Genomic DNA, 70,005 nt, shown 5'->3' with positions numbered 1-70,005 from the left:
CAGTATCTTTGGGATTTTACCTCAGGAAACAAAGCCGTGTTGTCAGCACCTTCCCAACCCCCCCTGAAGGATGAAGTTGCATAAACTCAGGTTTAGATTCAACATTTAGCAAAGAAATTAAATTTCCCAGCCCTTTGAACTCTCCTGGACCCGTTTCCCAATGATCATTGGCTGTTTGACTTTTTGCCTGACCAACATCGCTGTCAAATTCAGGGAAAAAGGCGGGGAAAGGAGGGAGGGGAAAAAAACTTCCATGGGACAATAAATTAACGAGAAAAAGAATAAAAAGTCGTGATGTCAAATTTACCTTCATGTTCCAGTGCCCAAAATCTCCCCTTGTGCCCAGGAGTGTTTCTCCTCACTTCAAAGGCGTTATTTTGGGAGGTGAGCAGGACTTGGCCCCAATTCCCGATGACAAACACGGACATTCCTTGGGTGACTTCTCAGCCCAGCACATCAAAGGTTTTGCTGGAGCTGCACCTACAGAGGATTTGTCTGGAGAGGCACAAAAACTTCTCCAGTGCAGCAGCAGCGGGCACCTGCCAAAGTACACAAAGCAGCGAGCAGGAGGCGGGGAGGATCCCTGGGCTCCCAAAAAGGGGTCTTTGGGGTGGAAATGAGTGGGATTTCTACTGGGAAAGGCAAGGTGGGAGCTCTTTGGAGCCACCAGCTCCCATGGAGGTGGGCTGAAATCCCACACGGAGAATGGGAACAGTGGTTACGGGGTCCTGATGGGTTTGGGGTCTCCAACATGCACGAGGAATGCTGGAGGAGCCAGAGAGATGCCCTGCAGGGTGCTGCCTCCCCGTGAAACCATCCCCCTGGAAAAACTCCTCAGAGGTTTGTGTGGCAAAGCAAAATTTGCAGATTCCTTGGGAATTCCGGGAACTCCTCACTCCCCTCCACACACACACTGCTCCTCCTCCCCACCCCTCAGCGCTGCCGGGCTCTGAGGTGCTCCACGGGGCACTGCTCTGCTCTCTCCAGCCCAGGAATCTCCCTGATTTTGGGGAAAGAGGAAAAGTTTGGCAGGAAGAGCACTCCAGCACCACCATGGGCTCCTCAGGTGAGTCCCAGCCCCTCCCGCTTGGCCTCAGCCACCACGGGCCCAGGTGGGATCCCAAAAACAGGAGAAGCCACACAAACCACTGCACTCCCAGCCAAACCGGCTCAACTGCTCCATCTCTTGTGGGGATCGCAGTAAAAACCTGGATTAAATAACTCCCTGTTTCCAGATCCTGGGGCTCAGGTGCCAGCCAGCAGCAAGGCGCTGTTGCCCGGGAAATCACAGCACAGCTCAAGCTCCAGCAGGAATCTTGAACTCCTGGTTTTCCAGCTATTTTTGGGGAGCTGCTTTACTGTGTGCCCATCGAAAAGTTTATTCTTCTCCTGACTAATACAAGCAGCGAGTGACTGATTTTATTTGGCAGATATTGCTCATTTCTCCCATTGTTGTGGTTTTTCTTTTTTTTTTTTTTTTAATGGCTTTGGGGGGGGTTGTTGTTTCTTTTTTAAAGCACAGATAAAATGAGCTGAGTCTGAATTTCGTTTTGCTTTCTGCAGCTTGGTTTTAAGTGGAAATCTTGTCATCATTGCTCTCCCCTGAAGACACTGAGAGGGGAGTGTGAGTAAGCTGAGTTTATCACCTCCTTCCTGCCGAGCAGACGTGGCTCAGGTCGTCAGAACGCTGAGAACTGGGAGATAAAACATCAGCCTGAAAGTAAATGGTTGATTTTTAGCTTACACTGAAAGGAATTTTTTTTTTTTTTTTTTTTTTTTAAGAAAAAGCAATTTCGGTCTAAAAGCTGCCATGGATCAAGAGGAATTTCCAGGAATGTGGACGTGCAGAGCTGAAGGGATGGAAGAGGAGCAATCCTGGTTGGATGTGGGCTTTCTCCCCTCCTCCTCACACACCAGGGGATCCCCCATCCCATCCCACAACCAACTCCAGGAGCAACAGAGGATGGATCCACATTCCATAGGATCCCAGAACACCCTGAGCTGGAGTGGACTCACAGGTCCAACTCCTGGCCCTGCACAGTCACCCCAACAATCCCACTGAGACATTGCCCCAGAATTTTCCTTGGAGCTCAAGTTGTTTTCTACTTTCCTTGGTTTTGTTGCCTTGCCTGGGGCTGCTCCTCTCTCCCGTCGAGGCTGGGCAGGGTTTGTGGTGTCTGTGCCCTTTAGGGCCTGGATGGCAATTCCCGCTGAGCACAGAGGGAATTATCCAACATCTCCCCATCCCCTGGGAGTGGCTGCTCGATGCAATCCCAGGTTTGGTACCTGTGGGGGTCCTGCTCTGGGAGCAGAGCAATATCCTGTCAGAATGGCAGCGGCACAGCCCAGCAAACACATCGTTTTGTGGAATCCCAGAGGGAAACCTGAAAAGGGAAGAAGGAAAGAAAGGCCAACCCAAGCTCCAGGAGCTCAGTACCTCCAAGAGCTGCACCTTTCACAAGCAACTCCTTATCAGGATCCTTCATTAATGATCCATTTGACTGCAATTTGCAGGAGCAAAGCTTGGTAACTGAATTAATCTTTGACTATAAAGGAACTGCTGTGAGGCTGAGAAAAAAAATCACCTTCTGGAAAGTGCTTTGTCTTGTAATGGGCTGCTCTGCTCATCTGTGCTCCAATTCCAGTGCAAAGAGGAAAACCATTTGGAAGGGGATGTTATTCCTCAGGGCTCCCTGTTGGAATTCGTGTCACTGCAGAAGTTATTATTGCAATAAAAAGTAAAAATGAGTTCTCAAAATACACTCGAGCCTATTATTCAGGACAGCCTGGAAGCAGAACCTTAATGTTAAGCACATGCATGGATCACTCCGAAGTCAAAGCAAGGGGATGGATTGAGGGGAGCTCTTTTCCTGACTCAGGACTCCACACCGATCTTCCAGATAATAGAAAAGGACAGGCACGAGCTCATGGGGAAAAAAAAGCCCTAATCACATTAAATCAGTGGTAAATTGCCCTTCACAATTTTGCAGCCCAGTCTGGGACAGAATGAATTATTCTATTTTTTTTTTTTTTTTTTTTTTTTTGCTTTTAGAACCATTTCTGGGCCAGCTGTGAAGCCAGGCATGCACAGGGGCACTGCATCCCACTCCACACATACATTTCCAAAGGGATTCACCTCCACCTTTAACATTTGGTTGATTTTCCTCTTCTGTGGACGAATGTTCCTCCAGTCCCTCTTGCTCTGATGGTCAAAAAACTTCCCCACTGCACCCAGGGTCAGTTTTGCCCTCCCCCATAGTTTACAGATCCTCCCATTATTTATGGGTTCATCCTGATGTTCTGTTATGTCTTTAGAGCCTTCACTGCGCAGGCATGAGCCAAACCAACCTCTCCTGTTTTCTGTTAGCGGGGAGATCCACGCCCCACTCACACAGGTGACCTCAAGGGGAGCAGGAAAATCCCTGGCATTTAAGGAGCAAATGGAGGGAGCACAGAAATGCAGAATATGTGGCAAATGTGGCCTGAAATTCTGGAATTTCAGATCAGGATGTTCCGAGGATTTCCAAAGTGAAGCAGTAACTCCTGCAAAGCATTCTAGCAAACCCTCTGTACGGCATTTCTCATTAAAAAACAAAGAAACCAAAACTCATACTGGGGTCAGCACGATCTATCTGACCTTTAATTTGGTACAACTTCCAGCATCCGGAATTCAGGGGGGAAATTGTGGCATTTTGGGAAGATTTCCCAGCTGTGGAGGGTTGTGAAGGGCCTGCCCCGTGTGCAGGGACAGCCGGGGACACCCAGGCCAGGAGCGCTGCTCTGATGAACCCAGCAGGAAAATTTCTTTAATTAACGATGTAAAGACAGCAATGTCCACAAGATATGCCCATGCAAACTTATTTAAGGCTTTTAAACAGTGTATAAATTAAAGCTGATTTATAATTATATATAAATTAAAATTGCTGAAGACTGATAAGTGAGGTCTGGAAACTGAGATGCGAAGCGGATGCTGACAGCAGTTTTGTTTTTGATTTCTCAGCATGGGGGGGTTGTAATCCTTCCCCACAAAGTGAACAAAAGCCTCTACCCCATTTCTGCACATCTGGTGACCCCTGCCAGATCCATGGGATCCACGGCCTGTCCCTGCTTTATCCTCAAACCCACCGTGCAAGGACCACGGCCGCTGCCAGGAATGTGACTCAAAGAGAGATTTCTCCTCCTCCCCATCTTCTCAAGGCTCACTACAAGAACTCCATCAGGGAAAAGTCGGGAGTGAAGTGTCCTTCCTTCCTCCCCTGCAACTTGTCGAGACACTCAAAGGAATTTTAGGAAGGCAAACTCACATTGAGCATCAGCCTGGCGGGGGCTGCCAAGTTATTATTGCAGCATTTTGTTGTTATTTAATAGGAAGCATCCCAGACATCTTAACAAATCAGAGTCCCCTGCGACTCTTGCGCTCAGGATTCCTTGGATCCTGTGACTCAGCACTTCATCCTCGCAGAAATGGTGTGAGAAATACGACTGGAAGAGGCAACAAGCAGCATTTGGAGATGAGAAGAGCTGGGGGCACTCGTCAGGAAAAGCCTTGGTGGGTGCTGTGGAGCCCCCAGACCTGTGGGATTGTCCTTTCCAACACGAAATCATCCAGCCCACCGCACAAAGGAAGATGCTTCTCCCACGCTGGGTGACCAGGATAACAAATCCTCCTGGAGGGAGACTCCAGTGCTTTCCCCAACCTCCTCGTGGTGGCCACATGAGGGCTGTAAACTGGTTTCACACCAGCATTTGCTGACAGCAAAATGTAATGGGAAACATTTCCGTGCAGCGATGCCGACCGCATCCTAATTGGCATTTTGTGTAAGCACCCCCGGGATCATAAGATTCCAATTTTGCAAATCCAGCCACGGCAGCCAGGGGTGGCACTGCTGCCCTGGGCTCCAGAGATTGTCCCTGTCCAACTCTTGAAGCCCATGGTGGTGGCCGAGGGACAGGTCTTGTGGCTGGATCCCAAGGGAAGGGAAAGGAAGGAATTACAGTTCCGTTCAGTCCGCTGGAGCTGGCCATCACTGGGGTGTCCCTGGGTGTTGGGAAGCCTGGAACTCGCTTTGAGCCTCTTCAAGAGCAGCTGGGCCTGGGATCCTTGGACTTTCCATCTTAGATCGTCCACAGGTTGATCTTTGGAGTCATGGAATCATGGAATGGTGTGGGTTGGAAGAGATCTTAAAAAAATCTTGTTCCACCCCCTGCCATGTGCAGGGAGAGCTTGCTCTATCCCAGGGTGCTCCAAACCCCATCCAACCTGGCTTCGGACATTCCAGGGATCCAGGGGCAGCCACAGCTGCTCTGGGCACCCTGTGCCAGGGCTGCCCGCCTCACAGGGAAGGTGGAAGAAAGAGAGAAAGGGGCCAGGAGCACCTGGCAGTGGGGGACAGGAGGACACAGCCCGGCCGTGTCACTGCACATCCCAGCACCTCAACCACCACTAAAACCCCACCAGGGATGTTCCTCCCACAGCGATGAGCAGCGGCCCAAAGGGAGACCTGACCTGGCCCTGTTTGAGTGTTGGATCCGTGCCCTCAAAGAGAAAGTTTCAAACTCCAGGATCCTCCTCTTTCTCCCAAATACTTGTAAGGGAAGCATGCAGAAAAACTGGATTGAATGAAATTTCTCACATTGATCATGACCTGCCCCTGCTCTTGTGTTTCTCTGTAAATAAAACTACTTACATCACACTTCAGCTTTGAAATTTCTGAGCCATTTCTATCTAAACATCTTTGTTTAGATAGAAACTTAAACATCTTAAACATTTTTGGCATAAAAAACTGGGCACTTTCTACCTTGGGTTTTTGGGTTTTTTTCTTTGCAAGAGCACCCAACTGTAAAATCCTTCATTTTAATGAAAATCGGGGATGGATGAAGCAGTAGAGACACTTTTGCTCCCTTTCTGGGGACTTTTGCCCCAACTTTTGCTCCCTTTTGGTGGCTGGGGAAGGCAAGGAGGCACTTTTAGTCCCACTGGTGTTTTCTCCAAGCATTCCCACAATTATCCCCCAGCCTTCTGCTCCATGTCCCGAGATCCAGAAGCAAAAAAAAAGACAACACAGGAAACTTTGTTGGATTTTCCTTCTGTTGAGCCGTTGTGGGGCTGCTGTGCTCCTGCTGCTCCCACCTGAGCATCCCAAAGAGCATGAAAGGCTCATTTTCTTCCCTCCTCTCCAATTCCGCCTCTCTACTCCAGTCCAGGGCATAAAAACACAACATGCCACACCAGAGAAACATTAAAAAAATTCAGGATCCAGTGCTGGGGCAGCAGGAGGAGCTGGAGCTGGGGCAGGACAGAGTGTGCAGCCACCAGCAGGGTGAGAAAGTAGGTCCAAGGTAATCAAAGTGAAAAACAAACCCTCCACGTCCCATCCCATGCCATGCCACGCCGGGGTTGTTGTTTTCTCCTCGGAGGTTGCTCAGGAAGTTTGCAGCAGGATACGCCGCTGACCTCTGCTCCGCTCGCGAGCCGCGTTAACGCTTCGCTCACCTTCTCTCCCACAACTAACTGGAATGTTTCCTCCCTGGGAATCTGGCTCTGCCTGCAGGTTTCCTGTGCTGGGCAGCGGCTTAACCCTTTGGGATGTCCCAGTTGGTCCAGTGGGATCCCTTTGGGAAGCAGCTTTGATTGGGACTCGTTGGCTGCCACCAGGAATGCTGTCCTCAGTTATCTGAGCTTTGTAGAGAGAAGGAAGGAATAAATGATGTCTGCTTTTGTTTTTTTTTAAATTAGTCAAAATTCCAATCTGTGTGGGGTGATCTGCTCAGTGCCATGACCAAGGAGTCCAGAGTACAGGAGAATGCATTCCAGGAATGTGGAGATTCGACCACCTGGATGCAAAATCCAGAAAACCTCTCTTCCCGGGGAGGAATCCTCTGGAAGGAGCACAAGTGGGACTTTGGGAAAGCCCTGGCCTTGACTCAAGAGATGCTCTGTCTGTGCTCACTGGTACCTTTCAGCCCCAAATAAGCCTTGGATTAATCATGAGCAGCTTGGAAGGTGGAGTTCCCATCCCACAGGTACATTCCAGCCCCAAACATCCCCTGGAAAGGATCCAGAGTCATTCTCACCCTCCACCTCTGCAGCACTTGCCCTGGCTGGGTCCATCCTGGGATGGATGGTTGGCAGAAGCAGAGGGGCAGCACCACCCCGGGGGCTCTGGTGGTTCCCACTTGGTTTAATTCCACTGTGTAGCTGGGGAAGGGGGGGCAGCCGTGGGCGACACAACAGCAGCTCGAAAACAGGCTCTGGAAAGAGCGACTCACTTGCTGAGCCATTGAGGATGTTGTTTATATGTGAGATCCTGTTTTCTTCCTCCAGCAAAGTGCTTCTCCTCCCAGGTGCATCTCCCGCGGCTCCCCGGGGCGAGAGCGGCTTCCTGCCAGAGTGACCCCGCGGGAGAGGCCGGGAGCAGCCGGGGGACAAGCCCCTTGTCCAGGGGAGAAGCCCCTGGCCAAGGGTCCTGGGCTGGCCAACGGGAGAAGGAAGAACTCAGGAAGAAGCGCTTTTGAAGGATCCCTCTCGGGCGGATTTTTGTGGCTTTGAGGTGCTGGAGGCAGGATGGAGACAAAGCAGAGCCCCAAAGAGATGGGAACCCAGCACATCCCAGCCTGGGGCTGTCCCCTTTTTCCAGCCCCGTAACCACCCTGGAGGTCTGTGCAGAGCAGCACTGGGCAGCTTCATAAAGTCCCCCTCCCCTCCAAAGTGGGGAGAGCAGGAACTGGGTTGAGAATGGTCCATGTGGGGCTCCTGGGATCCCTCAGACTCCCTGGAAACAGCCCCAGGTGTTGGGGGAGCTCAATATGGAAGGAGCCACCACCACCACCAAATCCAGATATGCCTGGGCGACCCTTGGAAAGCCCTCAGGATCCAGGTGTGCAGCAGGAATTTCCAGAGCGGTTATTGTGGACAGCGCCTCAAAATGAGAGAGAAGTGGGCGCTGGTGGCACCCACCTCCAGCACACTCCTGCAGGAGCTGCTCTGCACAGTGTGGGTGCCAAGGGAGGAGAAGGAAGACGCTGACTCAAGGGGACAGGCCAAAAAAATGGGATATTCCTGACTGTACTCCAAGAGTCTGGAGAGCGAGCCTGGGCAGGCTGCGGTGACATGCACGAGGACATGGTGCTGTCACCATCCCAGGGGGTTCCAATGATACCCTGGGAAGGGATACCCAAAAATTTCCCTCACCTTCAGCACCTCCCCCTTGCCGGAGACGCTGCCTGCGCTGGCACGTCCCTGGTTACGGGAGGGGAGCTGGGAAGCGGGACAGCGCAGCAGCTGCCAACATGGGAATGTTTGAACAAGGAGAGAAACCTCATTTAAACAAATAAATAAACAAGCTGACATCCTCCGGGCCCAGGTTTATGATAATAAAAACAGAGCGCGCAGCTTGCGGGAGGAAAATACATCGTGTATTTTCACATCTCCCGCTTCCTCCGAGACCGTCGCAAGAATTTCCTCCGAGTCCATCGCTTCCTCCTGACATTTCTGAGCTCAGAAATCCCTATCTGAGCCCTGGTGCCCTCTCCTCGGCGAGTGACGCAGGAAGAAGCGCCTTTGAAGGATCCCTCTCAGGCAGATTTTTGTGGCTTTGAGGCGCTGGAGGCAGGATAGAGACAAAGCAGAGCCCCAAAGAGATGGGAACCCAGCACATCCCAGCCTGGGGCTGTCCCCTTTTTCCAGCCCCATGACCACCCTGGAGGTCTGTGCAGAGCAGCACTGGGCAGCTTCATTTACCCACATGATGGTGTCCTCCAGGTTCTTTCTGGTGAATTCCAAGGAATTTTCTGGTGGGACATCATCATGGAATTGTTTGGAAGAAATTTAAAGCTCATCTTGTTCCAGGGCGGGGGCACCTCCCACTAGACCAGGTTGCTCACAGAGGTCCTGAAAAAATAAGCTGCAACTGGGACCTGCAGCTGCACCTCGAGCTGAACCAGTTCCATCTCTGTTTGAAAATAAAATCCTCTCTTCCAGTTTGCAGCGGAGGAATGGACAGAGACATCTCCCACACTGATAACGTGGGGAGTGACCAGGAACGCCGTGCAAAGCTGTGGTTTAGGAACAGGCAAACTGAGTCAAGAATTCTGCTGGAGTCACAAATAAATACCGGGAGATTTTAGTGTTAATTCTGTGTTAATTCTATGCTTTCCAAAACAGGGGTGAAGCACTTTCCTGGTGTTCAGAGACTCGAGCAGCGCTCAGTTGTTTGCACTGAGTTGTGAATGAGCCTGGGAAACTAAATCCAAGATTTCAGTAAACAGGTTATGGAGATGGGAGCTGGGATATCCTGGAAAGCCCCAGCTGCCCTGAAAAGGAAAAAAAAAATAGGAAAATAAAAGTCACAAGTGCATTCCAGAGCCTTTTAAGTGGAGGTCAAGTTGCCCCAACTCTGACTCCAGCCAAGGCAATTTTTTTCCTAAGGATCAGGTAATTTAGGCACCTCTGCCCTGGAGCAGTGACCTCCAGCTGTCCCCAGAGGCCGTGTCCCCGGGGCAGTGCCATCCACACCCCGTCCCGAGCTTGAGAGAGAGCCCCAGCAGCGGTATCGAGGGCGGGGGGGGGAGAAATAAAGTCACCTTGGGAAGAGAATGCTGCCCGTTTTTTGGCTCTCAGAGGTGTCAAAGGAAGCAATCTGACGTCGAAGGGCCGGAAAAAAACAGCTCCTTGGCTGATGCTGCTGCTGCACGGCGAGGTCACTCCTATCAGTGCAAGCTATCAGTGGCTTAAAAATAAATGCAGCGTGGAGGCTGCCATTCAGCCATATCCTGTATCCGAAAGCTGCAAGCAGGAAGAAACTGGAATGACCTTCCCTTCCCCCCGCCCCATTCCCATGGTTTCTTTGGTTTCTTTTCTGGTTTTTTTTTCTGTTGTTTTTTTTTCTTTTTTCTTTTTTCCACACTCCTGGCTGTAAATCACTGAAATTTCTGAGTTACAGCAGTCCAAAGCAGCCCAGGGAAGGGCTGCCATGGGTGATGCCAGGCTGTGAGTGTCACCTCCCTGGTGGCCTGCGCAGGGGTGGGAGCTGTGGCACGGGGCTGTGGCAGGGAGCTGTGACAGGGGACGTGCTCCCAGGTGTCCCCAGGGGGATGGCTGCGTGCAGTTTGCGTGTTCCCTGCCCGGACACCTGGGCTGGGGGCTGAGCTGAGCCTGCACGACAGCTCTGGGTGATGCCGGGAGTTTGATCTTCGCTGTGTTCCAGGCCCTGAGCTCACACCCGGGGTCACTCAGCTCTCTGCACACAGCAGCCACACAAAACAAATCCTTTTCCTGCTGCACACCAAGGACAACTCCCAGCCCCAAAAGCACCAACAAGGGTGGCTGCAGGGAGGAACAAGAAGGATGGGACCTCACAGCCCGGAGCTGCCATTGGACAATTCAACCCCAAAATGTGCAAATGCACCAGAACTGATCCAAGTGGGAGACCTCGTCACCCTTTGTCCATTTGGGGACCGTTTTGGGGCCACCTTGGGTGCAGCCCTGGCCAGGCTCTTGTCCTGCCCAAGGTGGATCCCAAAGGCCTTTGAATAAATCTCTGCTTTATTCTCCAGCTCTGTCCAGCCTCTGTTCCAGCTCAGCCTGCCCAAGGCATCGTGGCCATGGATGGAGGGCGGTGCTGGGGTCACCATCCCTGCACAGTTAAGAAATGCGCAGATGTGGCACCTGGGGACAGGGTTTAGTGGTGCCTTGGCAGTGCTGGGTGAGTGGTTGGACAGAATAATGTAAAATATCTTTTCCCACCCCAGTGACCCTTTGATTTGATGATGATGATGATGATGATGATGATGATGATGGTGATGATGGTGACCAGGCCCACACCCCTGTGCTGCCTGCAGAGCGAGTTCACGGACACGCACACGGGAAAAGAGAAATTCCTCTGTGGAATATATTTAGTGGCTTCTCCAGCAGATTAAAAAGACACCATCAACCCATCAGTATTGTCCTAATGCAGCCTGTCCAGCAGGAATCGCTCCCACAGAGGATGGGACATGGGAGGTGAAGCTGCTGCTGACACAGGAGATGTTTCCTCGCTCCAGGAGCAGCTCAAGAAATGCTCCAGCAGCTGCAGATCCGGCCCTGTTCACTCCTGTTCTGTGTAATTCACCTTTTTTACCTTCCTCACTCCCCCAGGGTCCTCCAACCTGCATCAGGGATGGGAAGGAAGCTCTGAACAAGGAACCGGGGGCAGGCAGGGGTAGGAGCAGAATCCTCTGGGAAAGGAGCTCCCAGGCAGAGGCTGAAGATTCTGGGCGCTTTAAACAGCACAGGTGCTCCTCACCTGAGAAGACCCCAGGGTCCCATTTCTGCTGCCTCACCCAGCAGATTTTGGAAGAAGCCCGATAGCCAGACTGGGAGGCTCTGTGGGAATGGGGTGCCTGGGCTCACTCCTTGCAGTAAAATTAGAAATACTGAATTTTCGTCCTGCACTTCCAGTCTTAGTGAGGCTTCCCCAGTTAATGCCAGGGATGTCCATGAAGGGGATTATTTGGGGAGCCTGGTTCTGCTTCCTTCCTTGCCTGGCCATGCTGAAAAATGAAAATCACTGCCAGCATTACCAAACTGCTGGAGGCATCTCCCCACCAGAGCAACACAGCTGGGGTTTTACTGAATCAGGGCTGTTAAAATTCCTGCTATCCCTTCTGCACCCCACTCTGGTCCTTTCCAAACCCTGCCAATCCTTTTTCCACCCGGCAGCAATGACAAGAATCGCCAAGGTAAAAATCTGTGGGCAGAAAATCAGCTTGTGAAACCCATCCACATTTTCTCCTGAGAAACTTCAGAACACAGGAAAGAATCGACATCCAAACAGAGAAAGAAAGAGGAAGAAGATTTATGTCTCCTGTGCTGAGAGAATCAAAACCAGCCGTGATGTAATCAGTGATGGAGCCCACAATCCCCTTTTGATGTCTGCAGGAAGGAAAGAAGATGCTGAGAACTTTCTCAGCTCCCTGGACGTTATTTCCACCTCCAAGGTCAAGAGGTGGCGGAAAGAAAAATAAATTCCCACTGGGAAATGAAGAGCTGAAAGAGCCCTTTCCTTCCCTGGGGCTGCTGGGCAGGGGCAGATCTGTGCCCAGGGGTGGTGGGATGGGTGGGCAAATGTTGGGATGGGTGGGAACCACAACCCCATTCCCAGCCGTGCAACACCTGCACAGTCGAGGGGCCTTCAAACAGCTGTGGAAGTTCACAGAGGGATCTGGGAAAGCAAAATGTTGTGGCCACAGGTTGACCTGAGTGTCCCCACCACGTCCCCTCCCACAATAGTGCGTGATCCCACCGCGCCACTCACGGGGAATCCCTAAATTTAGACCCACCAGCTGTGAGAGGCATGAGAGGTATTTAAGGGGCTATAATTTTAGACAAAGCATAATTGTGAGATATATTTAATTGTGTTCTGTGGGGGGCTGAGCCATGCCAAGTATTTTCCATGGTTATTCCTGTAGACCTTGACGTGGGTTAGCAGCAGCCACGGTGATCCCTGTGCAGAGTCTGTAGCACCAAGGGCAGGAGGCAAAGTTGAATTTTGCCTTTCACCCCAGCTGGGGGTTGTGAGGGAGGCACTCAGGCACCCACTGGAGCAGGGAAAAGAAAAATCCCCTCTGCAAAGGCCAGGAGTGAATCCTCGGCAAGGCTTCATCTCCCAGCGCTTCCCAAATCCCCCAGCCCCGTGTGGGATGAGCAGGGCAGGCTCTGGAGTGGTCAGAGCCCCACAACTGCACTTCCTGAGCTGCCCCCCTCCCTTCTTCTTCTCATCTTCTTGCATTTCAGGAGGAAGAGGAGGAGGAGGAATAATTTTGACTGATGATGAGGAAACGATTTGGTGTAACTCGAGCCAGTTTTTTGTCAAACACTCAGCACCCAGCATCATTTTCCCCAGCCTGGGGAGGCTCATCTTTCCCTACTACCTGGAGGGTGTTTAACCTCCCTCCATCCACCCCAGCAGGTCAGAGTTTTCCAGACATCCAAGGAAGGGGGAAAATTGTGTTTTGTTTTTTTTTTTTTTTTTTTCCTTTCATTTGCCTGTTTTCCAACACCACTTGTCCTTTCTGCCTTGGGGCAGGCTGGGGAGGAGCTCCTGAGCTGGCCCCACTCTTGGCCCCCTTTAAGCAAGGAAAAAAAAAAAAAATCCCACCACATGGGGAACCTTAAAAATTGCCATTTTGGCTTTTGTGCTGAGTTACCTTCAGCAGGGCACAAAAGAGGGAACGTAGGCCTGAGTATTTGTGCTGACAGGAGAAGACCAAGGTGAAGAGGAGAAGACCAACGTGAAGAGGGAAAAGCTGGAGAGCTACAGCTGCACTGGAGGGACTTGATGCAGCTCTAGGGGTGGCTTTAATAAAAGACAGGACAGAGGGAACAGAGACCAGGGCCACAGGGTAGGAAAACTCCCTTTTTTCTCTGAGGGGGACTGAACCTCAATTTTGGCATCTGTGGCCCATCCAGTTCAGCTCCTGGGGCTCCTCCTTGGCTCAGAGGTGTTTTATTTCCCCAGCATCCTCTCAGTGATGGTGGCCAAGGGTGGAAGCTCCCCCAGCCCCGCTCCAGCCATCCACAGCCCTCACTCCGTGTCCACAGAGCTGCATGGGAACAATCTTGGCTGATAAAGTCTCCTCCAGGAGGGTCTGGAGAGAAAGGTGAAGCAGCTCAGAGGAAGGACAGCAGGAAGGGGAGAGTCACTGCCAGCTCCTGAGTCACAGGTCCAGGCAAGACATGTGCCTGCATTATGGATAACACCCCTTCCCTGGCTGACTAAAAAAGGATTAATTTTTTAAAACCCAATTGATTCTAGTTATTCATGTCTTACCTGGGCTCCTCACACTTATGAATAAAATAAATTTGCGTTGGTTTCACATTTATCTTCAAGCGGCTTCATGTCGAGTGTTACAGACATAAAAAGTGGTCTGCAAAGAAAACAATTTTTTTTTTTTTTTTTTTTTTTTTTTTTTTTTTTTATGTGTTTGCCATCGGATGGTTTCACGGACATGTTGTTCTCAACCCAGAGAATCTTATTCATTTCAGTTTTTATATCTGATGCCTGTTCCGAATAAAAAAATTCGGAATTTGTTTGGAGTTTTTTAATGATTTGGGACAAATAGAAGCACACAGCATCTGGTAAAGTTGTGTGGGCATGTGGTTCCAATGTGCCTCGGGGCAGTTGCAAGTGTGTTCTGAATATTTATCAGGTACTCTAACACAATTATTCACTACTAGTCAATAAAAAAGGAATTATCCCAACAGCTTCCCTGTCACACATGGGATCACAGCAAAATTAGGAAGGAAGAAGCCACAGTTAATCACTTCAAATTCTTCCTGGGTGTTTTACAGGGTACCTTTTCCAGGGAGAAATGACATCCTGGAGATGCTGTGGCTCAACACCCGCTGCCTCTGGGCCAGGGAAAAGGTGACAGGATCAAAATCAGCCCAAGTGTCACCTTCCTGCAGCGCTGGCAGGGGCACGAGCCTGCCACGCTCTCCAGCCCGTGCTCATCACAGAAACCACTGTGGTTTTTGAAGGGACACAACCCGCAGGATTTAGGGCCTGAACGACTTCTGCAGGTCTGGGCAGGCACGCTCCTGTCTCACGGCCAACACGCAGGAAAATTGAAGCCGGATCCCTCGCGTTAATCCCGCGACGGAAAAAGGGTTTGTGCAGGGAAAGCAGAGAAGGGCTGAGGGTTTAACTGGAGCAGAGAGGAGGCACGGGCCAGCAGGGATGGTGCCTCCTGGGACTACCTAAAAACACAGGCCAGACAAAGTTAAGGGAATAAAAAGCAGTTCTGTTTATTGAAGGGCCTGCAGGTACATTTGGGGCAGATAAATCCCACCCAAAATGAACAACAGGTTTTGACACTTTGATAACTTTGGTCCATTTGCAGATTGGGGGTGAATCTCCCAATTACAGCTTCAGGCAATGAAGTCATTTACCCCCAGTTTGCTCCCCCAGCTCACTTTTGTTTCCATCTCAGGGTCTGAGGCAGTGAGGTGTCCTTGATCCCCAGGGCTGGAGAGGAATTGCTGTGTGTGACCAAAATGGGGAAGCAGCAGCTCCCACTGTGTGTGGAGTTTGGAGTTACACATTAAAGAACTGCAGGGTTACAAATGGATGAAAAAACATCAAAAGCTGAAATCCTAAGGCATCAGGGATGACCTGGACAATGGCACAGAGCTGCTCCCTGTCCCCACAGGGCTCAGGGGGTGACAGCAGTGCCAGGAAAGGCAGCGATTCCCAGAGAGGAGCAAGGGAAGCTCAGCGAGGGGCTGCAGGCTCGTTTTTCCCGTGGGCTGCTCGGGGGGTGTGAGAGAAGCCCCTCTGTCATCACCCAGCTCCGTTTCCTCCTTTCCTGCCCCATCCCGGAGCGCCGGGATCGCTGTCGGAACTGCCGCTGGCCCGGGGGCCTCTGCTCAGGCCCCTTCCAAGCACAACAAAAGCCTCGACCACCAGCCCCAGAAGTCTCTGCTAATGAAAGGTTTTAGGGATGGATGTTCCAAGAGCCGCCGAGATCCGGTGGAAGCGGGACAATGTAAACACCTCGGGAAACGCCTCGGCTTCCAGACGAGCTCCCCACACAAAGGCCTGATCCACCAGGGCAGAGCAGCGGGGAAGGCCGTGCATTGGCCCTTGTGCTGCTCAGACAGCAGAGAAATGGAAAAACTCCTCCACTCCTGACCGTTCCTGATCAGCAGAGGGCCAGAAATTTGGCAGCTGGGAGCCTTTTTTCCCTCAGCTTTTATGTGTGTCTGTTACTGTTACTCATTCCCCTCCTAGGGCACTGGATTCGCTGCTCTAGCATGGGTTATAACACCGAAAAAACAAAAGCTTCTCTTGCCTTGTGGGCAACAGGGATTGGAAACATTTAATCCACCTTTTCAGTGTTGTCCAGGGATTTTCCTGCCAAGGGGGGCTGTGACCTTGGGCATCGGGGCAGTCCATGACATTATCTTCCTTCAGAGAACACTGAGGCTGTTTCTCCACTCATTAATGAAACCCCACGTGCTGCCTGCGAGGTGGATACAGGCAATCCACCCAAATTAACTTGGAAAAGGTTAATTGGCTCCTTGGACCTGCCCAGCTCCCAGATAACCTGGGACCGAGTTATTCGTGCTGGTGCCACTCCCTCGAATCCATCACAGACCACACAGGGGAATCAAGTGAGCAACACCAAAAAAAACCCCCTCCTGCCTATATCCATCATCTCCTGCTTCCCCTCTTGCTTTTCTTAGCATCCAGAAGAAAGAAAGGAAAAAAAAAAAATTAAAGGCAACCTGAAACCACTCCACACTCCCAATGAGAAAATAAAAATGGATGTTGCAGGCTCATGTGTTCTATACGTTTCCAAATATTTCCATCTGCTCCTGAAATTTCCATTAGGAGTTGCCAAAAACTCTTACAGAATTGTTAACACGATGGTAAATTTAGATTCTTTTTATGGAGAGACGTTTCCCCACCCTCATAAAAGTCTGGTATCAATTTGTCCTGTCACTGATAAGCCAGAGGTATTGCTGGATTTGCCCTTTTGCTCCCTGGGATGGGATTGGGGAAGAGAGGCAGCACCCCTGATCCCTTGGGAGGGCTGAGCTGGAACAGAGACTGGGCAGAGCTGGAGAATAAAGCAGAGATTTATTCAAAGGCCTCCAGGATCCACCTTGGGCAGGACAAGAGCCTGGCCAGGGCTGCACCCAAGGTGGCCCCAAAACGGTCCCCAAATGGACAAAGGGTGACGAGGTCTCCCACTTGGATCAGTTCTGGTGCATTTGCACATTTTGGGGTTGAATTGTCCAATGGCAGCTCCGGGCTGTGAGGTCCCATCCTTCTTGTTCCTCCCTCCAGCCACCCTTGTTGGTGCTTTTGGGGCTGGGAGTTGTCCTTGGTGTTCAGCAGGAAAAGGATTTGTTTTATGTGGCTGCTGTGTGCAGAGAGCTGAGTGACCCCGGGTGTGAGCTCAGAGCCTGGAGCACAGCAGAAATCAAACTCCAGGCATCTCCCAGACTTTGAGTCTGGGTCTGTCCCCTCCTGGTGTCAGCACAGAAATAACCTCCCAAGGAAATCCCCACCCCCAGCTGCTCTCCCCAGCCTCCACCCCAGGGGTTGTTCTTCATCTTCGGAGCTCCCAAAGGAAGGTGGGAGGCTGTTGAGGTGTCCTGCCCATCCATCACCCAGACCCTGATTAACACCTTGGTGTTAATGAGCAGGTTTCACGCTCAGATGGATGCGGGGCAGGAGTGTGGAGTGACAGGACAAAGGGAATGGCTTCAGGCTGACAGAGAGCAGGGTTAGATGGGACACGGGGGAGGAATTCCTCCCTGTGAGGGGGGTGAGGGACTGGGATGGAACTCCAGAGAGGCTGTGTCCAAGGCCAGGCTGGGCATTGCGGCTTGGAGCAGCCTGGGACAGGGGAAGGTGTGGGTGGAACTGGGCGATCTCTGAGTGATCTCTTCCAACCCAGGTTAAGTCTGTGAGGGCAGATCATCGCTCAGGGGTGATGGAAACCCCCCCAAAATCCCCTCAGGGTGAGGTGGAGAAAGCAGAGAGAGGCCTCAGCATGCCGGGAACGCCCTCATGAATGTTTCCAATTGCGGTGACACATCCCTGAGGGAGCAGGCCGAGTTGTGTCACTGGGCTGCTTCGCCGAGGGTGGTTCGGTTCAAACACCATTTTCTCAGTGAAACAGGGCATTCTTTCCTGTCAGAAAAGGCCTTTTTGGGCTGGCTCCTGTGCCTGCTCCATCTGGTGAATTACCAGTGGCATCACTCAGGGCTGCTCAAGCTGTTGTTGGAGTTACTGAGCGAGAGCACAGCGAGTGCTCTGCTCTATTATTTTAAAGCACTTACTCCTTGCAAACCATTTAATAATAATCCTGTTCCCACAGCACAGCAAATAAGGGCCATTTTCCAGAGGAGGCATTTAGCAGAGATTAAAGATTAAAGATTCAGAGCCCACACAAAGAGGAAGAAAGCAGCAGTCCCTCCTCCGGGCTGATGTGAGGAGCCCACGGAGCCTGAGCCTTTCCCAGCCTCACTTTGTAGCTCCAGACAAATCCCTGTGGCTCAGCCAGGTGAAATCCCTGCCTGCCCGAGCTCCTGGGTGACATCAGAGCCTTTTCCTGCACTCCTGGCCAAGCTGCCCCATTTCCAGAAGCATTTTTCTCCACATGGAAAGGGATTTTTCTCCCCTCCAGCATTCCCAGGCTGTCCTGCCGGGCGGCCCCCCTCCACCTCCCAGGATTAAAAACGCTGCCCCAGAGCTGATCAGCAAAACCCCAGCAGAAAACCCCCTCAGAGATGTCTTTAGTGGTGAGGGAGCCCTGCTGGAGCACCCAGAGGAGTGGGATTGCTGCACGGGCACTGCGAGGGCTCTCCAAAACCCTTGGGGATGTTATAAATCACCACCTAATTAATCAGAGTTTTACTCTGCTTTATCTTCCTTGAGGAAAGAGGGAGAGCTGCGAGTCTGCATTCCTGCTCCTGCGGGAACAACACAACAATGGGGTCGGGGAAGGGGAATTAAAGACGCCTCATTTCATTTTTTTTCCACTTTTCAGGATATTCCCTGACGCCCCTCAGGGCTTTGCCCATCTCCCGGGCGATTTCTCCACTCAGCCCCTGGCACCACACGAATTCCAGGGGCTGGGGGGGTGGCAGGGAGAAAGGAACCCATCCCACCGAAAGGAAACCCGTCTGATCTCCTCCTGACCCCTTCCCTGCAGTCACACCCGTCACATTTCCCTGCTGGTGGATTCCTTCTTGGAGAGCAACCTCCTCGGCCCGCAGCCCGGGGGTTTCAGGGAGAGACTCCATCAGGAATAAACGCATTGCCACCTGCAGCCTGCTTGGAAAAGAGCTGCTCTTACAACCTGCTGCTTCCAAACCCCTCGGCTTTTCGGGGACGACGGCCGGCAGGCCTCGTTTCGTCGCTGTAGAATTAATTAGTTTATTTTATTTCTTAATTTTATGGCTTGGTCCTTGTCCAGAGGCATGAGCTCGGGGGGAAGCGGGGAAGTTTCCATCTTGGTGATGTTATTTAGAGCCTGGGGTGGTGTTATTCAAACCTCGGTGTGAAAAAGTGGGGTTAAAATCTTCCTGGGTTTTAATGTTCCTTTTTATTTTGAGACCCAAACTTGCGTGTTTTCAGTGTTAAATTCACCCAGGGATGCGCAGCAGCCTCCTCAGCTCTGCAGAGATGAGAGCGAGAGTGTTTATATGTATTTTAAGTAATGCTACCTTTAAAAAAATGCAATGTTATGAAACATTAACAGTAAAAGTATTAGTGATTGCGCTCTTAGCCAGATCTGCTTTGTTGGTTTTTTTTTGTTGTTTTTTTTTTTTTTTAAATACATGTAGGGGGAAAAAAAAAAAATAAATCGTATTTTCCTGAAGAACACGTCAGAACTTGAACAGATGGGAGTTTTTACCAAAAGGAGACTGTTTTGCTCAGACATCATTCCCTTTCCAAAACCTCAAGTAAAGTTTCATATCTTTCAGCAAATCTTGGAGTGGGATTGTAAATTCAAAAATAAAAATACAGAAATTTCCTATGGCGAGCTTATAAATGCCGGTTTACAACATTTTCTGGTGCCTTAATGAGAGCCATGTGACCAAAGCTATATATTCTAGGAAATAGCCAAAAGGCACATATGCTTTTACAAGCCCATTTTTAAATGTAGAGGACTGATTTTCACAGCTTTAACACAAGAGGTTATTATCCTTTTTTAATTAAAAAATTACTGGGTTATTTTATTTTAATTTTTTTTTCCATTTTCATCAAGCTCTGCACTGCTGGAGAGAACTGAGTCCTGTCTCCAAAGAGTCAGCGCAGTGAAGGGATGTTGATATTCCCCCGGCAGCCCCCAAAATCTGAAAGTCACCCATTTTCCATGTTTATATATCCCTGGCAGCTCCCAAAATCTCAAAGTCGCCCATTTTTCTATGCTGATATTCCTCTAGCAGCTCCCAAAATCTGTCTCACCCATTTTCCACGCCAATATTCCTCTAGCAGCTCCCAAAATCTCAGTCACCCATTTTCCATGTTTGTACATCCTTGGCAGCTCCCAAAATCTCAAAGTCACCCATTTTCCATGCTGATATTCCCCTGGCAGCTCCCAAAATCTCAAAGTCACCCATTTTCAATGCTGATTCACCCCTGGCAGATCCCAAAAAAGTCACCCATTTTCCCCTCAGTGTTGTTTTGGTCGTGTGAGTGCAGCACCCGTGATGATTTGGGACTGCAGCAGCATCATCAAACCGTGTTTATTTTACTTAAACCCTGCAAAATAAGACAGTGACCCTAATGGCACATAATGGTGTCAGTGGGGGAAGACTCGGGGCTGTTCCTAAACCCCCCCAGTTGTGAATTGTCAGTTTTGGTGTCACAGCAGGGCTGAGCTCTCTGCTCCTCACAGCCTGGCCCCCCGTAATTGCCCCCAGCCCCATTTCTGCTGTCAGTAGGGATGTTCGTCCCTCCTGAATGCCCTGTAATGGGTTGTAGCCTCCAGCCATCCTCCCTCCCCATTCCCAGCTCCGGGAAAACGCCGCAGATGAGGCCAGGCGCTAAAAGGGTGGGAGGCTGCAGGAAATCAAGGCACAGAAAACTCTCCCAACCTCGTGCATGCAGTCCCAAACACAGCAGGGAATGCAGAGGCCTTGGAAAAGGCTGTAGAGACCATAAGGAAGAATGTGGAATTGTAGTTTAAGCAGAAACATGTTAAGCTGGGTAGTGGAGAGTTTTAAGGTTTTAAAGTGTGGATATAGAAGTAGTTATAAAGGTAATAAGAAGTTTTGAGGTGCAGTTCTGTAGGATTGTGTAAATATAGGATTGGATAAAATTGTCCGCAATGGGGCAGGACAGGTGATGCAGTTTGATCAGCCATTGGTGAGAAAGTTAAAAAAATCTGTGTGGCAGTAGATTATTGGCTAATTAACCTTTAAAACCCCTGCAAACTGTGGTCTTGTGACCACTGACCATGAACTCCTGGGATGTGGTGAAGGCGTTCTCACCCTTCATGATGATGCCTTGGGCAGGCTGAGCTGGAACAGAGGCTGGACAGAGCTGGAGAATAAAGCAGAGATTTATTCAAAGGCCTCCAGGATCCACCTTGGGCAGGACAAGAGCCTGGCCAGGGCTGCACCCAAGGGGGCCCCAAAACGGTCCCCAAATGGACAAAGGGTGACGAGGTCTCCCACTTGGATCAGTTCTGGTGCATTTGCACATTTTGGGGTTGAATTGTCCAATGGCAGCTCCGGGCTGTGAGGTCCCATCCTTCTTGTTCCTCCCTCCAGCCACCCTTGTTGGTGCTTTTGGGGCTGGGAGTTGTCCTTGGTGTGCAGCAGGAAAAGGATTTGTTTTGTGTGGCTGCTGTGTGCAGAGAGCTGAGTGACCCCGGGTGTGAGCTCACAGCTGCACCCTGGGCAGCACAGAACATGAAATATATGGAATATAAAACTACAGGCATCAATGAGACTGTAGAAGAGCAATAAATCATGCTTTAAAATGCCTCTCAGTGGTCCCATCTCTCTTAAAACCCTGACAGGAGGCCACTCTCACCTAGGACAGAGGTTCCTCCAGTATTTCCAGTGCAGCTTCCAGGGGGTTTCTGTGTCTGTATGTCCTAAACGTCAGCTCCATGTTCAACTAAATCCATCAGCTGCCAGCACTGAGGCTGAGCGAGGAGGAAACGCACTGGGTGAGGCTCAGGAGAGGTGCAGGGATGTCCTTCAGCCCAGGACGGCTCCTTGGTGGACTGGTTCTGACTGGGGTGGAGCTGATTTTCTTCCCAGTAGCCACCATGGGGCTGTGTTTTTGCTTTGTGCTGAGCACAGGGTTGATAACCTGGGGATGTTTTTGTTACTGCTGAGCTGTGCTTGCACAGTCAAGGCTTTTTCTGCTCCTCAGCCCTGCAGTGAGGAGGCTGGGGGGGCACAGGGAGCTGGGAAGGGACACAGCCAGGACAGCTGACCCCAGGGACATCCCAGGCCATCCAGTGTCAGGCTCAGGGGATACAGAGGGGGAAAGCAGGAGGAAGAGGAGGACATTTGGAGAGATGGCCTTTGTCCTCCCTGCTGTCCTGGGGATGGCAGAGCCCCTGCCTGCTGTGGGAAGTGGGGAATGAATTCCTTGTTCTGCTTTGCTCGCATGTGTGGCTTTTGCTTTAATTATTAAACTGTCTTTATCTCAGCCCAAGAGTTTTCTCAGTTTTACCCCTCTGGTTCTCTCTCTGGTTCTCTGTGGGGATGAGCTGCTGGGGCTGGGGTTAAACCAGCACAGCTGGGAAGGAGCCAGAGCTGGAATCTGCGCTGGCACCCGGCGTCTCCGAGTGCGACCACGAGATCGGCACGTGACCCCCAGACTGTCCATAGGAGCCTCCAGTGGCACCAATTTAATTATCAAATGCTTGCATGTTTCCAATTAAAGCCGAGCCCAGGAGACTCTGCAGGTCTGGGATGGGCCATGGCTGTGTCCTGTGCTCCCCCCCCAGCACTGCCTGGGAAGCGCCGGCTGCGCAAGAGTTAAGGGCTGGGAATTAATTAACATCTTCCATCTTCATCTGATCTCAGGTGGATACTTAATGTTTTTGTCTGCGGAGGTTTATTTTCCTCCAGATTGATTGGATGAATTGTGTTCCCAGAGATCAGAGAGTTCAGATGGCAGAGGATCCTCTTACCAGAAGATGAAAGCCAACATAATCAACTGCACAACTTCAAAACATGCAGCTTGTTCTTGTTGGCTGTGCCTAAGTTTTCCCTGCAGAGAAGCTGTCGACAATGATTTGATATCAATCCAGTAACAATCCCTGGTTTCTAATAATAATTTGCACTTCAGTAGAAATGTTCATGTGAGGCTCTGAGAGCGTTTAGCAGACGGCCATTAGCGAAGCTCCCCAGTTCTCCTGCGAGGAAGAGATAACAATTATGAGCCTTGTTTTACAGATGGTGACACCGAGGTGAGGCACTGAGAGGTGAAATAACTCTCCTAATTTTCTGTAATGAGCCAGTGGCAACAGGTCCATGAATGAAACCCAGGCATCCTGCTGAGATTACTCCACAAACCCTACATCCTTATCTTTCACAGGAAAACGTGGTCAAAGAGGTGAGCCTGGAAAGCAAAAAGCAAATGACTCAAAGGCAAGATTCATGACACATTTCTGGAAATAAGGAATTAGGTCTGGGTCAATAAATAACTGGGAAACCAGGGGGACGCAATCCGAGAGGCATGTGAAACGACGATGGATGGAAAAGAAAGAAGATAATGGAAGGGAGGGGAAGGAAAACAGAGCAGCTCTGACTTTTTATTTCCACTCTTGGTTTCAATCAGCCTTGTAAAATTAAAGGTTAGGCTCCGAGAGAAAGGAGAATGCTCCATCTGCTCCCGCGGGGATACATCCAACGGGTGAGGCTTCAAACGGGAACTGCCGGCAACAAAACCCTCTGGTGGCTCGTCATCCTGCAGACAAGTGCCGGCTGTGGGGACACTGCTTGTGTTTGGGTACCTCAGACACCCTGGGGAGGGCAGGGAAATGGGGCTGGAGCTCTGGGAACACCAGCTGGAGCTCTGGGAACACCGGCTGGAGCTCTGGGAACACCGGCTCTGCCCCGCGGCATCACCCACCAAACCGCGGCGGGGCTGGAGAGCGCTGCGGGCTGGAGGTGCGAGAGCTGGAGCTCCGGGGGCTAATTTTAGCTCCCACTCACAGTGCCTTCGCCTTTCTCACCCAGCAGGGCTGCCCTGCCAGCGCTGAGGCACCGGCCGGTGCCCCGAGCCGCCCCGCGCGCATCGCGCGCACGCCGAGGGGCAGGCGGCCCGGCGGCACAGTTTATAAAACAGCCAAGTGGAAGCCAAAAGACTCGAGTCTAATCCCTCCAGTTAAGTCATCTAGATTCCTTCTCGCCACCAGCCATCTGATCTCAATCAGCAAATCTTGGCCTTCCTCTCCTGACCCAGGCGAGAGTCGCGGTGCTGAGGCCTGAAGTAATCTGCATGCAGAATGCTTTAGTAATGATTCCTCCTGCAGGGGCTGTTTTGATTGTTATTTCCCAAAAGCCCTCCAATATGAAAGGGGTAGGCAAACAACAAAGGTGCCTCGGTAATGTTTGCCATCAATAATTTGTCAACGTTCTGAAATGTTCCTCCATTTATTTTCAGTCCCTGTGGTTAATAGAAGCCCGTTGAAAGAGACCTATTTATATGCATGCCTTAAAAGCAATCACTGGGTATGAAATGGGATGTGCTTTCAGTCTGAAGGTGCTTCCAGTTGTCTACCAGTAGGATTCAGCAAGTAAATGAAAGAGAATTGAACATCTGTGTCTTTACCATCAACAACCTGCATCACCTCTAGGTGCAGTGGATGCTCCAAAAACATTGCAGTATCTCCAGGGATTTATAAACTCACAGAATGGGTTGGGTTGGGAGGGACCTTAAAGATTATCCAGTCCAGAGACACCTTCCACTGTCCCAGGGTGCTCCAAACCCCAGTGTCCAGCCTGGCCTTGGACACTTCCAGGGATCCACGGGCAGCCACAGCTGCTCTGGGCACCCTGTGCCAGGGCCTGCCCACCCTCACAGGGAACAATTCCTTCCCAATATCCCATCTAACCCAACCCTCTGTGAGTAACCGTACTCTCTGAAGCCATTCCCACTCGTCTAATCACAATTATATTGATTTCACCATCACTCCAAGCACCTCCAGCACCAGAAAGCCAGAACTGGAAACAAAATTGTGTTGGAGTGGTAAGACCAGGAAAATCTGGGAGAGCAGCAGCGATGTCTGACGGTCAAGATCTTGACTGGGAAGACTTGTAGAACCTCAACCATGAACACACCCGTGGGTGCTGCAGGTGTCCCTCAGGGGCACAGGAGCTGGTGGAAGCTGCTGGGTGGTGTGAGAATTGGGATGGGGATTCTGGAATGCTTCACTGGCATATTCTGCGCTCTCGAAGGAAATATATCCAGGAGGGCTCCCAAAGGAGAGGAGATGAAGATGAAGGGCAGCTCTGCTCAGCCCCAAGGATCCCAGCTTTTCTTCTTCCTCACACTTCAACTTTCCCTGTTCTTTTTCCCACTTCGCTGTGATATTGGTTGGGGTAATGCAGGAATTACTTCACAACTTCATACATGGAACAGGCAGGGGAGGCAGAGGAAACAGGATCTGCCATTCTCAACCCAGATAATTGCATTACAAAGCTCAGCACGGTTTTCATTATTGTGCCGTGTTCAATCAGCCTCCATCCCAAAGGTGCACACGGATCTCAGGCTATTCCAGGCCTTGGCAGCTGCTTCGCTGTACTTGCTCCTTTTTTTTTTTTTTTTTTCTTTTTTTTTTTTTTCATCTTGGGGCTTTTAAAATTGATGGGAGGCTGAAGGCAAGAGCTGATGCATTGTAGATGACAACAAAAGAGGCTCCATAAAATTGCTTTTGGCATCTCGTGTGCGTTCCGTCTAGATCTTATAAATTACTGCTGCATTACAGCGATAAAAATAGGTTAGTATTTGGAATTGATTACAGTGAGATAAAGCCCTAATAAAAAATAAAAAAAAGAACTGATGCATAAATATTCTGAGCGTCCGGGGGTAATTTGATTTGATAAAATAAAAGCATGGCTCTTAATTTCTTCCTTTTAAACAGAACACACACGCACGGGCAGCGCAGGGGGAACTTCAGCAGCTGTGCAGTTTAGGATTCCCAGAAATGGGTCTGAGCCTCTTGCAGCTCTTCCCTTCAGACATTTTTATGGCAATCACTGCATTGCCAGCATTCCCATTGCTGGGTAATATTCCTGCAGCAATCCCAAAGTGTTCAGCCTCCGTGCTTCTTCCAGGTGATAAACATTGATTTTCCTCACACCTCAGCTTTTCCTGTTCTCTTCCTCATTTCCATGTGGCATTAGTTGTGACAATGCACGAATTACTTCACAATTTCATACGTGAAGCAGGCGGAGGAGGCAGAGGGAACAGGATCTGCCGTTTCATCAACCCAAACAATTGCATTACAAAGCTCAGCACGGTTTAAAACCCGTGCCCCTCACAGCTCTTTAATTAACCGGGCTGCTTCTCTGGAGTTCACTGTGCAGCACATCAGCTCTGCAGCCAGTGCTCTCGCCTTCACTGGGACTGCAGGATCAGCAGAGGGAGCTGGGATATTGTTTTCTGCAGTTCTAATATAAATGGAAGATAATTTTATTTACACGAGCAGGAGGGAAGCAGTAATTCAAGTTTCAGCACGACCAGCCAGACACACTTCACTCCAGCAAAGCGCTTTGGCTCAGACAGCAAATTCAGTGGCCTTGCCTCAGGACAAAAGCACGGCCTCAGAGTCTCCCTTTAAAGAAAGGCAGGTAGCAGCGATGGGGCTGGCAGGGAAATGCAGGATGCAGGACCTGGGGAAGCAGAGCAAAGCACCACATCTGTTCTGCAGCCCAGCAGCTGCACCCGACCCCTTGGGCCACATCGCGGTGCTGAGCCCGCGAGCCCAGCAGAGCCCAGCCCCGGGACCAGCACCTGGAGTGATGATGGGCACAGGGCTGTGTCCCCTTGAACCCCTGGAGAAGCTGTTTTTTGGGAGGGCTGGGGGCAGGAAGCTGCTGCTCCCATCCCTCTGGGCCGTGCCTTTGATGTGGGCTGGACGGGATGTGGCTGCGCCTGCTCCCGCCAGCCCGAGCAGGGAAAGGGAAACCAGCGGCGGCAGGGCTGACAATTATCCCTGTCGAGCAGCTTGAGCAGCCCTGAGTTCTCAGTACTGTACGATAAGCTGTCGGGAGTAAGATGATCCCCAAAAACCTCCCCTAGGAATGGCAAAAGCAGCCCAAAGCACATCCCGACACAACTGGTAGCACTCCCGCTGAGGGAAACACAGGTAGGCTGAGAGAAGGTGACTTTTAAATTTCATTTATTTATTTTTGTGTACATTTTCCGTAATTCGACTGACATACCATTGCTATAAAGATGCCCTGCTCTTTGAATATTTCCATCCAAGACCACTAGTTTCAAGTGTGGTTATGAAAAGTCACGGCAAACATATGACTGGAAAGAGGTGGTTGGTTTTTCTGACTTCCAGGCAGTTGTTTGAAGCATTTCAGAGATGCACACGATACTCAGCAGAACACACGCACGCACAGTGCTGGGTTACACACACACACACGCACACACACATCTGGAAAACTGTTACAGTGGTTGAAGTCTCCAAAAAGGTCTACTGTCCCCTCTCAGCAGCAGTGAAAAACCTCTGGGTATCCTGAGAAATCAAATCAAAGCGCAGTAAAGAGGAGCAACTTATCCCATCAGCAGGGTTTGGCGTTGTTTGGGTTGGGGTTTTTTTTCCCAGTCAAATGTATTTTGCCAATCTGTATGAAGTGAAGAGGAGGGGGGAGAAAGAAACTGTGGCAGTGATGGTTAAAGAAAACCAGTTCAGCACGGATCCTAAAAGCCATCTCATTAAAACAACACGGAGTAAAAGCCTCTCAAACCTTCCACACACGTTTCTTACGGTCACTCTGCTACTGCTGCTCATCTCCAGAGCACGAGGAGCAGCACCGCGACGGGGGAAGACAATGCAGGGGAGAGCCGCAGGGGAGAGCTGCAGGTGGAGCCAGGGGAGATGTGCAGCTGTGCAGGTGGAGCAATGGGAGGAGATGTGCAGCTGTGCAGGTGGAGCAATGGGAGGAGATGTGCAGCTGTGCAGGTGGAGCAATGGGAGGAGATGTGCAGCTGTGCAGGTGGAGCAATGGGAGGAGATGTGCAGCTGCGCAGGTGGAGCAATGGGAGGAGATGTGCAGCTGTGCAGGTGGAGCAATGGGAGGAGATGTGCAGCTGTGCAGGTGGAGCAATGGGAGGAGATGTGCAGCTGTGCAGGTGGAGCAATGGGAGGAGATGTGCAGCTGCGCAGGTGGAGCAATGGGAGGAGATGTGCAGCTGTGCAGGTGGAGCAATGGGAGGAGATGTGCAGCTGTGCAGGTGGAGCCAGGGGAGGAGATGTGCAGCTGCGCAGGTGGAGCAATGGGAGGAGATGTGCAGCTGTGCAGGTGGAGCAATGGGAGGAGATGTGCAGCTGTGCAGGTGGAGCCAGGGGAGATGTGCAGCTGCGCAGGTGGAGCAATGGGAGGAGATGTGCAGCTGCGCAGGTGGAGCAATGGGAGGAGATGTGCAGCTGTGCAGGTGGAGCCAGGGGAGATGTGCAGCTGCGCAAGTGGAGCAATGCGAGGAGATGTGCAGCTGCACAGGTGGAGCCAGGGGAGGGAGTGTGCAGCTGTGCAGGTGGAGCCAGTGGAGATGTGCAGCTGCACAGGTGGGCAGCCAGGGGAGGGAGTGTGCAGCTGTGCAGGTGGAGCCAGGGGAGATGTGCAGCTGTGCAGGTGGAGCAATGCGAGGAGATGTGCAGCTGCACAGGTGGAGCCAGGGGAGATGTGCAGCTGCACAGGTGGGCAGCCAGGTGGCCAGGGAAGGACTCTGGAGCACAGGGAGAAGCCTGTCAGCTTGGCAGTATCTGGCTGATGGAACTCAGCAGAGTCTGCTCCTGGCTGGGAACGGGAGCTGGGAGCGTCCGTCCCGCACAGAGCAGCTCCAAACCCCGGGCAAAGTCCCTGGGACACCAACAACCACCCAGTGCCACCTCACACCCACGTCAGCACCTCCTTCCTCTGCTCTAACACCCTCCAAGCTGCTCTGTCTGGCCAATCCACCCTCCCCAAGGCTCAGGGCGCTGCCTTAGGGTGCAGCGGTCTGGATTCTCACAAGGGAAGAGTTCCCTCGACAAGGCTAAAAACTGAGAATCACCCACGCTGCACTGCGCTGCCTTTAACCCAACACCACCTCTGCCTTTGCTGCGCTGCTCGCAGCCCAGGGGCTCTCCTGAGGAGCTAGAGCTGCCCCGTGCCCCGGCTGCGAGCGGGGTTGTGTGAGGTGACGGGCCGCGAGCAGCGCAGAGCCCCGCGGAGGAAACCAGCAAAGCCTGACACAACACAAACAAACACCAAGCAATTAAAAAAGAAGGATGGGAGATGCGGTCTGATGTACTTCTGCCAAGAAATAAATATTTTACGCTGCCTTTTTTTTTTAAAAAAAAAAAAAAGCACTTGCATTGTGTCGGGGTTTTTTTTTAAATCTCAGAATGGTTGAGTTACCCCCTGCGCCCCCCCAAGCACAACACGTGCTCACACACACACACACACACCTCTCACACCCTCTAATGCACATAATTCCAGCTTTGCAGAGCTACTGGATTTACTCTGAGACAAGTTTCTTGTGCATTTGGACAATTTACTTCGAGACAAGTTATTTGCAAGAAGGCAAAGTTCATGCACGGCTTTGACAGCTCCACTTTCTCATAAATGGTTTTTGAAAAGCAGAAAGCAAATGAGGGCCAAAGCTCCATTTAAAGTTCACCTCGGATGCCTGAAAAGCATTTTATACCCACATCCTTCTGAGGTCCCTGCTTTATGAACTTCTAATCAATTCCACATTCTGCTACCCAATGCTTCTTATACGTCGGGGAAAGAAAACAAACCAGAAAAGCAGCGTGAGCTGTCTGAAAACAGCTGCACCACAGCGCCCAGGCTGCCCAGAGAAGAGCCTGAGTCACCCTCCCTGCAAGGGTTTAAAATGTGTGCATGTGGCACTTGGGGACACGGGTCGGTGGTGGCCTTGGCAGTGCGGGTTTTTTGGTTGGACCTGATGATTTTAAAGGTTTTTCCACCCTAAATGAGTCTGTGCTTCTCTATTATTCTTTATCAGAAAGGTTGAGGAGGCTTTTGAAGCTCCTTTCCAAGGGGAGAAAGGGAATAAAAAGCACAAAACCTGATGGGGTTTGAGCTCCCAGTCCTGACTCTGTCCCACGCTTAAGGGATTCTCCTGAACATCCCCTACAGAGCAAGAAGCTGCTCAGGAACTGCTCCGTTACTTCTGCAGGACACGTGTCCTCCGTCCCCAGAGGTGACACCTGGCTGTCCCCAGCCCTGCCTTGGCCAAAACCAAGTTTGTCAGCAACCAGATTTGAATTTTCACGTGGAAAGAGGTTGTTTTGTCAGAATTCATGGTGATTTTAATGATGTGATAAAAGAGCATTTCACCAGCTAAACTGAGCCCTGCTGCTACTCAATCCCCTCTCAAAGGAACAACTGAAACCCACCCTGTGCTTCCCTACAAAAACATAGAAGTGAGCAGGCTTCTTCAGAAGCCCCCAAGATGTTAAAAGAAAACTCAAAAAATTTACAGTTTTTAAAAACAAGATTCTTTATCCCCATCCCTAATTCTAGAGCAAACCAGGACACTAAAAAAAAAACCAAAAAACCCCCACAAAATTAATCTAAGTTGCTCTAAATATAATTTAAAATCACAATTAGCTGTCTACTGCCATTCCAGCTGTTAGGAGATACCACGGGGATTCCACATGGGAAATACCTTCAGCACCTCTTGGATAGTACCAGAAAGGGATAAATAATAAATAAGAAGAATATGAGGAAGAACAATCAGCCTTCCATGGGGATGGAAAAGCAGAGACTTTCACAGTTAAGAAACCAAATGACATTACTGTAAAAAAAAAAAAAAAAAAAAAAAAAAAAAATCCTAAAAATAAAGTAAAATAAGGACTTGCATTACAGCAGGTTGGAAAGTCTCCTTCCTAATATGTTCATGTGCCCTCCTCAACACCAGAGACCATGGGGAACTGGGTGCTTTTCCATTTTTTCCTCCTGTTTCGGTTTGTTTTTTTTTTCCTAGCCAAAATTACGTTGCAGATTTCCCACCATGTCGAGAAAAAGCAGGCTTCACACCTTTAGACAGAAAATCCAGAAATCCCATATACTGATGCTAAACATGGATCTTTGCCAATAGAACTGTATTTCCTTAAATTGAAGATTTTGGACGATTTTAGAGAGCTGTTTCGTTTTTCCTACAAGGAATGACAAATTTTACTCCCAACACATTTCCAGCTTACGAGAAGCTGCATTTAGCAGCTTCCCCTCATCGTATTGCTATTAAAAAAAAATGCAGAATTCCAGCTATTTTGGATGTTGTGACTACTTCCAGCAGCCCCTGGCACAGGGACAGCTCTCACCAAGCACAAACCACTCGATTCACCAAAATAAAAACAGTGGCCAAGCCCTGGAAATTCACTTTACACATGGATTTTAAAGGGAATATTCGGAGCCAAATCCTGGGTTGGGGGATATTGGATTTTGAGCCCCAACCTGCCAGAAGCCCCCCAGAAGGCACAGTCCATGCTGCAGGTGTTTATGCAGGATTTGTGACTAAATTTGGGCTAAATATGGATGAACAACTCAGCAGCTGTACCTGGATTTGGGAAAATTTGATCCTGGCTCAACAGCGCTGGCAGAGACTGGGATTTATCTTTAAACACTTTTTTTTTTTTTTTTTTTTTTTGGCTTTTGCCAGGCACTTAATCCACATCTCTTCACCCTGGCTGTGCAAATCAAGGACACCTGGCCCTTCCTGACTTTTCACAGTATCCATCCTGAATAAATAATAATAATAAAAAAAAAGAGATAAAAATGCTGAAGGCTTTTGGGTGTTCTGGGACACTCCGAGGTGGCTGAATGTTCTCTCCTAGAGGGAAAAATCCCAAGATATGGCAGAATCCAACACCTCCATCCCACAATTCCTGGGGAAACTGTGTCTATGTGAGTTTTTGGAGGCCACGGATACTCCAGGCTGCTCCTCCAGCCTCCAGACATTGGCCCCTCTCACTGGAGCATTTATCTCCATCCGCCTCCTGGAATGGTTCGGTGTGTCAGGTCACAGCCTTTTGGAAAGATCCTGGTCTGCTCTCTGTATTTCCTCAAAAAGAATCATTATCTAGGGGCAAAACCAGACTGAACTAAAGCCTGGGCTGGCCTGAATTATTCCTGGAAGATAAGCCAGGAATCAGCAGCTTTCCTGATCGGTTCAGGAATACTTGGGGCGCGTTTAGTCTTTGTTCAAAAATTACACCGCTCCGAGTTTCCTGGATTTAGCTAAGCCCAAAAGTGAAAGTAACAGATCAAAACACCCTGAAATAAAACTTCTAGGAAGGCTTCTCAGGGCCTGGCTAAAACCAGATAGCTTTGGAAATCGCCGAAAGGCGTCTGATCTTCTGAGATTTCCAGCTCCACTTCCAGCGCGCTTCAGGCGCTTCCAAGCTTTTCCCGGCTTGTCCCCGCAGAACCTCGCGGCCGCTGGATGCTCGCCCCGTCCTTCAAAAACCCAGGAGCCTCTCGAGGAAGGGATTGTGGCCCATCCTGGCTGCTGAGCCACCTCGGGGCAGGGCTGCTGCAGCCCCCAGAGCTGCCCAGCTTTATTCCCAAAGGGAATTTCAGTGGGACGGCAGCAAACGAAGGGACAAACTCTCGTTCGGGCTGCAGGGCGGCTGTTTAGCTAACTCCCAGCTGTGGAATTAGGGGGCAGGGGACTGGAGGGGACAGGCAGCTCCTTCCTCTCCCAGAGCACTCCATGGACAGCTGGCTGCAGGCCCCCTCCCCTTCCCGCCGCCTGCCAGTAAAATCCCAGACACGAAAATAAAAATGTGAAGGTGCCCGGGATGTCAGGGGTCCACGGGGACCAAGAGCTCTCCAGCATCCCAGGGCCACCCTGAAGGAGCCACAGCACAACCACTCTGCAGCCCCAAGTGCTCCCTGGGGAATTCCCTCCTCCTGGTGGCCTGAAAATTGGGTATTTCCAGCACTCAGCTGCTTAGAGACCACCCTAAACGTTTCCCCTCTTCTCCCTCGGCTACAGAGGCCTCTCCCAGGCTTTTCCCAGCGTTTAAGTGCCTTGGGTTCACTTGCAGGTTTTTCCCTGGGGGCTTCTTTCGGGTTTTGGTCTTTGCTCCCCTTGCTGGAACTGGGGATGCAGCGGCAACCCCATCCCACAGAGCTGGGCCTGAAGGAAGATGTGGGGAGGGAAAGGGCAGCCAGGCTGCTCTCAGGCTGAGCCCTCGATGGACCTGTGGCTGTGTCCTGCCTCTCCTGCTGCTCCAGACCCTCCCTGGCAGAGTGGGCTGACACCAGCCGCCCCTCAGAGCACTCCTTTTGTCCCTGTGCCATTAAATCCACCCTTAAAGCTCCCTGGGCTCTCCGAGTCCTTTTCATTTATCCAGCGATGGATCTTTGTGCCTGCAGCACCGGCACCACCAGCTCCTGGCTGTGTTTACTCATCTGCAAGCACCTCCAAAGTGAGATGCAGCTTTTTCTGGCCCTGTTTATTAACAAAAGCCACTGTTTTTGTGGAGTTACGTGAAGGAGCGGAGCCCTTTCAGCCTTCAGCAGAGCTGCCACTCCTCCAGCCACGCTCCAGGGGGAAATCTCCCAGCTCTGCAGAGCACAGGGCAAATTTCACATTCTCCATCTGCTCATGTTAATGAGGAGATCTGATCCCTCCCCACCAGGAACAATCTGGGTTTTATAGCCCAGGCTGAGGCCACAGGAGCAGGCAAAGCTCTGGGATCCATCCTCTGCTGCTGGTTAAGGGCTTTCAAGGAAACAAGGAACCTGGGGGGAGGACAGAGTGTAAAACACGTGGACATCTGGCGAGCTCTGTGTGCTCTGTCCACCCTTCATCAGCCCCCTCCTCCGTGCACGTCCAGAGCAGAGAGAGGAGACCGCCCTAACACCAACAGCCAGAGCGTGGCAATAAAGATTAATGAGCAAAACTTGCCATTTTATGTCTAATCCGCCGGGATTTACCATCATTAATCTTTATTAGTGTGTAATAACTGTTTAGACATTAAGGACAGATTCTCAGCTGGACAAAACTGGCCTTATTCCAGCCAAGCCGGTGGAGCAGTGCCAGTTCGCACCCTCCACGACCCCAGCCCTACAGGAGACCCGTCCCATCTGTAGGAATCACATCACTGACAGTATTTCCCCAGCAGCAGGGGCACAGAAGTGAAGGCAACTATTTGTCTTTCCCTGTATCCCAAAACAGAGAGCTGCATGTGTCCAGGAAGCTCAACAATAGACATGTCAACAAACACGAGGAAATTCAATGGAAAAGCAACAGCAACAAAAGGAACCCCAAGGAGCAGGGAAGTGGATGGTTTCAGAGGCAAGACTGTAAGATCTGGTTTGGCAGGAGCATAACTAAGAGGGATCTTTGGCATGTGAAAGAGTGAAAACACCAAGACAGGCTCCCAGTGTTCCTCTAACAGGAACAAGATGGAAGGGGGAGCAAAAAAGAAGGAGCATCTTGGCTGGCTTTTCTGAGAGAGGAGTTTGGGGGTTGTTTTGAGTAAAGTAAGATTTATTAAACACGGGAGCCGGTGGGAATCTCGTCTGAGCTACACCAGACCGGGCACTGAAGCAAATGCTGTGGTGAGCAAGCAGGGTTTCCTCTTCCAGGTGTAAGGAAGAAGGGAAATGTGCAGGTCCAGCACCTGGCTGGCAGCAAGCATGGAGAAATCTCAACAACAAGGAGATGAATTGAGATTTTTTTTAGAGATTTTTTTCCAAGTAGGGACCCACCAACTGCCTCCTGCGTCACACACCTGCCTCCAGAAATGAAGTTCCGCCTCTTTAACAAGTCACAGTTGCCTCTTTGTCGCCAGTAAACTCACCAGAAGTCAGGGAAAACCACAGAAATACAGTACAGAGATATCTGTGTCAAGGTTTGTACACCTGGAAGAGCTCCAGGGAAGATGGGCATTGCACCCAGTGCAGCAGCATGAACCTGGTGGTTAAAAACAGTAACCAGAAAATGCCCTCCACCTCCTCTTTCAGACTGAAGGGTCCCGAGGGCTCCTGGGGACCTGGGAAACACCGTTCCTGCCAGTAACACTTCAGAGCTCCAGCAGTGGAGCACCCTGGAGATTGCAGGAGCATCAGGAGCTCCACGGTGAGGGGAGGAAGAGGATGGACATCCCACCTGGGGATCCCAGGGACGGGCTGTGCCTCCTGGTCACCTCTGGCGGGTTGGAGAGGAGCTCCCTGCCCTGCAGAGCCACCCACAGCTGCTCAGTGCTGAGCTCCCAGCAGCTCTGCTCCCTCTCTGCTCCCTGGCTTTGGGGCTCTCTCAGGTTTATGGCATTTTTGACCTGCTTCTCCACAAGCCCCGCTTTGGGGCAATCCCAAGCCCCGGGCTGTGGGGACACCTTTGTAGGGAACATCCCTAAGCCTCGACTCCTGGGGAGGGGCCAGGCTGTCAGGAAAGGTTTCATGTCCCAGAGCCTGTGTCTGTCCCAGCAAAGATCTGAGCAGCAAGCAAAGGCTTTCCATCCTCACAGAGCTTACGGTGAAACAGCAGAGTCAGGAGCCTGAGTGCCACCCTGCAGCCCAGCAGGGCTTTGAGGCACGCACCAGTCCCTGGCTCTCCTCCCTGAGCTGCAGCCACCAAGCTCAGGCTTCTCTCTAAGGAATTCCTGGCTCCAAGCTTTGTGTGCACCACGAGGGACGCGGGGACGGCCCCAGAGCCCCAGCACCGGGCGTCTCTCACAGCACTGCCCACCCTCACGCTCAGACAGCTCCACGCTCACTCTGGGCTGACACAAACGGCTTTAAAAGGAACAAAGTCACGGAGGAGGAGCAGGGAAGCGATTTGTTACGTGCCCTGCTGTAATGCCATTAAAACAAAGGGATTAGAGCAGAAAGCATAAAAGCAAGCCCCGTGTGGAGGCACGGAGGGATCCTTTTAGAGGGTTACTAGCTGCAGACAGCACTGCCATTAATTCTCTATTGGAAAACGCTGGTGACATTAATATCTGCTATTAATACTGAGCTTTGACAGTATCTCATAAATTCAACCTGTCAATTACAATGGCACTGAAATGAAGGTGCTCTGAGGTCAAGGAGATGCGGTGTCCAAACGAGACTTATATTGCAGGGGAAAAGCAGCAAAAACAACCTTTAACAAAAGCATCAGATCCATATGTAGGAAAACCAAAGGGTGGTTTTAAATGTCATGTTTTTCAAAGTGAGAATTGATGCTGGAACCAAGTCTATAAACTGGCTGGCTGGACTTTCAGCTGCAGCTGAGCGCAATCAATCAAAACAGCTCTGTGACTCTGAGAAAGTGAGAGAGAGAAAACACACACACACACACCATGGAATATGAGAGGGCAGATCATGAGCCATGCGAGGCCTCTTAAAATTACACTGTGAAGTAAAACATCCTCGCGTTTCGTCCGCCACGAAAAGCCTGAAAGGTTCCCCCCCGGCACAGAGTGGATACGGAGCTTATCCTTTCCCCAGGGCTCCTGGCACAGGGCTGAGCAAGGGGAACCCGCTCCCCAAAGCCTGAATGGCACCCCGATTCCTACAAGCCCCCTGCGAGCCCCCTGCTCTGCAGCCGAGGGCACCAGGATCGATAAATCCCGATAAATGCTCCCCCGTCCCTGTCCCTGCCAGCCCCAGGGCACGGCTGCACCGTGCCAGGCTCACTGCCAGCCCCGTGGTGGCGGTGACAGTGGCACACCAGGCATTGGCGGTGTCTTTGTGCGCCTCTTTCAAGTGTTGGCATGTCCCCAGCAGCGGGGTGGCACCGCCCCACAGCCCCGCTCTGAACACTGCCTGCCCCAGCTGCCCCTCCAGGGGATCCCTGCCCAAAATCAACTGCGACAACCTGCAGCAGCACAGCCTGCAGCTGCTCACCGGCAGAGCAGGGTGGAATGACAGCCTGGACAGGCTCAGTGACACCCTGCACAGGCTCAGTGACACCCTGCAGAGAGTCAGTGACACCCTGCACAGGGTGAGTGACACCCTGAACAGGGTGAGTGACACCCTGAACAGAGTCAGTGACACCCTGGACATGGTCAATGACACCCTGCACAGGCTCAGTGACACCCTGCACAGGGTGAGTGACACCCTGAACAGGGTCAATGACACCCTGTACAGGGTCAGTGTCCAGAGCAGGGTTCAGTGACATCCTGCACAGGGTCAGTGACACCTTGCACAGGTTCATTGTGCAGAGCAGGGCTCAGTGACACCCTGCACAGGTTCAGTGACATCCTGCACAGGGTCAGTGACACCTTGCACAGGTTCATTGTGCAGAGCAGGGTTCAGTGTGCAGAGCAGGATTAAATGACTCCCTGCACAGGTTCAGAGTGCAGAGCAGGCCGTGTTCCTGGTCAGACCTGGCTCCGAGGGGCTGTGCCCAAGCGAGGGGTGGGGATGGAAGCACGTGCAGGGGCACGAGGCACTTGTGCAGCCTCCCCGGAATGCACGGGCAGGCCCCGTTCCAGGGCTGGGGAAGGAGCCACGGGCAGAGGCCGAGCAGCTCAGGGCCAGCCCAGCAGCTGGGGCTCAAAGCAGCGCTAACGTGGAGCCAGCGGCCTCACTGCGGGCTCAGCAACATTCACAGACAGCGACTGAGCCCCGGGTACAATGATCTCCAGCTCCTCTCCCACCTCAGCAGCCCCTTCTCCTGCCCCTGGCTTGCAGCCTGTCCCCAGGGACCCGGCCAGCAGCGGGGAGCTCCTGCTCAGGGTGGGCTGCGGCGTCCCTGCGTGGTTTCCCAGGCTGCAGCTCCCAGCTGCAGCCCAGGGCAGAGCCCAGAGCTCCTGGCTGCCTGCAGCATCCCAGCTGGGGCTGGACACAGCCCAATCCTCCTGCCAGCACCAGCAGGGGCTCCCGGGAGCGCTGGCACTCCCAGACTCTGTGGGCGAGCACGGAGGGGCTGCTGCCAATGCGGTGCCAGCAGCCCTGGGAGCCAACACTAAACCATCCCATTTTTCAGGGGTGCCACGCCGTATCCTGGGACCCTGTCTCGTCCCAAGGAGGAGAGAGAACTCCCGTTGAGGCCCAAAGCAGCTCATCCCCAGCCCAAGGGAGCCTCGGGCACTGCAGCGCTGCTGGGCAGGGGGCACTGCCCAGGGCAGCCTCCTCCTCTTCTTTGTGCAACTTCTCTGACAACCTCCCTCCCTCGGGGCCTTGTGTCCCAGACATTGTCCCAGCAGCCCCCAGAGCTCCCAGGCTGCCTTCCCCAGCAGAGCAGGGCGGTGGGACAGGGCAGAGGCCGGACTCGGGGCGCGGTGTCCGGAGGAGAGGTGACCACAGGGGACACCGGGGCCTCCCTCCCTGACACAGCTCCAGCAGCCGAGCTGCAAGCCTTGCTCATCGATTCCTTTCATGATGCACATTAAATGTATTCCACAACAGAGACACTTCTCCTCTCCTCTCTCCTCTCCTTGGACACCTTCTCTGCAGCAAAGCCCTACAAGTGCTGCTTGCTGTGGCCTCATTTTGCATCGTCAGCATCATCATCATCATCACCACGCACTCAACCTCATATAAAACAGAAATCTATTCCATCAAGCACTTAACATAAATATTAAAATAATGGAAGGGACAAAATATAAATCTACATACAACTTCATGACTACCATAGCACCTATTACCATGACAAAGCAAATTCCGGTTCAAGGGGAAGGGAGGGAAGGGGGACGAGGAGCAAGTTAGGAGGAGGAACTTCGACTGTCATTAAATATGTAAATCACTCTTTCAAAAAAAAAAAAAAAATTTTTTTTTTTTGTTGTTTCGTTTTTCTTGTTTTAAGGTTACCAACCTTATTAAAATTCATTCCACTAACCAGCTCGTTCTATGTCGCTATGGATACCAAAGAACCCTTTTAAAAAAAAAACAAAACAAAAAAACCCAGAAACTCGGGCGAGGCGGGGGTTTCTCAGAATAAAAACAAAACAAAACAAAAACACGGCGACTTTCTGTTGGTGCTTCCATGACGAGTCCTGCCACGCGCCCCTCCCCTGCACCCACCAGTCCACAGAAGGGCAATTCTTCCCCAAGTCCAGTTCTCAGTCTCCCAGGATGAGCTTGACAAAAGAGGCGACGTCTGTCTCTTTGGATTCGTGCAGGGTGAAGAAAGGATGTTGCTGGGAAAGCAAAGAGAGAAAAACACACACAAAAAAAAATAGCGAAGTTTATTATTCACCAAGCTTTTCAGACAATCCCCTAGACAGAGAGGAAGGTTTTCTCCTTAGCATCACAATACTGGGGTTTTACAGCTGAGGCAAGCCCGGCAGCACAAGGGCTGCTCCATGAAGTTGTGATGCCCTCCTGGACTCCCCCAAAACCCTGCCCTGAGCTGGGCAGCTCTGCAGGGAGGGGAAGGCTCAGAAAACCCTCTCCATCCGCCCCATAACACCCCCAGGCCACGGTTACCCATCCCACACGCTCCAACCTTGCTGACTGCAGTGGTCTCCCCTCAGCTTTATCTGGGTATTTAGCCTCTGGTGACTCCTGAGTCTCATTTCTTCCCTGAATTCCTCGCAGCAGCAGCGGCTCCTTCACCCCAGCCACCACACAGGAAAGCCATCCCCACTGGAAAAGCATCCCCACTTGTGTGTTTAACCACTCCATCCTGACCAGCGTGGGGAGAAGAGCCTGCCAGAAAACCCTGCCGGCATTTCAGCACGAACGGAAAAACACGGCCGAGGAGAAAAAACACAACCACATCCCCCCCCAAGAGCAACAAAAGCCCCTCTCCACCAGCACCAGCGACTCAGCTTGCTCGGTTCAGCAACACCCCAAGCTGAGATCCCACTTGAAAAGCCCCAAAACCCTGTCAGACACCCACTGTCCTGGCAGATAATGGGATTTATTTGTCTGGAGGGTGTCGGAGAGAGCCAAAAGGCAGCCAGGGCCCTGCAGGCCTCACAGCGGCCTCTGCTCTGTACAAAGCTGGGGGTTTGATTTCCAACCCGATCGTTTCGAGTCGGATTTTGAAAGACAGTTTGGGGTTTCCAGGGTTTTCCCAAGCTGCTTCAAGGATCTTTAATGGCAGGGGCCAAGTGGAGGGAGAGGAAGAGCAAAGCAACCTTGAAGGTGGGCTTGAGTGGAAAGTCACCCAGGGAATGAGAAGAGGCGGCTCTGAGCGCCTGGGAAGCGATCCAGAGACACACCAGTAAGGAAGAGGAAGCACAATTATGTGGGAAACAGGGCTGGGATGGGTTGAGGCAAAGATCCAGGCCAAACTTCATGTCTCCCCAGGTCAGACACTCACAGGAACTGAAGAGTCCTGGATAACACAGAGAGGTGACCCCAAAGCCTTGTTATCACGCCAGCACCGCGTCCCTGCTGTCCCAGCTCACTGAGCGACAGCCAGAGCACGGCCTGGAAGCACTCAGAAGGGTGCCAGGGGTGGCAGCAATCCCCCAGCCCTGTGCCCCAGGGAACCAAAGCCCCCTGCACGGGCTGAGCCTGGCGCAGAGCCCCTGAGGAAGGCAGCATGTGCACGGCACCGCTCCCGCAGTAGTTCCACGCTCCACTTCACCTGGGGAAGTGGGGTTTTTAAGTGAAACCAAGCACCCCTCTCGGCTTTCCTGATGCTGGAGATAGCACAGAGTCATATTTTCCATGAGAAACCTCAATTCCACAGGAAATCTTGGCCGAAATGACAAGTCCAATCCAGCACCGCAACTTAATGCCATAAGAGAGGGGGGAAAAAAAAAAAAAACCCAACAAAACAGCAACCCTCAACCCCAGGACCTCACAGCATCCATGTCAGCCATCAAATACCACAGCACTGAGATACTCTGCAGGGGTGATCCAAGAACCTAATTCAATAGAAATGCACTGCCTTGCCAACGGGTGTTAGTGCTGCAGCAGACCGAGCTGCTTCGCTGAACCTTTCTTGATAAAAGGCCATTTGGCAAAGTTCAGAAATTTGTTTAAAATATACAGATGGATTTGTTCAATAATATACCCACCCTCCCCCAGGAAAAAAAAAAAAAGCCATAAATCTCAGGCCTCCTTTTGTTTGAAACCGGTCTGGGGGCAAGCTGTGTGTCAATCAGATCTATTTATAGTTTAAGATTGCATTACGGGGCCCAGCAGCAAATGCCACGGGAATTATTCACTGCTTGCAGCTCAGGGTCGTGGATTTCCAGCATGACTTGCAGGTAAAAATCACCTTAAACCTGGCACCTTCTCACCGCTGAGCAGAAGGTGTGAGGCGGTGATGGGCCTGACCCTCTGGTGGCAGAATGCATGTCCCAAAAATTGTGGGGTAGGGAACACCAGTGCCTAAAGAAATCCTGCAGCAGTTTCCACCCTAAATCCAGGTGATCTTGACACTGAGACTGGACAAGGGTGGGAATGCAGGGTCAGCATCTTCAGAAATAACAAATTTAGGCACGTTCCTGCCTTCAGAAGGCCGTGAATTGTGTGAGAGTAAAAAAGGATTGAATGTCTTCAGGAGTGAAACACCAGCTTCCTGAGCTCTCCTGCTTTTTGCCAGCTTTTAGGAGCACCAGGATCAATACCAGAAAGTCAGGGGAGGGAGAGAGAGAGGCCATGAAGCTGTGGAGCCCAAGCAGAAAAATCTGTTCTTGCCAGCTGCAGCCCAGAGCTCTGGCTGGGCACAGACAATGCCCTGCATTTCCCCTGTCACCAACCTTTACTGGCATTTTCCTCCTCAGTTATCCCTCCCAGGAAAGAGTCTCTAGGCAGCAGATGAAATTCAGTAACTGGAACTATCAGTCCCAGACTCATCTCTGTCCCCAAGATCCAGGAATTACTCTGCCCAAAAATCCTCCAGCGAGCACCTGTGGCCAACTGAGGTGTCTGAGTTGATCACACAAACCCCAGAGGAGCATTTGAGCCTCACCAAAGGATTCCCAACAGCCTCATTCTTGTCCATTGCCTGCTTTAACATGTCTTTTCTCCCCTGAGCTGACTGCAAATCTCACCTGGCTGAGGTTTCAAAGAGCATCTCTGACTTGCAGCCGCCCTCCCAGGACGCTGGAGTGTCCCGGTTCTCCCATCTGGTATGAAAGAGGAGATGCAAAGCATCCCCAACACCATCCCTGCTGGAATCTCTGCCTTCAGCACCTCACAGTGACCCCGTTCAGCTCTGAACACGCCGCCTGGTGCAGCCACACTCACCATAAGCTCTGGGTATGTTGGCCGTTCTTTGGAATTCTTCTTCAAGCTTTAGTTGGGAAGAAAAAAAAAAAACAACGGATTTTACATTCTGTCAGCAATTGAAGTAAGGCCACAAAATCACACCATGACAAAAAGGAAGGTTTAAAGGCTCTGCAGAATAAGTTCAGCTACTCATCCAAGCTGAGGACACAATCTAGGCCTTGAGGACAGCGGCAGCCAACAGCGCTGGGTCCAAGAGCTCGAGGCCCACCAAGAGATCTGGAGCCATCAAAAACACCACTTCCAACCCTGCCTCTTGCTGGGGGCCAGGTACAGCAGGGAGTTTGGGTGCTCTCCAACAGGCCAGTGACTCGGGGAATGGATTCAGGCTCCAGGCTCTGCCTGGGAGCAGCGACTGAGCCGCTCCGGAGCACGTGTACAACTGTTTGTTTATCACCGCGCCGTTATCAGCGGGGACGCTTCCATGGGACATCCTTTTTTTCTCCTCTCCTACAACAGATGGCCCTGGAGGGTTGTAGCTGCAAGTTATTTTGGTTTCCCTCCAGCAGAAAATAGCTTTTAAAAGACAGGACGTAATCTCTACTCACTTCCTGGCAGTGTATTTAGGGGAAAGACACTTGGAGCGACTTGAAAAGATCTTCACACACGTACGCGGCGGTGGCGGGGAAAAGGTGTCACACTGAGCAAAACAAAAGTGAGAACCTCTGCTGGGATTTGCTGGGGCCCAGAGGAAGCAGGGGACACACACTGAATAGATATTTCCTGCTTGCTGTGTGTAGAGGGCTCGTGTTTAGTGTCATGTTGTGAATGAACAGAGGAACCCGGGGCCGATACGTGCCAATATCGGCGGCCCGAAGGTACGGGATGTGTCACATCCTCCCAGCTCAGCACCAGCCCCAGCCACGATGACAAGGTGAATTTGAAGGTTAGCTGCGTCCAGATTTGGTGCAATCCTCTTTATTTAGACCCTCTCCAAAACAAATTTGTCCCTGGGTTACTAATAGCAGGAAATCTGGCGGTAAGTTACTGAACTCGATGTAAATTTTCAGGAATGAGGAGTTATACTGGGATCTGATCCTGACTCAGATCTCCCAGGAACCTTCCTGCAGCGCCTACAGGTGATCAGACTTCACTGCCTCAGGTAGCAGGTGGATAAACACAGCCCTAAGCCAGGCTTGATACAGACTGGCTGTGACCTGCTTTGGTGTCAGGAGGAGCTCCCAGACCCCAGGAACACAAAACCGGTGCAAAGTTCACCATGCCAAGCCCTTTGCACAAAACCGGTGCAAAGTTCACCGCTCCAAGTCCGTGCCACGCTGCTGGCAGTGAGGATTTGACCAAGTGATTTGCCAGGACAGGGATCACCACGTGCTCCCCAAAGTGGCCGTGGATGTAACTCCTAAAGCAGCCACGGCCTGAGCTGCAAGACACGGGGCTTGGAAGAGAAAATCCCTCAGAGAGGAACAAGCAGGCAGCTGGGAAAGAGCAGAGCCAGCAGCACTGGCTGCAGGAGCCAGCAGCTGCTCCAAAACCTCAGCGTGGGCCTTGCAAGAACGGGGGGCATCTCGTGAGAGGCTTTTTCCAGGCTCTCCCAGACCCAGGGCACAGCGGGCACGGCAGGTATTCCCCAGCATGGGGCAGGAGCCGAGCAGCTGGACCACGGGGACACGAAAACACGTTTGGATAAAACTCTGAAGAATCCAAACGTGGGTACTGAGAGTCCCTGGGCAGGAGCAGCTGCTAATCCCCCGTCCTGGGTCAGCAGAGCCGGCCGGGCCCTGGCAGCTCAGGAGGAGTCTCACATTTCTGTCTGTCCCTCTGCCATCCTCCGTGGCCACCACGCGCACCCAGCGACTCGGCGGGGTGGCACTGCAGCGCCTGCAAAACCCCGCGCTGCTGGCGGGAGGACTGAGGGAGCCACGGCCAGGGCTCGGGGCTGCCCGAGCTCTCTGTGCAGCCTGCAGACAGCAGCTCCAGCCCTTTTCCTGCAGCGCAGCCAAACGCTCCTGCTGCTTCCAGCTCCCAGGGAAAGCAGAGCAGCAGCCCTGGGAGAGGGACAGACACCGGACAGAGGGATCACCACGGGGCAAAATCTGCCCTCAGGGGACAGAGCCGTGTCCCTTGAGAGAGGGTGCAGCCGTTCCATGCCCTGCTGCCCTTCCCAGACTCAGGGACGTGAGCTGCACCTGCTCACAGCACCCCTGTGCTGCTGGCGTGGGGGCAGTCAGGGCCTCCTGAATCCTGTGTGTCCCCTCAGAGCAGCCCAGCCCGTTCCTCAGAGCCCCACAGCTGCCACCAGCACCTGCACAGAGCTCAGTGAGGGCACAGAGGCCCAGCCCTTCCCAAAGGGAATCTTCTGCCCAAAACTGAGAGCTGTTGCAGCAGCCCTCTTATGAGAGGGTAAAAATGAGCCGAGGCAGAGATTTCTTGTTAAACACAGCATAAGAAGGGTCCTGGCTTATTCCTCTTCACAGCTTCATCATCTTAACTCCAGCTATTCCCTGACCCTGGCTGCAGCAAGCTCCTGCCGGGGGTTTCCCTTGCAGCCTCTGACTGCTGGTTATCTGCTGCTAAACTCAGTGCAGGGATCAGTGTGCAGGCTCTGAATGAAGGCTTTTACCTGGCTAGATTATAAAAACAGGTTCCAACAACAGGCTCTGACTGCAGCCCCGGACTGCCCTCACTCCCAGGATCCTGCTTCATGATTCTCTCCTTCGTGCCCCTCCAGGATCACCCTCCCCTCACCAGCTCACCCCTCTTTTTTCTCACTCACCCTTTTTGCATACAGCTGTGACTCGTCAGGGGCAAGGCTCTGCAGGTTAATTAACACAACTGCTACTGATTAGGGGTGAGATCACCCTGTATTCCCTTCTCCTACAGAGCGCTGCCTGTGGACACAGGCACCAGCACGGGGAAGGCCAGCAGGGCCAGGGAGGGCGAGGACAGGAGGGAATTTTACCATTGTGAGGTAAAATCGACGAACTCCGCTGAGAACCTCTCGGCTGGGAGCTGCGGCGACGGCTCCTCCACCACCTGCTTGAGCTGCTGGAAGGGCGTCCCCCAGGAGTCGTAGGGAAAGCGCAGGATGGCCAGCTCGATCTGGGGACACAGATCCTGCCTCAGCACCGCGGCTGCACGCCCCACACAGCTGGGATCCCCACGTGTGTCCTTGTAGGCTGCACACAAATGGGGGTGCTCAGCCCGCAGGTGGGAATGTTCCAAGGAGATCTCAGAGCCCCCTCAGTACATAAAGGGGCTTCCCAGAAAGGAGGGAGAGTGGCTTTTTACATGGGCCAACAGCGATAGAATGAGGGGGATTGGTTTTGAACTAAAAGAGGAGAGATATAGATTAGATATTGGGAGGGAATTGTTTCCTGTGAGGGTGGTGAAGTGTCCCTGGATCCCTGGAAGTGTCCAAGGCCAGGCTGGATGGAGCTTGGAGCAGCCTGGGACAGGGGAAGGTGTCCCTGCTGTGGCAGGGGTGGAATGAGATTGGCTTTAAGACCCCTTCCCACCCAAACCTGGCCAGTTCTGGGATTCTCACCCCACCTGGCCACAACACACTGCTCATCCTTCCCCAGCAAACAGGAGGGGCTGGAGGAGACCCAGCCAGCTCCACAGGCAATCCCCGTGCCAGACAGCTCCGGGGAAAGGCTGGGAGCTAAAACCAGCCCACCCCGCACTGGGGAACTGCGGGAGCAGATGCATTCCCCCAAAACACTGCGTGGGAGCCGCCCCCATCCCTGCTCTCCCGAGGGGGATTCTGTGAGCTGCGGAGAGCCGGGAGGATTGTGTGTGCTGGGAATCCATCCTGCCGTGCCTTAGCTCATGCTGCCATCTCCCGGCAGCTCCCGCATCCCGGAGCAGCTCCCTCCCTGCTCCTGCTGCCCTCCATCCCTGCGCTGCGGGAGCTCGGCACTCCCGAACCACCGACAGCATGCGGCAGATGGATCGTTCACATTAAACTGCTTGTATACATTTTTAAGAGCACTCGTTCACCTGGTTACACATTGTTTGATTGGTGCTTCTATCCTGTCTACACGTTCAGTAGGTGTTTTTCAGAAAACACGGCTGGTCACGGTCTGTCATTACGTTGGGTCTCTTTTATCTATTTTTATGTTTTTAGCATTCAGTTTCTTAAGCTCTTCTTTCTTAACTTAATACTGTTTGTATCTCAGTAACCTTGATAAATGTCTGAGGGTTTGATAAAGACAGCTACAAGCGGTTGAACTAGAGCACATTATAATCTAAGTTATTTAAATACATTACTACACTGTGGTACATTCCCTGCTCCCTCCTGAGCTCCATCCCCACCCTGTCCCCAGCAGAATGAACCCAGAGCCCTCCTGGCCGCTCTGGCAGCCCCCAGGTGACCCTACCATGGTGATCCCCAGGCTCCAGATGTCGGATTTGACGCTGTATCCCTTCTGGTTCAGCTCCGGGTTAATTCTCTCAGGCTGCCAACAGACACAGAGGTGGGTGAGGAGCAGGGACGGCCCCGGTGCCCTGCCCACACCCTGGCTGGGTCCCTCAGGGTGCCAGCCCAGCACCCCTCAGCCCTCCTGGGTTCTGCTGCGCTCAGCTGGTTCCCCATCCTCACCAGGAAGGGTGGTGCCTTAAGTTTTAACTTTCATATTTTCAGATTCTGCACTGCATTAGTGTGTAACTCTGAACTTCATATAAAGCGGGAGCAAGTTCTCCTCACAGCTCAGTCACACAAAACAATCCTTTGCCAGCCCCAGAACTAAGGACACCGCTGCAGCTTCAGGCCCAAAAAGTGCAAACAGCAGCGAACTGAGGAAAGGGTGGGACTGCATCACCTGAAGTGTAATTGGTCCATTAACCCCAATATGGAAATGGACCAAAAGCTGTGAAAGTGTGAAAACTCTTGACCCACTGTCCATCTTGGCTGGAGCCCCAGCCAGGCTCTTGTACTGCCCAAGCTGCATCCTCTGAAGGCCTTTTAACAAATCCCTGCTTTATTCCCTTAGCTCTGCCCAGCCTCTGCTCCAGGGAGCCTCTCAAGGCACCAGTGACACGGGTCACCAGAAGCAGCTGGCACCAGGGGCCGGGCTGGTGGAGCTGAGCTGGCACAGCTGGCACCAAGGGGCTGACAAGGCTCAGCTCTCCAGGACTGTTTTCACCCCGTTCAGGTGCTCCACAAAGGGTGAATCCTGCACAGCAGCTCCCAGGAGAGGGACCCCAAATTCCTGATTTCATCTGAGGCTGGTTTCTGCTGCGCTGCTGCTCAGGGAAGCTCATGGAAGGGATGAGCATGGACTGTTGTTCCTCCCCATGCTCAGTACTGCTGTCCCCAGGGGCCAAATGGCAAAGAGGCAAGAGGGAGCAGTTCCAGAGCCTTCCCCAAGGTCACAGGCAGGCGAGCAGGCAGCGGGACGCCGTGCCCAGGAGATGTGATCTGAGCCACGAGATCTGCCCACCCTCCCAAGGGGATTGTGTCCCTTAACTTCAGGGCTGCATCTTCCCAAAGGAATCCCCAGGAGAGGCACTGCAGGCTGATCCTTCCCCCCAGGCTCATGTTCCTTTGGCTGCCCCCCACGCAGCTTCTCCACTTACAGCCATGTAGGGTTTGCATCCTGCATCCATGGTTTTAGCAACAGAGTCGACGAGGTAACCGCTAATCCCAAAATCGCACATTTTCACCTGCCCCTGCGTATTGATCAACACGTTAGAGGGCTTTACATCTGCAAGAAGGAACACAGACCACGGTCACTGTCACCTGGGGGTGGCTGGGCCAAGCCACAAGCAGCCACAGAGGGGCCCAGCAGCAGAGGGCGGCCAGGGAGCCCGGCAGAGCCCCGGGCGTGCCAAAACCCCGCTGGCTGCGGCTGCGGCGCGCTCAGGCGACAGCCTCATGGGCCCGTCACGTGCCCTGCCGGTGTCCCTCCCGTCACACAGTGCCCTCTCTGCTTTAGGGCAGCAGGAGGTAACTCTGCCCATCGCCAGCCCGTCCCACTGCCCGGGGAGAGGTCGGGGAGCAGCCCCGCAGAGCTGGGGGCGATTCCGCGGGGATCTGCAAAGGGCCGGAGCTCCGTGGGTCTGGAATCGCACCAGCAAAGGGAAAAACCCACGGGGGAAGGATGTGGGGCAGGAAAGGGTGAAAGGGTTGCAGGGGAAGGAGAGAGCAGTTAACTGAGGCAAGGATCAAAGGTTCAGAAACAGCCTTTGGTTTTAAGGATACAGAGCTCGACTGCAGCGCGAGCAGCAGAAGAGTGGGAGCTCCACACCCCAAGGAAAACAGGCCAGAGTCTCATCTCTCTATTACTGCCAGATTTATCTCTTCCCATCGTGGCTTTACAAAGCCCTGGTGTGCTCAGCAGGCTCGTGAGGGCAGCTGCAATCCCCAGCAGAAAGGGAAATGAAGGCGCCCAGAGATGGCAGGAGGGGATACCCAGGAGAGCAGGGAGGTGTTCTCCTGCAGAGCAGGCAATTGCCCTGGGAGGCTGATCCCAAATGGAACTGCAGCACAGCTGACCCTGCTTTCCCTGGGATGCTCCAAAGGGAGCGAGCCCTTCCCTGCTGCCACCCAGAAATAACAGGTCACTTCCTGAAGATCCTCTGTCTCCACGTGATAAAGAATTCAATACAGGAGCTGAAACACCCTTTGAAGGATGCCAGAAGCTGTGTTTGAGTCCCGTGCGTTCACAGCTCATTAACATCTGCTCTCTAATCAGCAATCGAAAGCCTCAGGTATCCAAAATCATCATCCATCTGCTCCTACGCTGAAATCAGACCATTTTCAGTGGCAATCAAACAAGTGCACACAGAAAGCCAGCAGCCAGGAAGGGCTTTCCACCTCCTGTAAGTGATGCAGAAGGCAGAAACTCAACCCCCAGCCACAGCAGGAACACAGCCAGTGCCACTGCCTGCTCCAGCTGCACTCTGCTGCTCCCCAGGCACTCAGGGAGGGCTCTCTCCTCCTCAGGACAAATTGAAAATGACCCTTGAAAAACAAAGGTGCCAAGCAGCAACTGCCAATTTGTTTCTGAGTGCGCTCACGGCAGCTTTGGGACGCTGCACGGGGGGAAAGCATCGCAAGAGGCTGAGGAGGGAATTCCTGCTCTCATTTGAGGCTGGGTTTGGTGTCAGGCTGCTCTGCTGCACTGGTGCCCAGGGAAGCTCATGGAAAGGTGGGGATGGTGGCGCAGGGCAGGAGGATGAGGCTGGCAGGGAGATCCCTGTCACTGCACACCAGCAATGAGCATGGAGCTGCGGGACAAAGCCGGGCAAAGCCTGCTCCAAAGCTCCCCGAGGTCAGGGATAAAGCCTGGCTGCATTTCACCCCGGTGATGAAGCAGACCATGGGTTCAGGGGAAAGCAACCCCAGGGAAAGAGCCCTTCCTCTGCCAGCCCTTCCTCCTGACTTCAGGGAAACCCTGCGAGCTGCAGGCAGACTTTAAAGAGCGAACAGCAGCCACCTCCTCTGCTTGGGTTTCGCTACAAGTCATGAGATGCTGGGAAGTATTTCTGCCGTCCACAGCTCGCTTTATCTCGGGTATTTTGGGATTCTGGGAGCCCCTGCCAGGCTGAGAGCAGGGCAGCGTGTGCCTGGCACTCACCTCGGTGGATCACGGAGAGCTTACTGTGGAGATGTTCTAGCGCTTTCACGATCTGAAACGACAAATCCAGCATCAATCACAGCTGGCAGCACCACCAGGAGGAGGAAATGGTGCCTGACTTCACCCCCAGAGCTGCCTGGAGGGCAGGAAAAACATATCCCCCACCAGTCCTGCACCCTGCCAGCAGCCTGAAGTGTCGTGGGCACCCAGGGATCCTCCTGAGGGCTCCAGGACCCCGATGTGAAGGGAAAGGAGCTGCAGGAGCCAGCCCACACCTCACACTGGGCCATTCTCTCCATCATGTGGATGGATGGGAACAGTTATGGCTTATAAATAACACCCCTGAAATATAAATTATAAATCATATAAATATTTATTATCTCTATTACATAAATAGTTTCTATAACTTATATATTATTATACAAATATTGCTTATAATTAAGTAATATTAAAATCAAATAAAATTAACTAGAAATAATATTATTGATATTTATTATTTAATCTAATTTCTTATATTTATTATTATATATAGCATACAGACAGATGTGAGGCCAGCTGTGGGAATGGCCATGTGGGCTGGCACATGGATCGCCCTCTTCCTGGTGCACACACAGCAGGGAGCTTGGGTGTCAGGCAGGACTCGATTTGGAAGATAAATCCCTTTCCCTCCCCTCCTCACCCCGCTGCTACTCACAGAGACTGCGATTTTCCCCAGGATGTCCTCGGGAATCGTCAGGCCTTTGTCAATGACGTGTTTGTAGAATTTGTCCAGTGAGGTATCCATGAGCTCCATGCAAATCCACACGTCCCCCTGGAGGGTAAAGCAAGCAGATACCCAGATATTGGAACAAAGCATCTCTTCTTCCTTCCTTCCTTCCTCTTCCTCTTCTTTCCTTTCTCCTTCCCTTTCTCCTTCCCTTCCCCTTTCTCCTTCCTTTTCCTTTTCCTTTTCCTTTTCCTTCCTTTCTCCTTTCTCCTTTCTCCTTTCTCCTTTCTCCTTTCTCCTTTCTCCTTTCTCCTTTCCCTTCCCTTCCCTTCCCTTCCCTTCCCTTCCCTTCCCTTCCCTTCCCTTCCCTTCCCTTCCCTTCCCTTCCCTTCCCTTCCCTTCCCTTCCCTTCCCTTCCCTTCCCTTCCCTTCCCTTCCCTTCCCTTCCCTTCCCTTCCCTTCCCTTCCCTTCCCTTCCCTTCCCTTCCCTTCCCTTCCCTTCCCTTCCCTTCCCTTCCCTTCCCTGTTTTTTTAAAACCCATTCAGCAAAGCTCTCCTGGGTTTTCTTTTCCCTGCTCTGGAATTCTCTTCACATTCCCTACCATTTAGGGTGTAACTCTTCCCAAAGCAGAGCCACAGTGATTTAGGAGCCCAGAAAATTATCAGGGACTGAGGCTCCCAATGCCCAGCCAGGAAAAGTTGAGCTCTGCAGAGCTGTGCTCAAAGCTCCTCAATAAATCCTGCTTTCCAGAGCTTCCCACACTTTTCCTCCGCACGGATGACAGCAAGCCGCGGCGATCTGAACGCCGTGAGCTGGGGTCTGTCCCACACTCACAGCTCACACACGCTCAGGCCAGGCCTGAGCAAACCTCCGTGAGCGCGTGGAGATGAGATCCCCGGCACGCGCAGGAAGCGCGGGAGCGGGAATTCAGTCCCGGGAAGCCTCACCTCTCGGAAAAGCGCCCCGTAAAAGGTGACGGTGAAGGGACAATCCACCGTCCTCATGGAGATATCCAGATCCATCAACAGCCTCTTCTGCTCCTGGCTGTTCACCGTGGCTCGGATCCGCTGGAACACACGGAGCGTCAGGCCCGGCTGCCCCAGGGCCCCGCTGCTCCAGCCCCGCTCGTGCCACCCCTGTGCCACCGCCTCTGTCCCAGGGCCCCGCTGCTCCAGCCCCGCTGGTGCCACCCCTGTGCCACCACCTCTGTCACAGGCACCTCCCCGGCCCAGCACCCGCGGCAGGAGCACCTGTTACCCTGCTTTTTCTGAGTTTCTTTACTAGCCTTTTGATTTTCATAAATGGAGTCAGATCTTTTAGTTACTGTAGAATATTAGAGCAGTTTTTCTACCTTTCCCACAGATGTAATATAAACAAATCCTTTGTTTTTCATTCTCTGTCCTTTGTTTGCATATTTCTAACCTGAAAACAATTGTAACTGACAATTGGTCTGGCCACTGAGGCTGAGGGGTGGAAACCCCAAAAAGCCAATCTTCTGCTAGACCCACAAATGTATAAAAAGTAAGAAATAAACAAAGGGGCTCTCTTCTCTCCGCTCTCTCAGCTGGGAGCTGGATCGGAAGAACCTCTGCGAAAATCTCTTGTCTGCGTGTGATTTCTTTGTGTGTCTTGGTGACAAGCACCGAGGGGTCTCCTCACCACCCCTCATGAGAAAGAAAGAAGTGGCTTGGGAGAGCAGAAAGGAGCAGGAAATCGAATTCCGGGCCGGTGGAAAGCTGGGGCTTTTGGAGTCCAGAGGACATCTGTTCCATCAGCAGGTTTTGGGCACCAGAGAGGGCTCCAGCCTGGTGCTGCCCATGGCTTTGGAAAAAAAGGCATTCCCCAGGCTCCCAGGAAGACACAGGGCACACACATCTTCCAAAGAGTGGCCAAAGCCACTCGAGGTCAGTTATGGACAGAATTCGACCGCTCAGCATCGCTGAGAGCCCGAACGCTCCTGCACCCCAGCCGAGATCTTCCATGGCCCTCAGAGAGCTCTGGGGCAGGTTGGTGAACACCAAAGCAAACAAAAAGACCAAATGCAGAGCACAGAGGCCGTGGGACCCGTCAGCACCCACAGCAAAATCTGCCCATAACTGAGCAGCAAAGAGTTTGCTCGGAGCTTCCAGATCTTTTACTCTGAAAGGAAACTAAAATTCAGCCAGGCAAAGACCAGTCCTTCCCAAGCTACAGTTTTTCCCATGACCATTTCCCTAATCTCCAAATTTATGAGTCTGAGCTGTTGTTATGAAAACTTCTCGTGATAGCATCTACAAGGCTGCCACGAGTCAAGATCCCACCGCGGCAGGCGAAACGTGAAAATCCCAGCAAAAAACTTCCTGTTCCAAGGAGGCTGAGAAAAGTCCCAGATGAAGGAGAGGCTCTTGTGCAATTAGATTTGTTCTTCTTTATAATTATGAAGTAAACTAGAGGGGCTACAGCAGGAAAAAATATGTAAATTTATATCTATGTGTGTATTTAAAAAATGATGGGATATTGAATCCCAGGCAAACAGGAATATTGTGGATAAAGGTGAACAGTGCTGGAGCATCCCACTTTTACAAGGTTTTCCTGCTTAAATGACCCAAAAAACCCCTTGGTTAAATCACCCAAATCACCCAAACCCAGCGTGGAAAGAGGATTTCAGGAGGGAAGCAGCAAAGCTCGGGAAAGGAACAAGGGGGATCCCAGCAGCCCAGAAAGGACAGAAGCCCCCCGAGGCTCACTCTACCTTCACTGCCATGATCTGCCCGCTGGGCATGTGCCGCATCTTCTCCACCACCCCGTACGCACCTCGTCCCAGCTCGGAGATGGGCTCCAGGTCATCGGCCTTCACCTCAAAGTTCTGGGGGACAAAAGCCCGAAGCGGCCCCTGGGTGCTTGCCCCCCGTGTCCCCTGCCAGCTGAGGGGATGCAAACACCGCAGCAGGGCAGACCCGGGGCACACACATCTCCCGGGGCCACAGCCACCCGAGGTCAGCCACGGCTCAGAGCTGCAGGGAGGACCGGCCACCACCACCACGGGGGTCTGTGTCACCAAATCAGTCACAGCCTGGGGAGGGGCGGAAGGGACCACGCTGGGGTCACCTGGCCCATCCTCCCCGCCTGGGCTGCGTGGAGGAGCGTCCTGAGCAGGGCAGGCACAGCAGGACCAGCCCTGCCATGGGATGTTCTGCCTGATGGCCACCCACACCCCAGAGCCATGGAACCGTGGATCACAGAGCCCTCGGAGCTGGAATCGTGGAATGGTTTGTGTGGGAGGGACCTTAAAGATCATCTCATTTCATCCTCCTGCCATGGCAGGGATACCTCTCACTGCCCCAGGCTGCTCCCAGCCCTGTCCAGCCCGGCCTTGGACATTCCAGGGATCCAGGGGCAGCCGGAGCTTCTCTGGGCACCCTGTGCCAGGGCTGCCCACCCTGCCAGGGAAGGATTTCCTCCTAATATCAGTCGAACCCTACTCTTTTTTCCTTTTGAATCTGCTTCCCCCTTGTCCTGCCACTCCATGCTCATCTTGTCCCTCCCAGCCACCTTCAGCCTCTCCATCCTGTGAGGGCTGGGATAGAAAACACCACAGCAGCTTCTCCCCAGGGAATCACCTTCCATCTTACTTCGTTTTATTTTCCTTCCATCCCCTTCTTCCCTCCAGACAATCACAGAAACATCTCCAGGTTTTTTTAAAGCTCACGTCTCCAGACCTGCAGGTGGGCCAACCACCAGCTGGATGTGCCCTCCTTTCAAACCAGGGAGGATTTCTTTTGCCCATCATCATTTTTCTTCTACCTTTCCACAAGGGATGAATCTGTACGGACCCTGCGTCCCTGCCTTCTCCTTTCTGCCATAATATCGTGCAGCCACTCGAATAATAATAATAATAATAATAATAATAATAAATAATAATAATAGGTTTTGGACCTTTCAAATCTGCCTCTGCCACTAAACCCAGGCACTCTGCTTGCTGCAAGCACAGCCCCAGCTGTCAATCCCCCTGCAGTGGGTGAGGATGGGCGGATTCCCAGGAACGGTCCCGCACAGATTTTTGCCTGCGCAGCAGAACAAACCCTGCAGCCTGCAACCAGCCAGCTGGGGATGCCACAGAGAGAGGGGAGACGCCCTGGGAAGGGGCACAAGGAGCCCTGAGTTGATTTTGGAGTCACAGCAGAGATTTTCAGGCAGCCCTGAGCGCCTGACACCGTGAGCCTCTCCAAAAACGCGCTCCGAGCGTTCTCCCCCGACGAGCGGCAGAGCGGAAAGGGACAGGAGGGGAAGTGGATTCTCCTCGGGATCAGGGGGGTGTGGGAATGCTGGTGCCCATCCTAAAGGAGCCTGGCTGGATCAGCAGCTCACAGGTCCGTGGGAAATGCAAGCCGAGGCGTGCCAGTCCCTGTGAGGCAGCCGCAGATGCGTGCCTGGAGAGCTGTGGGGCTGTGAGCGTGGCTCCCCTCGCAGGGTCCAGCCCGGCCTCGCTGCCTCCTGCACGGAGCCATTTTGGAGCACTGGAGCCTTCCCTCACCCCTGGGACTGCAGGGGAGAGGTGATTTTCTTGGAGCAGGCGTTTTCCTCCGCCTCTGTGCTGCACCATTCTGCATCTCACGCTGTCTCCACCTCCCACCCCTGCTCCAAGCCAGGGGAAACGCAAAATGAAAGGAAAGCCTCCAAACTCAGGCATTCTAAACCACTACTGGATCAGCATTTCGCTGCATAAATTACCTCACTGACACCAAGGCCTGTCTTTTGCACCTCATAAATTTATTGTCCAGCTTTAAAGCGCTTTTCTGAATTCTGCTCTGCCTTCTTCTCCTATCAAAACAACTGCCCTGGGGTTGGGTTTTTTTCACATTCTGGTATTCTTTTCATTCAGGTGGACTGGTTTCCATGCTGGCAGAAGGATTTGCTTCCAGGGCAGGAATATCTAACTTGAGTTAGGCTCCTGAGGAGACGACCTTCGATATCAACAAAGAGAAATATTTTGGGTGAAGGCTTTAAATCAGCAAAGGATCCGCAGAGGAGAGTCAAACAGCTCCGTCAGCAACCCCCACCCTTTATAATGGTTATTTCCAGGGGATTAGCTGCACCTCAGTGCAGGCAAGGAAGGAATTTCCATGGTGGAAAATATGAAGGGAGCCCACGTGTCATGGGAGGCCAAGGGTGAGCGCTGGGGGCACGTTCAGCAGGGCAGTGCCAACTGCAGCCGGCCACGGGGCCACAGCGGCTGCCACCCACACAGCCCTGCCTGCAGGAGCACAAACACCACGTGCCACTTGGGTATTTATGGCTGGAGGGGGCTCAGGAGCCCCCAGAGCTCACCAGCTCCCAGGATGGATCTCCTCAGCTCTTGTTCACCCAGCTTCGCCTTTCGGATAAAACGGGCTGCGTTATTAATAATAGCTGGTATTTAATTATCTGCCCCTTTTTTTGGGGGGTGGAGGGGCTGAAGTGAAGCAATCCCACAAGGGATGATGCTCAGCTGGTGCCAGGGGTCTCTCGATCTTACCTCCTCACCAATAGAGATGCAGGCTTTGGAGTCCAGATCTCTGGGTGGCCTGCACGAAAGGAAAGGGAAAAGATGTGAAATATTCCCTGTAAAGATCAATTTTCCCTCTGTGAGTAAATCCAGCCCCCAAGCCATCCCCTGACACCTTCAGCCCCTGCAGGCCTGAGCAGCCTCCTGGCTTTGCAGGACCAAGAGATGCACAAAGACACCCCAAAAAGGGCTGGAACTGGCATTTCTCACAGCCAGCTCGCCCCTGCAGGAACCCAGAGGGATTCACGGGCAGGTGGAAAGCACCAAACCCCTGCCAGCCTGCAGGAAAAATGGATTAAACGGGCAGGAACACCTAAACCTGCTATAAATCATCACCTCAGCACAGGTTAACAGGCTAAAAACACTCAATCCTCACAGAAGCAAAGAAAGCCAAGCAGGCTGGAGCTGCACAAAGTGCCTTCAGAACAGAGGGGTTCCTTCTGCAAGGCTGAGCAGGCAGGGCAGGGGACGAGTTTTTATGCCCTGACCGAATGCCTGTTAGTCAGACTGGTGGCCACAGTGACACACCAGTCCAAACTGGGGGCCCATTCTGGTTTTTTATCCTCCCTTGCATCACTGAGCAGCACAAGAGACACAGAAGGCAGAGAGCCCCCGGGAAATGCAAGGGTGGTGAAATTATCACAGAACCCCAGAAGGGTTTGGGCTGGGAGGGAGCTTAAAGATCATTTAACTGCACTCCCTGCCACGGGCAGGGACACCTTCCACTATCCCAGGGCGCTCCAAGCTCCATCCAGCCCGGCCTTGGGCACTTCCAGGTGCCAGCCAAGGGCTGGAAGGCAGCTGGGCTTCGTGGTTTGCTTTTCGTTCTGCCTCAGTGTTTGCAGACTTACGTGGAGCTTGTCTGTGGTTGCTCAAATGCTTCTTTAGGAATTTTCAGCCCAGGGTTTCTCTTCTTGCCTGTGAAACAAGAAAAGAGGCAGAGTTGAAGAAAGGCAGTTTTTCCACTGTTGTTGTTATGATTTCTTTGGGGTTAATTTGCAAAACACAGCTTGTCTGTATTTGTTGACCTTATTTAACAGAAATGCCCGGCCAGGCTGCTGGGGCAGGCTCAGGGCACGGAGTTCAAACAGAAAATGCCTTTGTTCAGCAAGGTTTCATTTAAACCTGCGAGCTCTGGCTGCCAGCTCGGTCCAGAAAACAGGCAAGAGCTCTGGCAAAGGCAGCCCATGAGAACATGCAAAGGGAAAGGTATTTCTCCTCCTACCCACCTAGGAACCCTCCAAATGCTTCTCAGATTTAAAACCATTCCAGATATAAAACTTCAAACCCTGGCAGGAGGAAACATCTTCTTAAAATTGCATCTGAAAGCGCAGATTCTGATTCTGTTTAACCGAATGTTTCACCTCCTGGCCATTAAAGTTCTGCAAACCCAGCAAAAAATAAAGCAGAACTGAAGTTCGCAGGCTTCAAAGCCATTTGTTTCTATTCACACTGACCAGCCAAAGCTTTTCTGAGCTGGATGCAGCTCAAGATGTGAGGCAGCTCAGCTGCAGCTCTCCTGGAAAGGGGGTCCAAGGCAGCAGCCAGGCAGAGCAGAGAAACACAAGAACCTTTTTATGACTGCACAGATCCAGCCCCATTTCAGCACGGGGGCTCCAATCCACGGAGAAAAGAACCTGGAAGCATCAGTCACGTCACCAAACCCCAAGGTAAACATCTGGCCGCTGGCCTGGGCAATAAAATCCCTGCTCCATCCCCCCCCAAAAAAGGCACAAGCATCTGATTCAGGCATTCAGCATTTTCAGTCTAACAATTTATATCAATTGCTCTTTATTTTAAGCAGGAGTTTTACTCCCCATTCCCAACCCTCTCTCTGACTTCACCTATTTGTGTCAGAGTTTGGTTTTCCTTTTGACACATCAATAGATGCTTGTGCATCCCAGTGCCAGAGGGGTGCTGGATCAAAGGGCAGGCACCCAGAACGGAAAATGACCTTTATGGATCAATTAATCAATTCAGATTAGCAACTTTTTTTTAGGGTTTTGAGTTTTAGGTTGGTTTTTTTTTCCTTGTTGTTGTGGGGGGGTTTTTTGTTTTGCTTTTGTTTGAGGGGGGTTTTTTTGGTTTTTTTTTTTTAATTTTGGTTAGTTTGTTTGTTGGGGTTTGGGGTTTTGTTTCAGGTTTTTTTGTGGGTTTTTTTTAGTATCTTTTTTTTCCTTGTCTGCTCCAAAAGATGGGATCTTGCTCTCTCCTTTTGACACAGTCATTCCAGGATGGGGCAGGCTGCGAGAACCCAGCTGACACCGCACGAGAACAGCATTTATTGGAAACCCCTGTGCACACTCACTGCTGGGATTAGGAATCAACAGAGCTGAGAATGTACACAGAGAAGAAAAATTGAAAAAAAAAAGCCAATTCTCTGCTCCCAGGAGCTCCCAAGCTCACACAGGAAAAGCAAAATAAAAGGAGCAAGGTCACGGAGAGCACAAAGAACAGCTCCGAGTTTTCCCAAAAAGTAAAAGCTGGTGTGTAAGGAAGCAAAAACGATTCTGAAAACCAGTGGAGGAATTCCTACAGTGACCAGAGCTGCTCTCTGCCCTTTTCCTTCCAGTTTTCCAGTTGTATCCAGAAGGCAGAAGTGAGGAGCGAGCCCTGCTGTGCTGGGTGCTCCAGATTCCCTTTCCTGCCCAAGTGCACCTGGGTTTGAAAGGGAGAGAGGTGTTTGGATGCTGGCACATTATCCGAACAAAGGAATCTCAAAAAGACAGATCTGGCAGCGCAGGCAAACCAAATCCCTGCTCCTCTGGCACTTTCCACGCTGCCACCCCAGCGACCCCTCTGCCTCCCGCCTGCATCCTCAAGGAAACGAGACAGGCGCAGGAAAAGCATCTTCAAAGAGACTTTGTATGTGGAAAAGACACAAAAATCCACCAAACTGCCCGTGGAGGAGCTGCTTCTTTTAGGGTCCCTGTTAACACTGCCTCCTGACCAAAATCAAACAAAAACAGGCACAAATTTGCTCTGTTATTCCCCTTTTTTTTCCGTTTTTATCCTTCATGGCTTTGCTTGCACCACCCCCTGAGCTGTCCCTGAGCCTCAGGAACCTGCTCTAAAAAAAAAAAAACAAAGAAAAAGACAATGAACCTGCTGGGAACGAAGCTGATTTGAACTGGACCCAGCACAGGCTGAATCTCAGCGCGCTTCACGAGCGGTGTCAGCAGAACCACGGAGCAAAACGCCAAACCCAAATAAACATTAAAAGCCTTTCCTCCCGGGGAAATAAAACCTGCACTTCGGGGAGTTTATTTTCCTCGTCTCTTCTTCACAGAACACAATATTTTGAAACTTTGCCTTTTTTTTTTTTTTTTTTTGCGGCGCAATCTGTCCGTGCGTTCGAGCTGCCAAGGCACAGGCAGCGTTTAACGTTCTTTGGGGTTTTCTTTGCAAGAAAGCAGAAAGCAACAACAGAAGACGCGGATCCCACGATGGCATCAGGAGGAGGGGATGGGAAATGGGAATTGCACCTGCAGCACCCAAAGGTGCTGAGCGGGGATGTGCTGACTCTGTGGTTATTTAATGAATCCTGGGTTGAAACCAGGCGATTTCACGGCTTTTAACTGGATCAGGCCAAATTTCTGAGCTCCTTTTGCTCCGACATGCAAAGCACTCCTCTTTCCAAGCCTCTGGGGCCAAGGTCTGCGAGTGGTTTGCAGGAAGCCTCAGCAATCCTGAACGTGGCACTGCTCTGAAAGCAGAAATAAGCAGCAGAACCACCCCAGCAGGCTGCAGTGGGATGCAGGAACCAGGATCCCCCTCCACTCCAATCCCCAGCTCCAGAATCCAAAACCCAGCTCACACACAATTGACTTTCTCCCCTAAACACAAACAGACTCAAAATGGTTTGGTTTTTTGTTTGTTTGTTGGGGTTTTTTTGTGGGTTTTTTTTTTTTTTTTTTAAGGAAAAGCATAATTGGAAGCCTCAAGATCAGAGTCCTGCTCAACAGCAACTGCCAAGCAAGTGTCTGGCTGTCAAAACAAAAATCCCTCCGTTTGCCAGAGCAGACGTCGGCTTGGGGAGATGAGGTTGGATTAAAATCATCTGCACAGGAGCTCCAAACGCGGGGGCAGCTTCACGACACACAGAATGGGATGGTACCTGTTCCATCCATCCCAAAACCAGTACTTTCCACAGCGTTTTTATGGATCGTTGCTATTTTTAGCTTTTTTTCCTGGACAAAACCACCGCGTGTGTTTATCTGCCGGTCTGTGTCGCTTGTGGCAAGTGCAAAGCCACGGGTCCATCTCAGCCTCATCTGACAGAAACTGAGCTTTTGGAGACTGCAGATCTGAGAAAAGCAAGGGATTGGATAAAGGGGTCCCCAGCTCAGGGAATGAAACACAAAAGCCACCCACGGCAGGCATCAGGCGTCCACACAGGCTCCAGGTGCCTCAGACACCGAAATAACAGCACAAGGCTCCACCCTGAGGCACAAACCTGAGGGGTTTCACTGCAATCCCTTGGGATTTACGTGCAGAGGGGTTTTTACTGCAATCCCTTGGGATCTGCAGTAAGGAAAGCCCCAGTGAACTGCCACACACAGCACAAAGTCTAAATGCGGCTCCTTCTGCAGAAGGTTCTGCTGGTGGCTCAGCAGATGAGATCGCACATCTCCTCCCCAGCACCCAAAAAAACATGGATTTGCTGTGTAAACAACCCCTGGAGCATCGCTGGTCCCTGAGCCTTCGAGCTAAAGCTCATTTGAGAGCTCTCCCTGCAATTTGGCACGTGGAGACATCCACAAAAGCCAAGTTTTAAGAATAATTGAGGATGAAAAAAAAAACCAGCGATGCTGAGAGACATCTCCAGAACCCAGTTTTGATAAGCAAAACTTCCAGGATGTCTGTGACATTAGGCAGAAGCTTAAATCCACTTTCTTCTAGCAAAAATTGACCCACACAGTAAATACTGAAGAAGAAGCTGCCACCTTTACAGAGCCTTCCTCGCAAGTGCACTGCTCACGGCAGCAGCTCCGTCTCGGGATCAGAGGAAGCAGCCTCTTAACTGGAAATTAGGAGGAATTTCTTCACCAAAAGGGTGGGCAGGCGCTGGAAGAGGCTGCCCAGCGGTGGGATCCCCATCCCTGAAGTGCTCATTCCGAAGATGTGAGGACATGGTTCAGTGATGGGCTTGGAAGTGCTGGGTTTGGGTTCAGTGAGCTCGGAGAGCTTTTCCACCCTCAACGATGCCGATTTTCTGGTTCCAATGCCAGCAGCTGGCTGCAGCATCACTGGAACCTCCCATGGCCCAGCACCGACCCCGACTGCTCCTGCAGCGCCTGGACCAGCCCAGGCAACCCCGAGAACCGACACTGGAACGGGAAAACTTAACGAAAACACATTAAACACTTCCCCGTGAAGGTCTTAAACCCGGCTCCTGAGGGAGGGGAGAAAAACACGTTTGTAAGGAGCTCCCTAACCTCCTCCCACCGGCACTGGCAGAGCACGGGGATGGATGTTGTTAACCCCCTTCAATTAGGGCAGCGTTAAATATCGATATTGGAAAAGGAAACTTCCACGTTTCACAGTGAAAGGAACGGAGAATAACAAAGAAAGGGAAGACAGAGGAATTTGCTGCCCACATGGGCTGTAAGAGAAAATAAACTTCGACTTCTGAAGGAAAATCCCATTCCCCAGTCTCCAGACTTTTCGCTGCAGTCAAAAACTCTTTATGATATAATCCAAAATAAATAGTTCCTTGCCACAAAAAGCTCCTATTTCCTTCAAAGGATATTAACTAGTTCTGTCTTCACCACAATTTATTATTAAAAATGTGTTCAATAGCCATGTAGCAACATTTCCTTTCAAACAACACTCTTAGGGCATAAAACTTGCTGGTAGAATTTCACAGGCAGGAAACGCCTCTTTCTCCCATTTTTTTAAGGACATAAAAGTGGCTCATTTACGACTCCTGTCTCTCCCAAGGATTTTTTTGTCTGATTTCGTGGATGGTTTTGAAAGCTAAATGATCTGGTTGTCCCCTATGAGCCACTCTCTGTGTGAGCAAACCCACACCCCTAAAATGGGAGAGTTTGGTGGGTTTCCATGGAAGAGGAGTGAATTTTGGCGGCTCACGGGCAGCTCCCAAGGCTCCACAACCGATGCCTGGCCTGATCCCCAAATGCCCGTGGCCGTGGCTTAAGTGCAAAACTCCCAACCCAGACAGTTCTGGCAAAACCAAGGAATTGGGATTATTTCTTTTGTGTCCCAGCCGCCCTGGAGATGCCCAGCAGGGCAGAGCTCTTCATGCAGAGCCTTGGTGTGCAAGTGCAAAGGGCATCTTTTATCCACAGCTCAGCTCCAGCCCACATTTCAGCAACAGTGGTGGGTTTGAGGGGGTCAAAGGGAGATTTTAAGTCTTGCAGGACACCTGGAAATACCCAAATCTCTGAGAAATCCACTCATTAACCCTCCTGGACACAACCACTGAGACATCTCAAAGCTGCTGACAGCACCCATGGCGTAGCAGGGTCACCTGGAGCAACCACCGCTGTAGGTGCTTAAAAACACTTCAACAGAGCGACCAAAAATGACCAAAGAAGTAAAAAAAATATTTCTAACAGGTGTAACAAATCATCTCACAGGCTAATTGTTCATACTTGCAAGTTCTTATGGTTGTCACACAAACCACCCTGGCACGGGGTGAGGGCTGGGCGTGGATTTGAACACCTCCGGTCTTATCACCTGCCCCAGCATCAGCTCGTCACTGCCCCGTGCTCAAGGCTTTTCAAACCTTTCATCCTGCCCAGATCTGTGCCCCGAGGAATCCCACAGGTGGGGACACCCCAGCCCAGTGTGAGAGGAGAGGGAGCGCTCCTGGTTGTGAGGGTTTTCTTCTTCTCTTCGTGTTAGAGCCGGGATTAACACACGGGATGCCGTTCTTGTGTTCGGGCTCAGATGTTTATTAACTCTCATCTAAAGTACGGTCTCAGGAGTTGTGAGTTCTGCTAACAGGAGGAAATGGCGATGGCTCTAACTCTTTCCGAGGTCTTTTAAGTGGTAATTACCCAATGACGAGGTGGCACCTATATTATTTATACTTCTGACCCAATAATTGACCACCCAAGGTCTGCAATGCTGATCCTTTCACCCAGTAAGAAAAAATCACCCGAAACTGTGAAGAACAAGGTGAAGAAGAAGGACTTAGACAATGCCCTTAATCCTCCATCTTGCCCCTTGTGTATTACTATAAACTAAAACCCTAAATCTAAGTATTTCACGTGTGAAATCACACAATCCTTCTCAAACCACACCCCTAGTGCTATCGCTCAATTTCGGGAGCCTGTTCCACAACCTCAGTGTAATGTTTGCTTGAGGGTCAATGCCCCTCAGCACAGAAAGCCTGAAATTTTCAGCCTCCAGGGTTCCAGCACTGGTGTCCCATCAAACACTGCCCACTCCAGACTAAACAACAGCCAGGAGCAGAGCCTGGGGCTCCCTGCCGAGCTGCTGCGCTGAAAAATGAAAATACGCAGAGATAACAAAGTATATTCTCAATGACTCCTTTCTGGCTCCACTCCAGCTGAGATGGAAACCAAGCCCTCAGAGAGAACACAAACGGGGGTACAGCCCTCAAGCAGCCACTCCTGGTGGGTTTTGTACCACAAAACCTCGGTGGTCACATCCCCACGTGGCGTCTCCACAGCCACGACCACAGTGATTCCTGCACCACCACCACCTTCCTCCCACGGGCTGGGTGAAACGGAAATTTGGGCAGTCCAGGTGTGGAACCAGGCTATGGATTTGGGATTTGTAGGTGACAAGGGCGGGGAGGCACGAGGGAAGTTCTCTCACCACTTCTGCCCCCACGGTTGGGTTGTGTGCCTCGGTGACATTTTGGTAAAGGCGCCTAAATCCCCTTTGTGCCAGGGACAGGGTGGGTGAGTGGCTGAGCTGTGCCCACCATCCAGTTTGTAAGTGCAGAGTTTTAACCAAGCCCTAATTTCTGGAGAAAACCAAAAACCATGGTGCTCATGCAAGCACCAATGATGTGGAAACGTGGGGCTGAAAATCTCATTTCCAACCCCTCGTATAGCCACAAAAACAATTTAACATGCAAGAGATGTTTAAAAGCTGTAGAAGTTTCAACCAAAGGCCAAGGGACGGGATGAGGTGGATTTGTGCTTTATTTCTCTCTTTGAAACCTGAGGGAGCTGCTGCTCTCTCCTTAGCCCTGCCACTAAGTGGCCAAGTGCCACTGGCTGCTCTTCCATCGCTGCCAGGAGCAGCTGGATCTGCTGGAAGCAAACGGAGATGCTCTGGGGATGATGGCGTGTCCTCTGAGCAGGACAGGGACATTTCCCACACGTCCTTGATCTGTCTCTCGCCTCACGGCTGTTTGCAACAACTCCTTGGAAACGGCAAACTTGAAATGTGTTTCCTTAACAACATTTCTGGGCTGGAACGGGGCTGAGCCTGCCACGGCCGTGGGGCCGAGGGGGCTCCCAGCTCCAGGCTTGCCTCCTCTAGTTTGGGTGCCACGGAGCTGCTGGCACAGCTGGTGGCAGCTGGCACGTCCAGGTGTGAGCACACCGTGGCCCCACGGCGTCCACACCGCAATTCACACCTTTATGTCTGGATTAAAGCATCACTGATTTTCTTTTCTGTCCCCCACGAGTCGTATTTTGGGCCAGGCAGAGGGAAAGGCAAGGGCGTTCTTATGGCTGTTGTGAATTTTTCCAACGTGTACCAGAATGAGAGCACAGCAGGAAACCCTGAAACGCTGGCACGCCACAGGGGCAGGCGATGCTGCGTTCGTTAAATTAATTAAATCGGGAATTAAAACCCCATTTCAATTCCCAAGGCTCCTGCACAGCCTGGGCACAGCTGCCCCAGTGACCGTGCACCAGCTGATCCCAAACTCCCTGCTGACACCACCAGCACCCACAGGGAATGGAGGGGATGCAAGTCACCGTCCTGAGGGTGGCCGGGCCCAGCACATCTGTGCACCAGCACCCAAATGTGTCCCAGCATGCCCCAGATGTGCCCCAGCACTCGTCTCTGCACCAGCATCCAGATGTGCCCCAGTACCCGGATGTGCTTCAACACCCAGCCGTGCCCCAGCACCCAGCCATGCCCCATCACTCACACACGCTCCATACCCAGATGTGTCCCAACACCCAGATGTTCCTCAGCACCCAGCCATGCCCCAGCACCCAGATGTGTCCCAACACCCAGATGTGCCCCAGCACCGAGATGTTCCCCAGCACCCAACCGTGCCCCATCACTCAGACATGCCCCATTACCCAGATGTGTCCCAGCACCCAGATGTTCCCCAGCACCCAGATGTTCCCCAGCACCCAGCCGTGCCCCATTACCCAGATGTGTCCCAACACCCAGATGTTCCCCAGCACCCAGATGTGCCCCAGCACCCAGCCGTGCCCCATTACCCAGATGTGTCCCAGCACCCAGATGTTCCCCAGCACCCAGCCATGCCCCAGCACCCAGATGTTCCCCAGCACCCAGCCGTGCCCCAGCACCCAGATGTGTCGAACACCCAGATGTTCCTCAGCACCCAGCCGTGCCCCAGCACCCAGATGTTCCCCAGCACCCAGCCGTGCCCCAGCACCCAGCCGTGCCAGCGGTTGCCCCGGGGTTTCTCCGTCGCAGGGCTGAACTCGCTCCTCTGACTCAACCCTGCAACCTGTAATAAACCCGGGGCAGGAGAGGCTCCAAACCAAAATAGCAGGGCTGTGCAGGGAGCGGGCGAGGTGCACCCGCTGAACTGGAGGCAGGCTTGAGCAATGCCAGGGTTATTTGCGTCCCAGGGCCCGGCTCTGCTGCGGCGGCTGACGCAGCTCGGCCCTGCCGAGGCGCAAACACCGCCGAGACAAAGATCTTCAGCTTTGCTGCGAGGTAAAATCACAAGGTCAGGGCTTTGTGCCTGCCTCCAGCAGGCCTCCAGCAGGGGAAGCTGTGAACAGCGCCACGAGAAAACACTGGAACGAGGCAGAGCAGAGAGCTCCGCAACACGGACTCCAGCGGAATTAATCTGCAGATCCTGCGGCGCAGACGTGGACAGAAATGTCACCAAACTCTGCAAATATCAGGACCTATTTGTCTGCCTTTCAGTAAGCTCTGTGTTTCAGTAATTCAATTTCGAAGGTAATTTCCTGATTCGGGCTAATCTCTCTTACTCTGCCCATTTTCCTCTTAACACACCCTGCAAAAGGGCTGCAGGATGCTGGGTTACTCTTGTCAACCCTGAAACGAGAGGGATGCAATTTCTTCTTGTTTATCTGCACATTTTGCTTACCAGACTCTGTCACCCCAATAAAAGTGGATTCCCAAAACTTAGGGGAGCTCAGGCCTTCTGAGTGCAAAGCGGAAGAGACGCTTTGACAGAGATCAGACGTGAGATCCTGCGCTAAGACACGCCCTGAAGGGGGGCTGCAGGGACCCTGGGGAGGGGCTTGGGGGCAATTCTGTACCCCCTGGAACTCCCCACCAAACCAACCTGAGCCCCCCAGGCAGCTCCTGCAGGAGGCACTGGGATAATCACAGGCTGGAGCAACCATCCAGCAGGTTTTGTGTAGCACCAGCACCCAGGGCCAGTCTGGAGGTGAAGGCTGGATGTCTGATGGAGAAGATCCCACAGGTATGGGTGTTTAGGATCCTCTGTGTCCTATGGACGCCTCTGACGCCTCACTGAGCTGTTTCATGGCCTCCCACACTGGCTTGGACATTCCAGCACCGTGGATTTGACTTCCCAACTGAGCTCTGCCCCAGTGGCTTTCCTCCACCCCATTCCAGCGTTGTCCCGTAGGAAAACCAACACGGGAGGAAATGGGCACTGAGGGCACATCACACTCAGAGATCAGCAAAGAGCAGCCACGTGCTCCCTCCTGATGCCATCGGGGAGGTGACAACAAACAGCTTGGCCAGACAATGTCCCTTCCCAGGTAACGTCCCTTCCCAGGTAACGTCGTCACCTCCAGTCAATCAAGGGAACAGTGTGGGGCCAGCAGTGTGTGCTCCTGCTGAGCCGCTGCCAGCACCACGCTGACATCCACAGACGTGACAAGGCCAGCCAGAGCCCTCCCCCGACACCCTGCCCTGCCAGGGATCCAGCAGCTGCAAAGCAAAGCAGCCCGAAACCCACGGTCCCTTAGGTGCTGATGGGAGCTGGGAGATGGGAGAGCTTTGCCTGCCTACAGCTCTCAGCCACGGGAGAGCAGAACACAAAAGCCCTGTGATAACACTTTGGCTGAACCCATCTGGCGTGTGCATCCAGCTGCTCCCACCCCATGGCCTGGGGAAAGGGCAGAGCTCCCGGCACCTCCCTGCAGACAGCAGCACCGTCACCCTGCAGGAGCAGCACCCCGTCCCAGGGAATTCCACCCACCTGGGGCTGCCCCGAGCTCACCCCAGCCCTCGGGATCCCAAACGCCCTCCTCCCCGCTGGGTGCAAGCTGGCTCTTCCCCTCTGCACTGGTCAGAGCTATGAAATGCCATCTTTAATAACTGGGATATAAAAATAAGCAGGTAAGCTCTTGCGTCATTAAGGGATAGCTAGAGAGCTGTGTGATGGTGTGGCACAAAGGCAGGGTAATCAAAGCCTTGACCGTGCTGAAACTTAATATTTGGCTGAACCTTTTGCCAAAATTCCCTGTGACAAAATGCAGGGAAGCAGATCCTCTGCTTCAGTTCTGTCCTGATTCACCTCTGTGAGGGACAGGCAGCGCCTCGGATCCATGGGACGAAGAGGGGAGGAGGTGGTGGTGGAAGGGATGGAGCACTGGGATGTGCACACACAAATCTCTGCCCTAAAACCATGACCAGGGGTGACATGGAGAATCACAAACATCCCTGCTGGAAGGATCCCACGGACCCCCAGAGCTGCACAAGCCCTGTGTGTGCACCCCCTCTGCCTGCAGTGAGGAATTCAGGCAAAAACACCTCTGCTGCTGCGGCTCTGAGTCACATCCACCAAAGCAAGGGACTTCCATGCGCCAGGATTGCAGCAGCTGCCAAAGGACGCAGCCCACAAAATGCAGAATTCCATGCTTTGTCCACACACCCTCCCAATCTCCAACAGCCTGACAGGCATCCATCCATCCATCCATCCATCCATCCATCATCCATCCATCCATCCATCCATCATCCATCCCTCCATCCATCATCCATCCATCCATCCATCCATCCATCCATCATCCATCCATCCATCATCCATCCATCCATCCATCCATCCATCCATCCATCCATCATCCATCCATCCATCCATCCATCCATCCCTCCATCCATCCATCCATCCATCCATCATCCATCCATCTATCCATCCATCATCCATCCATCCATCCATCCATCCATCCATCCATCCATCCATCTATCCATCCTTCCTTCTTCTCACCTTCCTCTCCTGAACTGTTTTTCCACCCAACAACTTGACTTCACAGGTGGCCCAAGCCTCCCTTCCACTCCTCCCACCACACCATCTCCAGCGCCCTCAAATCCTATAAATCCCCCACAGCTGCACCGCAGGGAAGCTGCAAGAAACACGCAGCCAAGGTTCAAGGAAATCCTGCTGGGGTCCAAGAGGTGCCCTAAAGGACGTGGCTTCCTGCTCCTCGCGGCCACTGGAGCTGGGTGCATCCCTTGCGGCTTCCAGCAGCGGGATGGCCACGTCCTCCTGCTGCTCTGGGGAGGATGTGAGGGTGATGGAGATCCGACAGAGTAACACAGCCCACTGGAGCCTCTGGTCTCTCCCCTTCCCCTCAGAGCACAAGAAATCCCAGCACTGGAGCTCCGGGATGAGCGGATGGGACAGGCGCTCCCCCAGTCACCAGCACACCATAAATCCCCATTTCCTTCTGCCTCCCCATCCCAGAGCCTGTTTCCTTTGCTGCTTATCTCAAATCAGGAAATCCACAGGAGCTGCAGGCCAGGGAAGCTGGTAGAAAAGAGCCTCCAGGCCTGGATAGGATTGTTTTTTGGGTTTTTTTTACGAGGGACTTTTCATTTCGCTGCCACTTTGTTTTCAGCCCTCGCCTGTCTCCTTGCAGTGGGAGTTTGCTGGAACCAAAACTGGAGAAAAGCTCTTGGAATCCACCCGAGGAACAAAAGGGCTTTTGTGCAGGAGGATTTGGAGGATGAGGCTGCTTTCGCTGCCGCTACCTCCGTGCCCGTTTTCCCGGTGCCCAGGAGCACCTGGCCGTGGCAGAGCAGGGGCTGGGATGCGGAGGAGGTGGGCACAGCAGGGGCTGCGCTCTGCCCGGGCACAGGGGCACAGACACCTCCCACACCTGCCAGCAGAGCCAAAGCAGCACAGAGGGCCGAGAGCTTCCCAAATATCCCCGCATGGTGGCTCGGCCTTTGTGCCTGCAGGCAGGGAGGGCTCTGCTCCTCGGGGCAGCACCCTACAAAGTCTCCCCAGGGACGCTGCCATGCCAGCGGGTGCTCCCCGTGCAGCCCCATGGAGGAAGGGATGAAGCTCCCACACCAGTGGGTGAACTGAGGGGAGGCTGCAGGTTTGTTCACGAGCTGGGCATCACTCCCAGTACTCCACCTGCTTCTTGTATTTCCCCTTACCCACCAAGATTTCACCTCTGAACACCACTGTGAGTGACCACGGGTCTCTGACCAGCTTCCCACACCAACCCTGAGCAGGCAGCAGCAATTGTCCTATATTTAACACAAAAGCAGGTGCTCCATCTGCCTCAGCCACGAGAGGAGCAGGATTTGCTTTAAATCCATGAGCCCCAGCCCAGCTACAAACACTTCTGTACTTCCCAAACCCAGTGCTCCCAACAGCACCCCATACAATTATAAATATCTTGAGTTGGAAGGGAGCCCCACCATCAAGTTCAACCCTTTTTCCCATTGCCATGTGGAGCCCCAAAGCCCAGTTTTCTTAGGGTGACAAGATGCACTCCCATCAGACACACCACAGGCGCATTTTTGCTCAAGGTCTTTCTCCAGTTCCAATATTGCTTTTCAGATTTCTAACAAGCTCGGTGCAGCTGGGATTTTCGCCCGGCACATCTTGCAAAGGGCTTTTGAAGCAGCACAGTGGGAGCTCTGCAGCAGAGCTGCACCTCCTGAAAACACAGCCCAGCTCCTGCCTGTGCCCAGGCTGCAGGGGCAGCCAGCCTGGCACAGGGACACTGGCACGTCACCACGTCACCAGCGCTGTCCTGGTGCTGCCTCGCAGCAAAGCCCCGTGGGCGAGCGCCAAGGCTGGTCCAGCCCAAAGGAGCCGGGCTTAAACCAGGTTTAAAGCAGGGCTTGGATATCACAAGGGTGTGATTGGCTCAGGAAGGACTCGCCCGGGGTGTCACTGTCCCCAGAAGAGCGTGCACAGGGATTTATCCTCCAGCTCCTGCTTCCCATACCATTCCCCCCCAGAGAGGCTTTTGCCCACTGAGCGCC

At 52.2% G+C, this 70,005-nt stretch overlaps 2 protein-coding genes across 2 annotated transcripts; both read right to left on the bottom strand.

Moving 5' to 3' along the window:
- Positions 1-26,863: 26,863 nt before the first annotated feature.
- Positions 26,864-30,730, bottom strand: LOC120761128 (uncharacterized). The gene is made up of 3 exons (XM_058422955.1): positions 30,712-30,730; positions 28,374-28,596; positions 26,864-28,241 (listed from the first exon to the last, which is right to left on the bottom strand). The coding sequence occupies exons 1-3, from the start codon at positions 30,728-30,730 to the stop codon at positions 27,485-27,487; spliced, it is 999 nt and encodes a 332-aa protein (XP_058278938.1). The 3' UTR covers positions 26,864-27,484.
- A 7,462-nt stretch (positions 30,731-38,192) lies between these two features.
- Positions 38,193-64,719, bottom strand: MAP2K6 (mitogen-activated protein kinase kinase 6). Its single transcript, XM_040082036.2, has 12 exons — positions 64,551-64,719; positions 56,472-56,538; positions 55,591-55,639; positions 52,828-52,941; positions 51,044-51,163; positions 50,084-50,200; positions 49,390-49,441; positions 47,387-47,514; positions 46,189-46,266; positions 44,769-44,908; positions 41,810-41,855; positions 38,193-38,796 (listed from the first exon to the last, which is right to left on the bottom strand). Exons 1-12 carry the CDS (start codon positions 64,717-64,719, stop codon positions 38,719-38,721), a joined length of 1,158 nt encoding a protein of 385 aa, XP_039937970.1. The 3' UTR covers positions 38,193-38,718.
- Positions 64,720-70,005: the final 5,286 nt, after the last annotated feature.

The sequence above is a fragment of the Hirundo rustica genome, chromosome 18 (assembly GCF_015227805.2).
Source record: "Hirundo rustica isolate bHirRus1 chromosome 18, bHirRus1.pri.v3, whole genome shotgun sequence".
NCBI classification, from domain to species: Eukaryota; Metazoa; Chordata; class Aves; order Passeriformes; family Hirundinidae; genus Hirundo; species Hirundo rustica.
Note: the sequence above shows the minus strand (reverse complement) of the source record. Positions and strands in the feature narration are given on the sequence as shown.

Excerpts from the sequence above, each read along its gene's own strand:
- LOC120761128 (XM_058422955.1), bottom strand. Across the intron at positions 28,242-28,373 it reads CACATCTCCCCTGGCTCCAC|CTGCACAGCTGCACACTCCC; the intron begins CTGTGCAGCTGC and ends CACTGGCTCCAC.
- MAP2K6 (XM_040082036.2), bottom strand. The coding sequence starts at position 64,719 with ATGGGGCATGGCTGGGTGCTGGGGCACGGCTGGGTGTTGAAGCACATC. Across the intron at positions 46,267-47,386 it reads GATGCAAACCCTACATGGCT|CCTGAGAGAATTAACCCGGA; the intron begins GTAAGTGGAGAA and ends GTCTGTTGGCAG. Across the intron at positions 41,856-44,768 it reads GTCGATTTTACCTCACAATG|CTTGAAGAAGAATTCCAAAG; the intron begins GTAAAATTCCCT and ends TCCCAACTAAAG.